Below are 72,089 nucleotides of genomic sequence, written 5' to 3'. Positions count from 1 at the left end.
GGTGGTGTGCTGCACCTGTGATCCGAATAGCTGTGGCTCTACCAGGATGTTTTCCTCCACCATGAGCTCCTCCTCAGAAAACCTGGGGTGTCTTTGCGGTGCCATGGGGTGGGGTGGGTGATGTGTGGGGTGGTGTGTGTTGTGATGTGTGGGGTGATATTTAGAGGTATGTTGTGTGAGGTGCGTGGATGTTGTGTGAGTGATGGTGTTGAGTGCCTGTGGATGCTAGTGTTGTTTCTGGGGGTGTCTCTCTCTGGCCTTCTGTCACAATTGTTGTCGTAGGGGTTTGTGGGTGATGTGGGTGTGTGTTTTATATTGTATTGGATGTGTGCGAGTGGTGTGTGTATGTGTATCAAGTGTGTGTGTAAGGAAATGCCTCCTTGGCATGGTTGCCCCCTGACTTTTTGCCTTTGCTGATGCTATGTTTACAATTGAAAGTGTGCTGAGGCCTGCTAACCAGGCCCCAGCACCAGTGTTCTTTCCCTAACCTGTACTTTTGTATCCACAATTGGCAGACCCTGGCATCCAGATAAGTCCCTTGTAACTGGTACTTCTAGTACCAAGGGCCCTGATGCCAAGGAAGGTCTCTAAGGGCTGCAGCATGTCTTATGCCACCCTGGAGACCTCTCACTCAGCACAGACACACTGCTTGCCAGCTTGTGTGTGCTAGTGAGGACAAAACGAGTAAGTCGACATGGCACTCCCCTCAGGGTGCCATGCCAGCCTCTCACTGCCTATGCAGTATAGGTAAGACACCCCTCTAGCAGGCCTTACAGCCCTAAGGCAGGGTGCACTATACCATAGGTGAGGGTACCAGTGCATGAGCATGGTACCCCTACAGTGTCTAAACAAAACCTTAGACATTGTAAGTGCAGGGTAGCCATAAGAGTATATGGTCTGGGAGTTTGTCAAACACGAACTCCACAGCACCATAATGGCTACACTGAAAACTGGGAAGTTTGGTATCAAACTTCTCAGCACAATAAATGCACACTGATGCCAGTGTACATTTTATTGTCAAATACACCCCAGAGGGCACCTTAGAGGTGCCCCCTGAAACTTAACCGACTATCTGTGTAGGCTGACTAGTTTTAGCAGCCTGCCACAAACCGAGACATGTTGCTGGCCCCATGGGGAGAGTGCCTTTGTCACTCTGAGGCCAGTAACAAAGCCTGCACTGGGTGGAGATGCTAACACCTCCCCCAGGCAGGAATTGTCACACCTGGCGGTGAGCCTCAAAGGCTCACCTCCTTTGTGCCAACCCAGCAGGACACTCCAGCTAGTGGAGTTGCCCGCCCCCTCCGGCCAGGCCCCACTTTTGGCGTCAAGGCCGGAGAAAATTATGAGAAAAACAAGGAGGAGTCACTGGCCAGTCAGGACAGCCCCTAAGGTGTCCTGAGCTGAAGTGACTCTAACTTTTAGAAATCCTCCATCTTGCAGATGGAGGATTCCCCCAATAGGGTTAGGATTGTGACCCCCTCCCCTTGGGAGGAGGCACAAAGAGGGTGTACCCACCCTCAGGGCTAGTAGCCATTGGCTACTAACCCCCCAGACCTAAACACGCCCTTAAATTTAGTATTTAAGGGCTACCCTGAACCCTAGAAGATTAGATTCCTGCAACTACAAGAAGAAGGACTGCCCAGCTGAAAACCCCTGCAGCGGAAGACCAGAAGACGACAACTGCCTTGGCTCCAGAAACTCACCGGCCTGTCTCCTGCCTTCCAAAGATCCTGCACCAGCGACGCATTCCAAAGGGACCAGCGACCTCGACATCCTCTGAGGACTGCCCCTGCTTCGAAAAGACAAGAAACTCCCGAGGACAGCGGACCTGCTCCAAGAAAAGCTGCAACTTTGTTTCCAGCAGCTTTAAAGAACCCTGCAAGCTCCCCGCAAGAAGCGTGAGACTTGCAACACTTCACCCGGCGACCCCGACTCGGCTGGTGGCGATCCAACACCTCAGGAGGGACCCCAGGACTACTCTAAGACTGTGAGTACAAAAACCTGTCCCCCCTGAGCCCCCACAGCGCCGCCTGCAGAGGGAATCCCGAGGCTTCCCCTGACCGCGACTCTTTGAATCCTAAGTCCCGACACCTGGGAGAGACCCTGCACCCGCAGCCCCCAGGACCTGAAGGACCGGACTTTCACTGGAGGAGTGACCCCCAGGAGTCCCTCTCCCTTGACCAAGTGGAGGTTTCCCCGAGGAACCCCCCCCTTGCCTGCCTGCAGCGCTGAAGAGATCCCTAGATCTCCCATTGACTTCCATTACAAACCTGACGCTTGTTTCTACACTGCACCCGGCCGCCCCCGCGCTGCTGAGGGTGAAATTTCTGTGTGGGCTTGTGTCCCCCCCGGTGCCCTACAAAACCCCCCTGGTCTGCCCTCCGAAGACGCGGGTACTTACCTGCAAGCAGACCGGAACCGGGGCACCCCCTTCTCTCCATTCTAGCCTATGTGTTTTGGGCACCACTTTGAACTCTGCACCTGACCGGCCCTGAGCTGCTGGTGTGGTGACTTTGGGGTTGCTCTGAACCCCCAACGGTGGGCTACCTTGGACCAAGAACTAAGCCCTGTAAGTGTCTTACTTACCTGGTTAACCTAACAAATACTTACCTCCCCTAGGAACTGTGAAAATTGCAGTGTCCACTTTTAAAACAGCTATTTGTGAATAACTTGAAAAGTATACATGCAATTTTGATGATTTGAAGTTCCTAAAGTACTTACCTGCAATACCTTTCGAATGAGATATTACATGTAGAATTTCAACCTGTGGTTCTTAAAATAAACTAAGAAAAGATATTTTTCTATACAAAAACCTATTGGCTGGATTTGTCTCTGAGTGTGTGTACCTCATTTATTGTCTATGTGTATGTACAACAAATGCTTAACACTACTCCTTGGATAAGCCTACTGCTCGACCACACTACCACAAAATAGAGCATTAGTATTATCTCTTTTTACCACTATCTTACCTCTAAGGGGAACCCTTGGACTCTGTGCATGCTATTCCTTACTTTGAAATAGCACATACAGAGCCAACTTCCTACATTGGTGGATCAGCGGTGGGGTACAAGACTTTGCATTTGCTGGACTACTCAGCCAATACCTGATCACACGACAAATTCCAAAATTGTCATTAGAAATTCATTTTTGCAATTTGAAATTTTTCTAAATTCTTAAAAGTCCTGCTAGGGCCTTGTGTGTTAAGTCCCTGTTTAGCATTGTCTTTTAGAGTTAAAAGTTTGTTAAAAGTTTGAAATTAGATTCTAGAAACAGTTTTAGATTCTTTAAAAAGTATTCCAACTCTTAGCAGAATAATGTCTGATACAGAGATGCAGGTGGTGGAACTCGACACCACACCTTACCTCCATCTTAAGATGAGGGAGCTAAGGTCTCTCTGTAATATAAAGAAAATAACCATTGGCTCCAGACCTACCAAAATTCAGCTCCAGGAGCTGTTGGCAGAGTTTGAAAAAGCCAACCCCTCTGATGATGACATCACAGAGGAAGAAATTAGTGACTTGGAGGCCAATGTCCCTCCTCCAGTCCTAAATAGGGAGAACAGGACCCCTCAAGTCCTGTCTCCAACTGTGTTAGTCAGAAATAGTGAGTCCCTCACAGGAGGGTCCCACATTTCTGAAATCACTGAGGATGCTCTCAGTGAAGATGACCTCCTGTTAGCCAGGATGGCCAAAAGATTGGCTTTAGAGAGACAGCTCCTAGCCATAGAAAGGGAAAGACAAGAGATGGGCCTAGGACCCATCAATGGTGGCAGCAATATAAATAGGGTCAGAGATTCTCCTGACATGTTAAAAATCCCCAAAGGGATTGTGACAAAATTTGAAGATGGTGATGACATCACCAAGTGGTTCACAGCTTTTGAGAGGGCTTGTGTAACCAGAAAAGTGAACAGATCTCACTGGGGTGCTCTCCTTTGGGAAATGTTCACTGGAAAGTGTAGGGATAGACTCCTCACACTCTCTGGAAAAGATGCAGAATCTTATGACCTCATGAAGGGTACCCTGATTGAGGGCTTTGGATTCTCCACTGAGGAGTACAGGATTAGGTTCAGGGGGGCTCAAAAATCCTCGAGCCAGACCTGGGTTGACTTTGTTGACTACTCAGTGAAAACACTAGATGGTTGGATTCAAGGCAGTGGTGTAAGTAATTATGATGGGCTGTACAATTTATTTGTGAAAGAACACCTGTTAAGTAATTGTTTCAATGATAAACTGCATCAGCATCTGGTAGACCTAGGACCAATTTCTCCCCAAGAATTGGGAAAGAAGGCGGACCATTGGGTCAAGACAAGGGTGTCCAAGACTTCAACAGGGGGTGACCAAAAGAAAGGGGTCACAAAGACTCCCCAGGGGAAGGGTGATGAGACAACCAAAACTAAAAATAGTAAAGAGTCTTCTACAGGCCCCCAAAAACCTGCACAGGAGGGTGGGCCCAGAGCCTCTTCACAAAACAATGGGTACAAGGGTAAAAACTTTGATCCCAAAAAGGCCTGGTGTCATAGCTGTAAACAGCATGGACACCAAACTGGAGACAAGGCCTGTCCCAAGAAAGGTTCCACTCCAAACTCCCATCCAGGTAACACTGGAATGGCTAGTCTCCAAGTGGGATCAACAGTGTGCCCAGAGCAAATCAGGGTCCACACTGAAGCTATTCTAGTTTCTGAGGGTGGGGTGGATTTAGCCACACTAGCTGTCTGGCCGCCTAACATGCAAAAATACAGACAGCAACTCTTAATTAATGGGACTAGAATAGAGGGCCTGAGGGATACAGGTGCCAGTGTCACCATGGTGACAGAGAAACTGGTTTCCCCTGGCCAATACCTGACTGGAAAAACTTACACAGTCACCAACGCTGACAATCAGAGAAAAGTACATCCCATGGCAATGGTTACTTTAGAATGGGGAGGGGTCAATGGCCTGAAACAGGTGGTGGTCTCCTCAAATATCCCAGTGGACTGTCTGCTTGGAAATGACCTGGAGTCCTCAGCATGGGCTGAGGTAGAACTAAAAACCCATGCAGCAATGCTGGGTATCCCTGAACTGGTGTGTGTGAAAACAAGAGCACAATGCAAGGCACAGGGTGAACAAGTAGAGCTGGAGTCTGGAAGAATGGCCCAGCCTACCAAGAGAACAGGAAAGTCAGTTGGGAAACCAACTACAACACAGCAAAAGAAAGGGAACCTCTCTTCTCAGGAAGAAGTTCTGCCCTCTGAGGGAACTGAGCCTTTGGAGCTTGAACCTTATCAGGTTGAGCTCTTAGGCCCAGGGGGACCCTCAAGGGAGGAGCTGTGTAGGGGACAAGAAACCTGTCCCTCTCTTGAAGGCCTTAGGCAGCAAGCTGCTGAAGAGTCCAAAGGCAAGAAAAATGGAACGCATAGGGTCTATTGGGAAGATGGACTCCTGTACACTGAGGCCAGAGACCCCAAACCTGGTGCCACTAGGAGAGTGGTAGTGCCTCAGCTGTTCAGGAAGTTCATCCTAACATTGGCCCATGACATTCCCCTTGCTGGACATTTGGGACAAACCAAGACGTGGGAGAGGTTAGTCAACCACTTCTACTGGCCCAATATGTCCAACATGGTTAAGGAGTTTTGCCTCTCCTGCCCCACCTGTCAAGCCAGTGGTAAGACAGGTGGGCATCCAAAGGCCCCCCTCATTCCACTTCCAGTGGTGGGGGTTCCCTTTGAAAGAGTGGGTGTGGACATAGTTGGTCCACTAGAACCTCCCACAGCCTCAGGAAATATGTATATCCTGGTAGTAGTGGATCATGCTACCAGGTATCCTGAAGCTATTCCCCTTAGGTCGACTACTGCCCCTGCAGTAGCCAAGGCCCTCATTGGTATCTTTACCAGAGTGGGTTTCCCTAAGGAGGTGGTGTCTGACAGAGGTACCAACTTCATGTCAGCATACCTAAAGCACATGTGGAATGAGTGTGGAGTGACTTATAAATTCACTACACCATACCATCCACAAACTAATGGCTTGGTTGAGAGATTCAACAAGACATTAAAAGGCATGATCATGGGGCTCCCAGAAAAACTCAAAAGGAGATGGGATGTCCTCTTGCCATGTCTGCTTTTCGCTTACAGAGAGGTGCCACAGAAGGGAGTAGGATTCTCACCCTTTGAACTTCTGTTTGGTCATCCTGTAAGGGGACCACTTGCCCTTGTTAAAGAAGGCTGGGAGAGACCTCTCCATGAGCCTAAACAGGACATAGTGGACTATGTACTTGGCCTTCGCTCTAGAATGGCAGAGTACATGGAAAAGGCAACCAAAAACCTTGAGGCCAGCCAACAGCTCCAGAAGTTTTGGTATGACCAAAAGGCTGCACTGGTTGAGTTCCAACCAGGGCAGAAAGTCTGGGTTCTGGAGCCTGTGGCTCCCAGGGCACTCCAGGACAAATGGAGTGGCCCTTACCCAGTACTAGAAAGGAAGAGTCAGGTCACCTACCTGGTGGACCTGGGCACAAGCAGGAGCCCCAAGAGGGTGATCCATGTGAACCGCCTTAAGCTCTTCCATGACAGGGCTGATGTGAATCTGTTGATGGTAACAGATGAGGATCAGGAGGCAGAGAGTGAACCTCTCCCTGATCTTCTGTCATCAGACCCAAAAGATGGCACAGTAGATGGAGTGATCTACTCAGACACCCTCTCTGGCCAACAGCAAGCTGATTGTAGGAGAGTCCTACAACAGTTTCCTGAACTCTTCTCCTTAACCCCTGGTCAGACACACCTGTGTACCCATGATGTGGACACAGGAGACAGCATGCCTGTCAAGAACAAAATCTTTAGACAGTCTGACCATGTTAAGGAAAGCATCAAGGTGGAAGTCCACAAGATGCTGGAATTGGGAGTGATTGAGCGCTCCGACAGCCCCTGGGCTAGCCCAGTGGTCTTAGTCCCCAAACCTCACACCAAAGATGGAAAGAAAGAGATGAGGTTTTGTGTGGACTACAGAGGGCTCAATTCTGTCACCAAGACAGATGCTCATCCAATTCCAAGAGCTGATGAGCTCATAGACAAATTAGGTGCTGCCAAATTCCTAAGTACCTTTGACTTGACAGCAGGGTACTGGCAAATAAAAATGGCACCTGGAGCAAAAGAGAAAACAGCATTCTCCACACCTGATGGGCATTATCAGTTTACTGTTACACCCTTTGGTTTAAAGAATGCCCCTGCCACCTTCCAAAGGTTGGTGAATCAAGTCCTTGCTGGCTTGGAGTCCTTTAGCACAGCTTATCTTGATGATATTGCTGTCTTTAGCTCCACCTGGCAGGATCACCTGGTCCACCTGAGGAAGGTTTTGAAGGCTCTGCAATCTGCAGGCCTCTCTATCAAGGCATCCAAATGCCAGATAGGGCAGGGAACTGTGGTTTACTTGGGACACCTTGTAGGTGGAGGCCAAGTTCAGCCACTCCAACCCAAGATCCAGACTATTCTGGACTGGGTAGCTCCAAAAACCCAGACTCAAGTCAGGGCATTCCTTGGCTTGACTGGGTATTACAGGAGGTTTGTGAAGGGATATGGATCCATTGTGACAGCCCTCACTGAACTCACCTCCAAGAAAATGCCCAAGAAAGTGAACTGGACTGTGGAATGCCAACAGGCCTTTGACACCCTGAAACAAACAATGTGCTCAGCACCAGTTCTCAAAGCTCCAGATTATTCTAAGCAGTTCATTGTGCAGACTGATGCCTCTGAACATGGGATAGGGGCAGTTTTGTCCCAAACAAATGATGATGGCCTTGACCAGCCTGTTGCTTTCATTAGCAGGAGGTTACTCCCCAGGGAGCAGCGTTGGAGTGCCATTGAGAGGGAGGCCTTTGCTGTGGTTTGGTCCCTGAAGAAGCTGAGACCATACCTCTTTGGGACTCACTTCCTAGTTCAAACTGACCACAGACCTCTCAAATGGCTGATGCAAATGAAAGGTGAAAATCCTAAACTGTTGAGGTGGTCCATCTCCCTACAGGGAATGGACTTTATAGTGGAACACAGACCTGGGACTGCCCATGCCAATGCAGATGGCCTTTCCAGGTTCTTCCACTTAGAAAATGAAGACTCTCTTGGGAAAGGTTAGTCTCATCCTCTTTCGTTTGGGGGGGGGTTGTGTAAGGAAATGCCTCCTTGGCATGGTTGCCCCCTGACTTTTTGCCTTTGCTGATGCTATGTTTACAATTGAAAGTGTGCTGATGCCTGCTAACCAGGCCCCAGCACCAGTGTTCTTTCCCTAACCTGTACTTTTGTATCCACAATTGGCAGACCCTGGCATCCAGATAAGTCCCTTGTAACTGGTACTTCTAGTACCAAGGGCCCTGATGCCAAGGAAGGTCTCTAAGGGCTGCAGCATGTCTTATGCCACCCTGGAGACCTCTCACTCAGCACAGACACACTGCTTGCCAGCTTGTGTGTGCTAGTGAGGACAAAACGAGTAAGTCGACATGGCACTCCCCTCAGGGTGCCATGCCAGCCTCTCACTGCCTATGCAGTATAGGTAAGACACCCCTCTAGCAGGCCTTACAGCCCTAAGGCAGGGTGCACTATACCATAGGTGAGGGTACCAGTGCATGAGCATGGTACCCCTACAGTGTCTAAACAAAACCTTAGACATTGTAAGTGCAGGGTAGCCATAAGAGTATATGGTCTGGGAGTTTGTCAAACACGAACTCCACAGCACCATAATGGCTACACTGAAAACTGGGAAGTTTGGTATCAAACTTCTCAGCACAATAAATGCACACTGATGCCAGTGTACATTTTATTGTCAAATACACCCCAGAGGGCACCTTAGAGGTGCCCCCTGAAACTTAACCGACTATCTGTGTAGGCTGACTAGTTTTAGCAGCCTGCCACAAACCGAGACATGTTGCTGGCCCCATGGGGAGAGGGCCTTTGTCACTCTGAGGCCAGTAACAAAGCCTGCACTGGGTGGAGATGCTAACACCTCCCCCAGGCAGGAATTGTCACACCTGGCGGTGGGCCTCAAAGGCTCACCTCCTTTGTGCCAACCCAGCAGGACACTCCAGCTAGTGGAGTTGCCCGCCCCCTCCGGCCAGGCCCCACTTTTGGCGGCAAGGCCGGAGAAAATAATGAGAAAAACAAGGAGGAGTCACTGGCCAGTCAGGACAGCCCCTAAGGTGTCCTGAGCTGAAGTGACTCTAACTTTTAGAAATCCTCCATCTTGCAGATGGAGGATTCCCCCAATAGGGTTAGGATTGTGACCCCCTCCCCTTGGGAGGAGGCACAAAGAGGGTGTACCCACCCTCAGGGCTAGTAGCCATTGGCTACTAACCCCCCAGACCTAAACACGCCCTTAAATTTAGTATTTAAGGGCTACCCTGAACCCTAGAAGATTAGATTCCTGCAACTACAAGAAGAAGGACTGCCCAGCTGAAAACCCCTGCAGCGGAAGACCAGAAGACGACAACTGCCTTGGCTCCAGAAACTCACCGGCCTGTCTCCTGCCTTCCAAAGATCCTGCACCAGCGACGCATTCCAAAGGGACCAGCGACCTCGACATCCTCTGAGGACTGCCCCTGCTTCGAAAAGACAAGAAACTCCCGAGGACAGCGGACCTGCTCCAAGAAAAGCTGCAACTTTGTTTCCAGCAGCTTTAAAGAACCCTGCAAGCTCCCCGCAAGAAGCGTGAGACTTGCAACACTGCACCCGGCGACCCCGACTCGGCTGGTGGCGATCCAACACCTCAGGAGGGACCCCAGGACTACTCTAAGACTGTGAGTACAAAAACCTGTCCCCCCTGAGCCCCCACAGCGCCGCCTGCAGAGGGAATCCCGAGGCTTCCCCTGACCGCGACTCTTTGAATCCTAAGTCCCGACACCTGGGAGAGACCCTGCACCCGCAGCCCCCAGGACCTGAAGGACCGGACTTTCACTGGAGGAGTGACCCCCAGGAGTCCCTCTCCCTTGACCAAGTGGAGGTTTCCCCGAGGAACCCCCCCCTTGCCTGCCTGCAGCGCTGAAGAGATCCCTAGATCTCCCATTGACTTCCATTACAAACCCGACGCTTGTTTCTACACTGCACCCGGCCGCCCCCGCGCTGCTGAGGGTGAAATTTCTGTGTGGGCTTGTGTCCCCCCCGGTGCCCTACAAAACCCCCCTGGTCTGCCCTCCGAAGACGCGGGTACTTACCTGCAAGCAGACCGGAACCGGGGCACCCCCTTCTCTCCATTCTAGCCTATGTGTTTTGGGCACCACTTTGAACTCTGCACCTGACCGGCCCTGAGCTGCTGGTGTGGTGACTTTGGGGTTGCTCTGAACCCCCAACGGTGGGCTACCTTGGACCAAGAACTAAGCCCTGTAAGTGTCTTACTTACCTGGTTAACCTAACAAATACTTACCTCCCCTAGGAACTGTGAAAATTGCACTGTGTCCACTTTTAAAACAGCTATTTGTGAATAACTTGAAAAGTATACATGCAATTTTGATGATTTGAAGTTCCTAAAGTACTTACCTGCAATACCTTTCGAATGAGATATTACATGTAGAATTTGAACCTGTGGTTCTTAAAATAAACTAAGAAAATATATTTTTCTATACAAAAACCTATTGGCTGGATTTGTCTCTGAGTGTGTGTACCTCATTTATTGTCTATGTGTATGTACAACAAATGCTTAACACTACTCCTTGGATAAGCCTACTGCTCGACCACACTACCACAAAATAGAGCATTAGTATTATCTCTTTTTACCACTATCTTACCTCTAAGGGGAACCCTTGGACTCTGTGCATGCTATTCCTTACTTTGAAATAGCACATACAGAGCCAACTTCCTACAGTGTGTATTTGGAATTGTCCAATGTGGTAGTGTTTTGTAAATGTGTGTGTATTTTGAGCGCGGCGGTGTGTACCGCCAATGGAATACCGCGGTTGAAAGACCGCTGATTGTATTCGTGGGTCGTGATATTGTGGGCGTATTCCTGTTGGTGTGACGGTGGAGGTTTTGTTATTGCCAGTTTGTCACTGACCTTTGGTGTGGCGGACTTGTGTGGGTGTCTAGATTTTGGCGGATTCCGAGCTGTGGGTCATAATAGCTGTGGCGGAAATCCGCAGCCGCAGCGGTGTTTTGGCGGTCTTCTGCATGGCGGCAAGTGGCTTTTACCGCCAAGGTTGTATTGACCCCCATAAACCTACGGTGCTTCTTTATGGCACTAAAACTGCCACTAGACAAAAGTCTGATCCTTCTGTAGCAGAAACATAATCACAAGTCTTACTTGACTTTTTTTATTGCTGCCTAAAAGCTACAGTTGTGTCAGATGAAGTATGTGCATTGCTTTGAAGATGCAAGCTGCAACTACAAGACAACTGGTGGCAAATATATATATATATATATATATATATATATATATCACTTTGATATGTGGGTCTGGTTTTCCTGGGGGGCCGATCGCAGCCACCAGGGAAACCACACATGCATTGACAAAAGTGATCTATATATATCTATCTATATATATATATATATATATATATATATATATATATATATATATATATATATATAGATAGATATATAGATCTATCTATGGATATAGCCATGTAGATCAAAATATATCTATAAATGTATGTATAGATCTATGTATATATATATATATATATATATATATATATATATATATATATATATAGATCTATATTTTTTTAGTAGTTGTATAGTTTCCTTGGGGGCCAAAATGGCCCCCAGAGTAACCCTACAACTACTAAAAAAAAGTATTGCCCCCACATGGAGTCGCCCTGCCCATGGGCGATCCCCTGTCAAATTCTTTTTTTTTTTTTTTAATTAACCACTGGGGGGGCGCGATCGAGCGTGATCGCGCCCCCCCCCAGGGGCCACCTACCTCGTTATGAAAAACAAATATGCCATTTTCCAAGTGGGCCGACCCCCCCAAGTGAAATCCCTGGTGTCTAGTAGCATTTCCAGGAAATGCGTTCAGGAAGGCCTCGTATGAAAGGGGAGAGTCTCCCCTTTCATACGAGGCCTTCCCGAACGTGGGGAAGGCCATTTATGGCGGCTACCTGCTCCGATGGGGAAAACAACAATCTGACGTCAGAGCACCTTGCGGCGCGCTGACGTCACAAAGGGGCGGGGGAGACACGGCTTCCGTGTCTCCCGGGTAGTGAAAAAAAAAAATCCTCTGGTGTGACGCACCCAAGGATTTTCTAACCCCCTCCCTAGTGTGGTAGTGCGGGCGTCGGCCAGTGGCCGACGCCCGCACTCAACTGGTTAAGGTAGGTTTATCAATAATAGGAATATCAAGAAAATATACATGTTAACTAAAAATATAACATACAATATGAAGTTACGAGGGTTGGAGAACCTCCTGGGTGTCAGGCAAAGATGCAAATGGCATTGTTATAGAATTGTCCAGGAATTGAGTAACATATGTCCAAAGTTCTTTTTGTTTAGAAACAAGTGAAATAGGGTGCATGTGAGCAGGGTCTAATCGATGATCATGGCAAACTGCATACCACCATGCTTTAAAAAATAGTTATGTAAAGTCTTTCCATTGTCTTGTTGTTAGAGCTGAAAACCTAAGGGTGGTCTTCCCCCAACTTTTTGCCGGCCTCCCTCGATTCTTCTGATCTCATTTTTGCTGGATTTACAACTCTGCACACTTTACCACTGGTAACCAGTGCTATAGGGCTTGTGCTCTCTCCCCTAAACATGGTAACATAGGTTCCTACTCAATTGCCACATTTAATTTACACATAATCCCTAGTAAAGTGCACTATATATGCCCAGGGCCTGTAAATTAAATGCTAATAGTGGGCCTGCAGCACTCCTGGTGCCATCCACATAAGTAGCCCCTTAACCATGTCTCAGGCCTGCTATTGCAAGGCCTGTGTGTGGAGTTTCACTACTACTTTGACTTGCCATTTAAAGCTACTTTAGCAACACAAAAGGATGATGGACGGAGTGTTGAAACTTTTCAAGCACTCACCCCCAGTTACAGATCTGGGTTCAAGCCATCATTCTTTTTCTCACCATGCCATCACAGTTTGGAACTTGCCATATGCAAATCAGTCTTGACCCTGTTCCCCATTGGAACAGTCCATCCCGAACTGCCAGACCAGGTCCTCCCTGGACCGGAAACAAGCATCCTGGGACTGCTTTCAGGGTCTCATCCTTCATCAGCCAGGCTAGCTTGAATCCAGTGGTACAGTAAGCAAGGGACTCACATCTAGGCATACCCTTCCCACTTAGGGCAACTTTAGCAACACAAAAGGATGATGGACGGAATGTTGAAACACTCACTGGATTAAACCCAGATCTGTGACGGGGGTGAATGTTTGCATTCTCCAGCATTCCGTCCATCCTCCTTTTGTGTATTTGAAACTACTTGCGAAGCCTTAACTTCCCCTTTTATTACATATGTCACCCCTAAGGTGAGGTAGGCCCTAGGGAACCCATGGAGCAGGGTGCTATGTAAATAAAAGGCAGGATGTACATTTACATCTCCTGGTAGGGAAAAACTCCCAAAGTCATTTTCACCATTGTTAAGTCTGTTCCTCTCATAGGCCAGCATTGGGAATTCCCTTATATACTTTCAAGTGGTAATTTCTGATCTAATTGCAATGGCTTTGTCATATTTAGTATGGTTGGAATGGTAGTGAGAAATCCTGGTTACTGGTGAAGTTGGATTTAACATTACTATTTTAGGAATACCACTTTTAGAAAGTAGGCCTTTCTCTGCACTTACTGCTTCTGTGTCTTATAGCTTGTCTCTAATCCACATCTTGTCTATGCTGGTTGACAGCTCCCCTTGTGCATTCCACCCATAACACAGGATACCCAGCTCTATCCCCATTCGCCTGCATACTGATGGGTCTTCCAGAACAGGAAGAGTGGATGGGCTCTCGCTTATACTTCAAAGGCTAATGGCCTGTCCTCACACAAAGAACTGATAACCCCCCACAGATCTCCTGGCAGTCAGTACTGTGTTGAAAGGGGAACTGGTGCACTTCAAAACCACTCTTTGAAGTTTTCCTCCACTTCAAAGGCATATTTGGGTATATATACTGGGTCTGTAACCCCCTAAATCAGACACTTCTGGACCTAAAACTGGAATCTGTCAGAGGGACTGTCTTGCTGCCAAAGGACTCATCAGGACTGCTTTTCGAGAAGGACTGCTCTCTTGCTTGTTGCCTTCCTGCCTGCTGACCCTGACTGCTGGAAGGACTTCGCTTTCTCCCACAAGTGTTCTCCAAGGGTTTGGACTGAGCTTGCCTCCTGTTCTGAAGTCTCAGGGCCATCAAAGACTTCACCTAACAGAGAAAATTAAGTGTGTCGGAAAATCAACGCAATGCCTGCAAAAATCAACACAGCACCTGCCTCATGGCTGAAAAATCACTGCATTGCCCATCGGATTGAAGCAGCACCTGCTCCAGCCTACCAAAATATCCGCACAATGCATAGAGTAATCAAGGCTGTGCTCTCAGAAATCAACGCATCACCTCTGCTGCACCGGATAAAATAGCACATTGCTTTATTTTCCAACGTATCTCCTTCTCTGCAGCCCCCGTGCATTGTTATTTTTGACGCATCCCAAATACTGTGTGTTAAAAGGGTACAACCACTGATTCTTTAGAATTGAGACTCATCTAAACCTTTAAAGTGATATCTTGACTTGTGCATATTGGATTTTTATCTTTTTAGTCTTATTTTATTCAGATAAATATTATCTATTTTTCTAAACTGGTGTGGAGTACTTTTTGTGGTGCTTTCACTGTATTACTGTATGAGTTATTGCACAAATACTTTATACTTTGCCTTCCAAGTTAAGGCTGCCTGCTCTGTGCCAAGCTACTGGAGGGTGAGCACCGAATATTTTAGGTTGTGTTGTGACTTACCCTGACTAGAAATGTGGTCCTTACTTAGCCAAGGTGCACTCCTCTGACAACTACAGACCCAATTTCTAACACTAGTTAATCAGTGAAAGGAAACTGCTAATACCAGAACTAATATTTTCATCTGAAAGGTAACATTTCTCCATGCATCAGAAACGCTGCCTAGAAACGCATTAATAAGAGAACACTGTACATTGGAATCAATCAATCAACTATCAGTCATAGTATTTGTACAGTGCTGCTTATCACCCCAGGGGGTATCCCGGCACTCAGGGTTGTCACTGTCTGTACAAGCCACTCCTCAAAAAGCAAAGTCTTGAGTTTTTTTGGGAAGAGGAGGTGGGTGTGTGCGGTGAAGAGATGGGGGAGGTTGTTCCAGTTCTTGGCAGCTAGGTAGGAGAGGGAGTGTCCTCCAAAGCAGCTGCACTGAATTCTCAGGGCATGGGCAAGGACAAGGGTTGGCGAGCGGAGCTCCCTGTTTGGCTGGTGGAAGGAGAGTCTGTGGTTGGTTAGCTTGGGTCTGATGTTGTGGAGGGCTTTGAAGATGGTGTGATGGTGAGAACTTTGGATTTGTACCTCTTGTGCACTGGCAGCCAGTATAGAAGTCTGAGATGGGGGTGATGTGGGTTCTAATGGAAAGTCTAGGGTGAGTCTCGCTGCTTCGTTCTGGATGGTCTGGAGGTGGTGGAGGAGCTAGGCGGGGAGTCCAATGTAGAGGGCATTTCCTTAGTCTTGTCTGCTGGTGATGATGGCTTGGGTGACTGCTTTTCTTGTTTCGATGGGGATTCATTTGAAGATATTCCGTAGCATGCAAAGGTTGTAGAAGCAGGAGAAGGCATTCTGCGTTTATCTGCTGTTTGAAGATGAGTCTGCTGTTGATGATGATGTTGAGGTTGTGGGTGTGGCCAGTTGGTAACCGGGTTTTCCAAGCATGGAGGGCCATGGTGAGTCATCCCAAGGGGAGGGGTTGCTTCAGAAGATGATTACTTCTGTCTTGTCCATATTCAGTTTCAAGCAGTTGGTTTCATTAAACTGGTGACGTGTGTAATGGCGTCGCTAAACTTGTCTCTGGGGGCGTTGTGGTCTTTGACGAGGGAGAATAAAGTTGGGTGTCATCAGTATAAGAGATGATTTTGAGTCCATGGGAATTAACAATCTTGGCCAGCGGTGCCACATAAACGTTGAAGAGGCTGTGGCTGAGAGAGGATCGCTGGGGGGCACCACATATGTTGCTCTTAGGCGAAATGGTGGGAGGCAGACCCTCTGTGTGTGGCCTGTCATGGAGGTGTAGATCCATTTGAGGGCATTGCCTTGAATCCCGATGTAGTGGAGTCTGGCGGTGAGGGTGAAGTGGGAGATGGTGTCGAACATGGCGGAGAGGTCTAGGAGGATCAGGGCTGCTTTTTCTCTGAGGTTGAGGAGGGATGTGATGTCATCCACTGCAACGATAAGGGAGGTCTCAGTAGTTTGGGTGGAGTGGAAGCCACATTGGGAGGGGTCAAGTAGAGTATATTTTTACAGGTGTTCAGAGAGCTGTTTGTTGATGGCTTTTTTCAAGACTTTGGCTGAGAAATGGAGCAAGGAGATTGGTGGTTATTTTTGAGTTTGCTGGGGTCGGCAGAAGGTTTCTTCGGGAGCAGCTTGACCTCTGTTTGTTTCTATCCTTTGGGGATGGTGGCAGTCCTGATGGAGCTGTTGAAGTTGGGACAGAGGATGATCTGAATTCCTTCTGGCCCAGGTTGAAGAGGTAATGGGGGCATGGGTTGTTGGATGAGCCGGAGAGGGTTGAGATCATGAGGGTGGCTGTTTCCAGGGTGGATCGTGGCCTGCAGTCCGTGATGGGGTAGTTAGTTGACTCCTCAGACGGGGTCAGAAGGTGTTCAATGCTGGTGAGTTTTGGTTGAAAGTTGCTGTTGATTGCTATGATTTTGTCATTGAAGTAGTCGGCTAGTGAATTGCAGAGGGACTAGGTGGGTTGGATTGTCTTTTCAGTGCCTGCTGGACAGCAGAACTCTTTGACGATCTTGAAGAGTTCCTTCAGGTGGTTGATGCTTATCTCAATGAGGCTGAGTTGGACAATCGTTTTTGCTTCTTTGAGGTGGAGATGATATTTGTTCAGCACAACCTTAAAGGTGGTCCGGTCTGTGGGGTCCCTTCTACATCACCACCGTCTTTCTAGCCTTTTGCATTGTCTCTTGAGTGTACATAGTTCAGGGGTGAACCACCTTGCAGGCTTACTGGATCTCCTGGGGAGGAGCTCCTTGCGGGGGCCACTTTGTTGGCACTGTTGCTAATCCATTTGAAGAGATTGCCAGCATCTTGTTCGTGTTTTCCTGGAAGGATGGGTTTGCTAGACTGGAGTGCGGTGGTCCATTGAGTCTCTGTGACTTTTCCTCATCTGCAGAGAAGGGGAGATTGGGGTGTGTTGGGCGGTTCTTACCTGCGGGTTATAGGGTAGTGTGACAGGTGGTGGTCACTTCATGTGAGCTCCATTCTGTAGTTTAAAAAAACTGGAGTAGAAACTTTTTGAGGCTTCCATATAAAAGGCAAGTACTAATTAAAGGAAAAAGGTGATAAAAAGACACGTTATAAGTCAGCCTATAATGGAGTGCATGATAACGTAGTTGTTATCCAATGCACAGATTGTTTTAATAGGAATGCTTTGTGGTACTTAGGAAAATCAGGAAAATATTCTCCTTCTTCAGTGTTTGGGCATTTTAGTTTAGATAGGGACATGTGTGGCTTCTTATTCTAACAGAAATGTTTTTTAGGATTTAATAGAATTTTGGGTATGATTCAAGGAGGATATTTAAAGGAATATTAGACAGGGTGAAAAGAATAATAGGAACTAGCATCATCTTAAAAGTATCAAGTCTCCCCCACCAAGATAAATGAAGAGGATGCCATCTACTAATTAATTAATTAATCTTATGAATGCAAAGATCAGTATTAATAGAAATAGAGTTAGCAAGGGACTGGGTAAAATGTAGACCCAAATACTTAAGTTGGTTAGGTTACTATTTATAAGTATCATAATCAAAGTATTGTTTGAAAGTGAATTTGTTCAGGGGAAGAATTTCACGTGTCAGTATTTAATTTGTATCCAGATACATAAATATAGGAGGTGACTTCTGAGGATAAAGCAGGAAGAGAAGTAAGTGGTTTGGAAATGAAGAGTAAAATGTTGTCAGCATATGCAGCTAATACAACCTGTTGAGTAGTATAAGTAAAACCGTGTATGTTTATGTTTTGTCTGATCTGAGATATGAAAGGTTCTAGTGCTAGATTGAAGAGAAACGGAGAAAGGAGACAACCTTGTCTTACTCCCCTGCCTAAGGCAAAGTAAGTAGATGTCAATCCATTGGCTTGGGGTTGAGTGTATAAAAGAGATATTAAAGGTATAATTTTAGGACGAAACCAAACCAATTAAGGGTTTGAAAAAGAAATTTCCAATTTCCTAATTTCTTCCAGTAGGAGCTCTAGCGAAGTATTTGAAAGAGATTTTGTGGAAGATGGTCTTTTTTAACCTTTTTCAGTAGTCGCCTTGCTAGGAGCAGATTGTAAAGAGTTAGTAAGCCCAGTCAAGGATGAAGAGGAAGAAGGTCTTTTATGTTGAGGAGGGTCCTCCATATTGCAGTATAAGGACAGCGCAGGATTACGCTGAAGCCATTTGCCAGTGGAGAGTTTAGGAGAATGTTTTATTGACTTTAGTCTGCTCATATACCAAAAAATGAGGAGCAAAATTGCTAATGTTGTGACTCAAAGCAGTGCTTAATTTGTAAATAACAAGGTGCCGGTGCTCAAAGCTCTCCTCTTAAATACGCAGCTGCTGGAATTAAATGTGGGAACACGGAATACTGAGGCAGCGTAATCCTGAAGCCATCTCGGGCCACTTCATTCAATTTAAAGCCGCTCAGTGCAACTTCAGCTCACTCCTGCAGATTTCTGCTTTCTCCATTTGTGACGCTTTTTCATTTTTCTCTTCCTCCGTCTTTCCCATATGTGTCTTTTGCCCGCAGCAAATGCCTGGGGGCGAAGAATAAGAGCCGGCCCTCAACAATAACTGCCGGTGCTCAGCACCAGAAAGAACAAGCACAAATTAAGCACTGGACTCAAGAAATTAAACTCAAAGAAGGAAATGCCTCAGGAGCAGAGTGAGAATTATGTAAATAAAAGAGACCGTACATCATGTTAAATAAGTTCCTCATTGTTTTTTGCAAGCGAAAAATGCTGACCGGAATGAAATATTTTCACACGTTCGTCTTGCGTCTTCTGATATAACAAAATGAGCAAAAGTGGTAATAAAACTGGTAATATTGTGGCTCACAGAACTAAAGATCAAAGAAGGCAATGTTTCAGGAGTGAGCTGAGTAAGAATTATGTTTTTGAAAGTGACCCTAGGTCATGTCAAGTAAGTGCCCTGATTGTTTTTTATAAGCGAGAAATGCTGACTGGCATAAGGTGTTTTCAGTGCTCATCGCACGTCTTTCGATACAAAATGGTGTCCGCGCTCGGTGCTGAAGAGCAATAAATGAAAAGAGAACAAATGCACCTACCAAAGTATTAAAAGAGGTGTCCAAGGCATCCAACGGAGTTTTCTAGCAGTCACATGGAAAATGTGGTTAAATTGGACTTGGGAAGCCGCTGCTGCATCAGATGTTTGTGCACCTCTCCTCGGAGCTTCAACAGGACGCCGTCAACTTGTCTGGAAGACATGCCACTTCCCCAGTCTGCAGCATCATAATCATTGCTATGTAGAATTAAGTACACCTAAATGCACACTTCTGTAGACTCTATTGAAGTAAAGACGGCAAGATAACCTAGCCTTAACTAAACCATACAAGAAGGGGAACACCACTTACTAAGCAAATACGGAGAACTTAAAAAAACTGTTTCTTATCAATATGGACCTGGCTCACATCATCACCTGGGACATAATGAGAGTGAAAAATAAAAACAGGAAATCATGCAAAGGAAAACACTGTGACTACTCAAGTCTACAGTACTTCTGACAGACGAAAGCAGACCTCTACTCCGAATGACATTTCACAAGATCCTTGAGAAACCTGTTACGATGATACTATGCCACCATCTCACTCCACAGAGTAGTTATAGGCAACAGCAGCATGGTGTGACAGTCCGTACTGATAAAAACTAGAGGAACTTATGAATGCTCTGAGATGACTCGTCGTGCAGCATGTCATTTTCTAAGGAACAACACCAAAGAGACAAGAAGTAAAGATGATTGGCTTATACATCAGTGGTTTCATTAAGATATTTGGTATGCAATGCACACCTGTGTGCTTCATATTCCAAAGGGTGGATAGATAACTTAACCACTTCTGACCAATATTGATGGGAAGACGTTCTAAAGGGACTTTAATATAAAGAAAACTACATCCAAGAAAATATGGTATTTGAACATTAAATCAATTTTAGGATGGAAGGAAATGGGGGGAATCTAAAGTGATGCACTTAGACCTCTACTAGTTATTCTTATTACGATATTATTTTCAAATAATTAGCATTTTTTTTTTTTTTATGCTATCCCAGAAATTAATACTCTGCATCAGTGCTTATTTCACATTCTTCACTAATGCATGCCCAGTATCTGTGTGAAATTATGTTTTCTCTTGTACTATACATGAATCCAGTTCAAAACTCCTGCACACTTCACCACAGTAGTAGTAACCAGCGAGGCTCCAAACAAGTCTTCTTCACATGTTTTCTAATCACAACCCAGTCTCCAGCTCTCAGGTTGTGGCTTTGATCCTGAGATGGCTGCGCAGTGGTGGCCTCCACTTGATGAAAGAAAGAGCGAACCACATCAGCCAGACGCTTGCAGTAGTCCAACACCATCTCATCTGTTATGTTCAAAAGAGCATTGGCAAGAATCGCTGGCAACCTCATTGCTCGGCCCATGAGAATTTCATGCGGCGACAGTCCAGTCTTCTAGTTGGGTGTGTTTCTCATACTCATCAGAAATAACTGTGGAGCATCTGACCATTTCAGATTTTTGGATGCACACATTTTTGCAAGTCTTGACTTTAGAGTATCATTCATTTGCTCTACTAGTCCTGATGTTTCAGGACTGTAACTACAATGCAACTTCTGCTCAGTATTTAAAGCTGAACATAGTAATTTAATTACCTCATTGTTGAAGTGACTTCCTCTATCTGATTCTAAAGAAGAAATGAGAAAAACCTTCCTACTATCTCGAATGGCCCGCTTAGTCCAGTTTAGTTTAGTGAAGTCATACATAGCCAATTCAATTAAGAATATATATAAAACTAATATATATAATTTCCCTGGGCAAACAATGGTATAACGGGACCAACAGTAACAGGTACTGACACAGCGTCTGACTTGGTTGGATGTTATGATCTCTGAGTCTCTGATCTCCTGTATTCTGACTTTTCAATGCAGACATCTCTGTCTGTGACCCTGGTATGGCGGGTTATCTCGGGGTTGTTTGTGTTTGCATCGGAGACATTAAATTAGGGGTACACTCTATCTGAATCAGAGTCGGCTTCTGATAAATCTTTCTCACGTGGGCAGTTTGTCCTGTCAGCACCATTAAACTTGTTGCAGTATCTACAATAGGTTCATCTGGATAAATTCTCGGTGTGTCAACCTACGGCATAGGTATCTGTGATGTGGAAGTGGTAGGAACATCATAGCTAACCTGTATCTGTCTCTGTGTAGTTTCAATAGATACCAAAGCTGTAGGGTCTGCACTAGTACTTGGACATGTCTCATGTGCTGCATACGGTGGAGGGACGACTTCTCAAAAATTGCAAAATAACTCGTCATCATCTGAGTCTTAATCATAAGTCAAAGGTTTTTTAGACTCCTTTACATTCTGCTCTCTTTCCTCAGAAGGATATGAATCCCTCTTTTTGGTACTCTTTCTGGCCATGCTCTTGTTCTCTTGTGTAAAGCAAGAAACATCTTAGTTCCCTGTAAAGTTTCAGTTCTCCAAATTTTGTGCTCACTCTCCCATCTTGCCTTAGCTAAAGTTTTCTCAGCTTTTCTCATTCTCCTCTCAAATTTCTGTTGCTGTTGTTGTCTGGCCACTAAATCCCAAATAGCTAATGTTTCAAACTCTGCAGGTCTCAGTGGAGGTTTTGAATCATACAGTACCCTCCTCAAATTCTCTAAAATTTTCAAATTGAATGTTCTGTGGGCAGGAAATGCTAAGCTCCCTTCTTTCTCTGTCTCTTTGCACCTTGTTCTTCGAATACGATCTATGCGGGTGTACCTTCTGGCTTTGTAATTTCTCTTACTCTAACTCGATTTAACACATCCCCCCTTAGGGCACTCTTTAATGCTGTGAAAAATGTCATTTCGGTATTTCACGCTACTCTTCAATCAAATCAGGAAGTGAATTTCAATCCTAAAATCCTCTTCGTCTGTCTTCTCAACCAATTACATTTCACAGTTGTCCACCAATCAGTTTGTGCCTTTTCTCACTGACCAACATATCCCAGCACACCTCTATTGACGTCACACTCATGTACAATGGCTGACAAAGCCCTTCGGCTTGTCTTCCTCAATTCGGATCCACACCAAACTAGATGCAAATATTGGGAGCACTACATAAATTCAACACACATCTTGTCTGTTCACTACAGGTGGGTAACACAATCACTTCAGAAACCTTACTGAATTTTCAACTGCGGCTTTTATTCTTACAGATACTCATTCTATCTCAGTTTGCCTGACTTGCAAGCAAAATTTGACCAGCAAATTTCACTCTCAACTGATCATTGGATCCTCCTGGAGCACATAGGGCTCACCAAATCTTTGTTGAAAACTATCACTCATTTTAACACGCACTCTGAGATTGTCAGCCTCGCCTGATTGACCTATTAAACAGACAAATTGCAACAGAAACCAAGTGTCTCATACACTTATACAGTACTCAGGATGCTTGGACCACGCAGGGCTCGTATGCCAACAACCATGTCGGCAATTTTTGAGGACAAAGCACCACACACACTTTGGAGTATGCAAACTCCCTAAGCAACTTTTTTGGAGTACGCAAACTCCTTAAACAACCTTATTTGGAGTACGCAGACTCCCTATTCACTCACAAACGTTACAATTCATTCATACTCTTACTAGGAACGCTAAGAACATCTTCAAACAAACATTGGCAAACTCCAAGATTCCGGGAAAGCCATGATAGGCTCCTAGGGAGACATAATCTTTCATTTCCACTCGAAATCTGGAATATTATATGCATTATATCTGGGAAATCATGGTGGTCTCTTAAGGAGATGCAACACTCTGTTACTGCTACCAAGATCTGAAAAAACTTATGGTGGCCTCTTAAGGAGACTAACCCTCCTATTCTTCTATCAATACCTGAAAATGTATGGTTTCCTCTGCTACCAAAATCTGTGAGCATGTCTGGCCTTATTTGGTCATTCATAATTTATTTATAAGGGGATGCGTTAGAGGTTTGATGGAACTTTTGACTATGCCTACAGTGAATCTACCATCTACACAATCTTTACTCATAATCTAACCAGCAACAACATAACATGTTCAACATATTAATTATCAGAAACTTTGAGTCAGAAATCTTCACTCACCATGACCCATGCGGCCATGAATAACCACGCCTTTTTGTAAAATTTGAAAGTTTATTTCCCTATATTAACAATGCCAATATCACATAAATTAGTCTCAAAACCAAATGATAAGCATATACAAATAACACAGTCTGAGCAAAGCATTGAAAGAATCTCAACTTAACAAGTACATTAATGATTAGACATTCAAGATTTACAGTGCAAATTAACAGAATTAATAGTTGAACAGAGATGGCATACATCTAGATTCAACAGTGAACAAAATCAATTCTTTGTGAATAACATTTGTCAACACATTTAGCATACTAACTGTTCCTCCAATTAGAATAGCATGTTTGGACTTCATACAAAAGCAATTTTAGTCAAAAGTTAATTTAGGAACCTTCTAGCTCAGGCTCTACCTATGGTTGGTACCTAAAAGAAAGAACAAAAATGTATAACAGAACCAAAATCATTTTCTTATACTTCTCCTCAATGGATCGCAAAGCTGATCCATCTTCTTCTTCAGTAGGACCTCGGTCTAGTCAGCATCAGCAATGGGACAGTGAAGTGACTAGCTCAGCCATGGTTGGGCTCTAAGTTAAACTGAACCAACTTGAAGAACATTAAACTAAGGAATCAGCATCAATCATTAACAAACTAGGCAATGCAGTTAAAGTTAGGAAATAAAGACATCAGGAACTGTTCAGCTCCTCGAACAGGACTTGAACAAAACTAGAATAGAAACAATGACTGGCTCATTCAGCAAAGTGCAGACTGGATATAATAAAATCCATAAAGCATTTTCTCACGCCATCATTGGTTAAGATATTGCACGTTCACAATAGGACCAATAGTCTCTAAAATCTAGATCTAAAATATAACTAGAAAGTCTTTCACGTTGATGATTGGCTCCTCCTCTCCCGTTCCTATCGTCAGGTTCATCAGGTAACTCTTTTGTTGCAATTCTAGCTGTAATCAGTGCTGCCATTGCTGGCTCATGAGAACATTTTCTCACGCATCAAATCTACAAAGTATTAACTTCTAGTGCATAACATTTCGACAAGCAGTTCTCATGAGAAAGTTTAAGACATTTACAAATCGCTTGGGCAGCTCCGTGTGAACAATGGTCAATATAAGCTATCTGCTTTCACAATACATTTACAAAAAACATTTCTTTATGCCATGAAACTTAACAAGAGGCTTTGTCGACTAGAGCCAAATCTCGTAATTAATCAATGCCTAAGATTAACTCATTAATATAACCCACTAATACATTTTAGTCTAGATGTGCACATTATTTAAACGTGTGAATTCATTATTAACTGTTGTACGCATAATGGTGGCCACTAAAGTGGGCACATTGTGCAAGGCACACATTATTTTCTATGTTAGTCTAATTCATGTAAACTCTTAACCATTAATCAATGCAAATGTATTAGTAATTAATTCGGCTTTCAAAGCACGCCTCCCAATTTAAAAAAGATGCGCACTGGGGTATTAATTTTCAGTGAAGTACAGAATGAGGACACAACACCGTAAGATAAATACAATGTTACTACTGTCCATCACCCTCCAAACAGGAGCAAAGCTTCAAGGGGAGTGTTTGGGGTGTCACACAACCCCCTAATAAATATATTACCTAGTTGTTAGTTGGGTACAAGTGCTTTCAGTCGGTTATAGTGAGGTTTCGTTCGGATGTTTCCATTTTGTACATACACACACAGTCAAAACACACACACATGGTCTCTCTCTCCTCTGTTTTGAAGTTAAGAAATATTGCTTACTGTGCAAAATGTTTTAAATGCCCCTAACAACCCACACTCCTTCCCCTTTCCCTGCCTCTCAAGCCCCACAAGCCCTGCCGCTCATATAATATATTTTAATATGATATTCTAGCATGATTGTTGGGAAATCGGAAGCTCCCCCCCCCCACACCCCACACTCCAATCTAACTGACTGAGCTAAGCCCTTGCCTTCAATTTAGGTTTTTAAGTGGTAAATGAATAAACCACAATGAGCATTGTTCCTGCCCTCGTTTCCACATAATACCCCCAATCTTTGGTTGTTGGTAGTGGGACGTGGTTTTTATTTTTCCATACTGTGCTGCCGTTTTAAGGAGTCAATAATGGTGTAAATCCACATCATCTGAGGGGTGTTACCGCTATCTATAAATTACGTTCATACAGGAAATGTGTACACATGGGTTAACATATTGACATAACTTGCAGAGTACTCTACATAAGCACCTTGGCATGATAAGACTGACTGGATTGCACACCGCATAGAGAAATACCGAGCAGAATAGATTTTTAATGTGGTTAAAGAAAACAAAATAAGCAAACTGGTGCAAGCCAGATAAATTGCCCCCTCCCGCATCCACTGTCTGGATACTTAAATGCAGCCATAATTATAATTTCGGTAAATTGGGCTCCTAATATCGCTGGACCCTGGTGTCATGGCACCATTGATAGGTTCGCTCTAAATCATAAACAAATACCCCATAAGAAGGGCCGGTGATAGTTCTAGATCTGGTAAACAGGAGACATTAACATGTCATCAACGAGTAACCACTTTCAGATTTAACAGCATTCTCCTTTATTCGGGCCAAAGAGTGATTTGCTTTAATTCCTTTATCGGTTATAAAAAGTTCCTCAACAATTAACAGGCAAGGGATTCCTTAGACTAGTTACAGAGAATAATATTGACGTCACTAGAAAACATGTTTAGTTAAAGTTTAATGTAAAATAAAACTACAGAGCAGACTAGAAAGCCAACCCCAGCAGGTGCATCTGGGTCACTGTACGTCCATTTGGCATGTATCATTGGCAGAGAAAGGAGCAAATGGCTTTTTGACTTCAGATAAATCAGGAAACAAGATGAAATTAAACTCTCATTCTCATCAAGGAGAGAACAGTTGGGATTAACTGCAAACGCGAAACGAAGCCTCCTGTGCAGGCTGTGCCCTCTTTTTGTTGCCAGGACTCCTGTCAGTTTGGGTAGGATTTTCAGCTGCGTCTTCATGTCTGCAAAGAAGATGTCTGTCTGTGGCCCATTACTCAAAGCAAGGAAGAATTTTAAAACAGACAATTGTAAGAACCCGCTTAAGACTCCAATTGTGCTGTTGCAATTTTCACAGTAGGGGTGCTGAACAATAACATCACCGGACTAAATAAAGTGATGTAAGTTGGGAAAATTCCTATCTATGATTCCCAAAAAACATCGATTTTACCAATTGAAACCTTTTATGTCGGGTATCAGTAATTTCCCAAATCATCTCATTCTGCAAAACTGGGCAAATGCATAAAAACGCACATTATGTTGTTCCAGGACACCTAACAGCCATCACAAAATGAGGGCATTTGTTAAGGCACCCTGTTGCCATGTAAAAACCTGCATGCTCTGCAATAGAATAATAATCGTCAATAAAGTTATATTGACTTGTGCTTCTGCCGTAATGAGCCAAGATCAAACATACAAAGTATTTTGGCACAGGCCGGTTCGAACCCGCAGAAAATTGTGCCCTTAATCTGGGCAGATCAGATCGCTGAATGTTGGCAAGACATCACGTTGTAAAACAAAACAATGTTCTTTTCCAATGCCGAACTAGGTTGATTATTATAGTATAATCTAACCAAACATTGGTCGTGTGGGGTATTTAAATTATTGAAGCAAGGGTCCTTACCCACTCCAAGAGGTGACGTGTCAATATTGGACTAGGTCCTCGTTGGGATGGCGCTGCAATGCCCATCAGGTACTTAAAAAGTGTCTCTTTGCAAGAGACGTTTTCATTGGTTGTGCCTATTGGACCCAGGATCTAGGCGGATCCCTCAGAGTGTGTGTAGATTTGTTAGTGCAAACTGTAATGAAAAATGAACTAGGAATTCTCACAACCACTCTATTGTCCCTGTTAAGGGTTCAAAACAAAAAGAGGGGGAATGTAAAGGGCATAGTGTAGCCCTGTATTCCCCTTAGAGGTTGAGATGTTTCTTGCCCAAACTGTTAAAAAAATATCAATGGTGTTAGAAATCGGGTCCCTAGTTGGCAGAGGTATGCACTTTGTCTAAGTAGGGACCATAGTCTTTGTCAGGGTAAGTCAGTTACACACCATTAATTATCCTGTGCTCACCCTCTGGTAGCTTGCCACTGAGCAGGCAGGCCTAATGTAGGAGGCAATGTGTAAAGTACTTGGCAAACACTTGAAACAGCAAATCAGTGAAAAACCACAATAAATAAACTACACTTGGTTAGAACAATAGAGCTTAATGTAATTAAGAAAACAAGCCCAAAAAGACAAAAGTACAATAAGTAGAAATCAAATGCGTTTTTACTGTTTTCAAGCACCTCGCCTCCTGCGCATCTGCCCCCGTTGTGCCCCTCTGATTGCTGTTTCCCCGATTGTATACTGTGCCATTAGTATATTTCTGTGACTGTTTTCAAATTGTGACTGTTTTTTAAAATTGTGCCCGACTTTTTTTGCCTTGTTTTTCGTGTTTTCGCCCCTTGTGCGCTCCCCCTTGCTCTCCGCTCCCTGCGGCCCCGCCCCCCCTCGTGCCCCCATTCGCCGCTCCCTCCCGCCTCCCAGCTGCTCCTCCCTCCCTTCTTAATGGCTGGCGCTGCGCGTCGCGAGTGAGCGACCTCTGACCTGTTTTAGGTCTAGAGCTCGCCCCTCACATCTGCAGCACCAACCTGCTGTCTCCTGCTTCTGACCCCCGCCCACGCTGCTGCTAGCGTGTTCGAGGCCCTCCTCCACCCGCAGGCATCCTCCTGCGCCTCTTCCCTGGTGTCTAGTGGGCTCTAGTAAGCTTCACTTGACCCGTGTGCCGCTTTCCGCCGTCCTGTAAGTGTTTTTCTCATTTTTTAGCACCTTGCCTCCTTGCGCTTCTGCCCCCGTCGTGCCCCTTCTGTTTGTGTCCCTTTTCGCCATCCTGTAAGTGCGTTTTTACTGTTTTCAAGCGCCTCGCCTCCTGCGCATCTGCCCCCGTTGTGCCCCTCTGATTGCTGTTTCCCCGATTGTATACTGTGCCATTAGTGTATTTCTGTGACTGTTTTCAAATTGTGACTGTTTTTTAAAATTGTGCCCGACTTTTTTTGCCTTGTTTTTCGTGTTTTCGCCCCTTGTGTGCTCCCCCTTGCTCTCCGCTCCCTGCCGCTGCCTCCCTGCGGCCCCGCCCCCCTCGCGCCCCCATTCGCCGCTCCCTCCCGCCTCCCGCCTCCCAGCTGCTCCTCCCTCCCTCCTCCCTTCTTAATGGCTGGTGCTGCGCGTCGCGAGTGAGCGACCTCTGAGCTGTTTTAGGTCTAGAGCTCGCCCCCCACGTCCGCAGCACCAACCTGCTGTCTCCTGCCTCTGACCCCCGCCCATGCTGCTGCTAGCGTGTTCGAGGCCCTCCTCCACCCGCAGGCATCCTCCTGCGCCTCATCCCTGGTGTCTAGTGGGCTCTAGTAAGCTTCACTTGACCCGTGTGCCGCTTTCCGCCGTCCTGTAAGTGTTTTTCTCATTTTTCAGCGCCTTGCCTCCTTGCGCTTCTGCCCCCGTCGTGCCCTTTCTGTTTGTGCCACTTTTCGCCGTCCTGTAAGTGCGTTTTTACTGTTTTCAAGCGCCTCGCCTCCTGCGCTTCTGCCCCCGTTGTGCCCCTCTGATTGCTGTTTCCCCGATTGTATACTGTGCCATTAGTGTATTTCTGTGCCTGTTTTCAAATTGTGACTGTTTTTTAAAATTGTGCCCGACTTTTTTTGCCTTGTTTTTCGTGTTTTCGCCCCTTGTGCGCTCCCCCTTGCTCTCCGCTCCCTGCCGCTACCTCCCTGCAGCCCCGGCCCCCTCGTGCCCCCATTCGCCGTTCCCTCCCGCCTCCCAGCTGCTCCTCCCTCCCCCCTCCCTTCTTAATGGCTGGCACTGCGCGTCCGCGCAGCGGAGGCGCGCCAGAGGTAAGCCCGTCTGCGCCCGTCTGCTCCCGTCCGCGCCTGGACCGCGCCCATCACCACCCCCCCTGGTCCTCACGCCTTCCGCTCCTCCTGCTTCCGATACTCGGCCCGCGAACTCCTCGCCCTCAACCCTGGCCCCTCCACAGAGTGCTTCCTGGCCACCCCGAAGCACACCAAAGGACCTTTTTCCTGCCGCTCCTGCAACTTCTCCTGCAACAGAACAACGAAGCCAGCAACAACCAACACAAACCACCTGCACTGCATCCTCCTCAACACACGCTCCGCACAAAAACACGCCATCGAGCTCTGGGACTTGCTCGACACCACCGCCCCAGACGTGGCCTTCCTGACCGAAACCTGGTGGAACGACTCTTCGGCCCCTGACATCGCCATCGCCATACCTGACGGATACAAGATCACCAGAAGAGATCGCACCAACGGAATCGGCGGAGGGATAGCCATCGCCCACAAATCTACCCTCAAGATCCACACCCACACGGACGACACCCTCAAGACAGCCGAACACCTCCACTTCCAGATTCACACGGACCCCAACACTACCCTCAGAGGAACCCTCATATACCACCCTCCAGGACCAAGAGCCCCCTTCAGCGACACCGTCTCCGACCTCGCAAGCACCCACGCCCTCGCCTCTCCAGACTACATCCTCCTGGGAGACCTAAACTTCCACCTGGAAAACAACAACGACGCCAACACTGCATCACTGACCACCAACCTCCTCAACCTCGGACTCCGTCAACTGGTCAACACTCCCACCCACATCGCCGGACACACGCTTGACCCACTCTTCACCTCAAGCAACCACATCTCTTTCAGCCACACCTCCTAACTCCACTGGACCGACCATCACTGCGTCCACTTCACCTTCAAGAAAAACACCGAACACCACCGCATCCCTCTACCGCCTCACCGCCGCTGGGGAAAAGTCACCGAAGACCAACTAACCAGCACACTCGCCAAATACCCACCACCCGAACCCACCGACCCGAGCACCGCCGCCATCAACCTCCATCAATGGATCCTCAACTGCGCCAACACCTTAGCCCCACTCAAGAAACCCACCGCCAACCAAGAAAAGAAAAAACAGCCTGGTTCACAGACGAACTGACCACCTCCAAACGCACCTGCCAGAAACTCAAGAAGAAATGGATCCTCGAGCGCACACCCGACAACCTTGCTACCCTCAAGGACGCCAACCGTGAACACCACCAACGGATCCGACTCGCCAAGCGCGACCACTTCACAGAACGCCTCAACAACGCCCACGACTGCAAAGAACTCTTCTGCATCGTGAAGGAACTCTCCAACCCTAACGCCAACGTCAACGACGTCCCTCCCTCCCAGAAACTCTGCGACGATCTCTCCACCTTCTTCCACCAGAAAATTGCAGCCATCCACGACAGCTTCAACACCGCACCTCCGCCAGACCCCACCCCCGACGACTCCTCCCACGCCTGCCGCCTCACCACTTGGACCCAAGTAGACGACACCGAAACCCTAACAACCATGAATTCCATCCACTCAGGCTCTCCCACGGACCCATGCCCACATCACGTATTCAACAAAGCCGACGCCACCATCGCCCCCAAACTCAGCAAGATCATCAACCTCTCCTTCAACACCGCCACCTTCCCGGACAGCTGGAAGCACGCAGAAATCCAACCCCTCCTCAAGAAACCCAAGGCTGACCCCAACGATCTCAAAAACTTCCGACCGATCTCTCTCCTCCCTTTTCCAGCGAAAGTCATCGAGAAGATCGTCAACGCACAGCTCGCCCACTTCCTAGAAGACAACTCCATCCTAGACCCCTCACAATCTGGATTCAGACGAAACCACAGCACTGAGACCGCACTCCTCGCCGCCACAGATGACATCAGACAACAAATGGACAACGACAAAACCTCAGCCCTCATCCTCCTCGACCTATCAGCCGCTTTTGACACAGTCTGCCACCGCACCCTGCTAACTCATCTCCACGAAGCCGGCATCCAAGACAAAGCCCTCAACTGGATCTCATCCTTCCTCTCCGACAGAACCCAGAGAGTCCGACTCTCACCCTTCCGCTCCAAAGCCACCAACCTCATCTGCGGCGTCCCCCAAGGCTCCTCTTTTAGCCCAACGTTGTTCAACATCTACATGGCCCCCCTCGCACAACTGGCCCGTCAACACAACCTTAGCATCATCTCCTACGCCGACGACACCCAGCTCGTCCTCTCCCTGACCAAAGATCCGCTCACCGCCAAAACCAACCTCCACGAGGGACTAAAATCCATCGCCGAGTGGATGAGCAACAGCCGCCTGAAGCTCAACTCCGACAAGACGGAAGTCCTCATCCTCGGACGCTCCCCCTCGGCCTGGAACGACTCCTGGTGGCCCACCGCCCTCGGACCCCCACCCACCCCAGCCAGCCACGTATGAAACCTCGGCTTCGTCCTCGACTCTGCTCTCACCATGTCCAAACAGATCAACTCCGTCTCCTCCTCTTGTTTCAACACCCTCCGCACGCTCCGCAGGATCTTCAAGTGGATTCCAACAGGAACCAGGAAGACGGTGACTCAAGCCCTCGTCAGTAGCAGACTTGACTACGGCAACGCACTCTACACAGGCATCCCAACGAAAGACATCAAACGACTCCAACGCATCCAGAACGCATCCACCCGCCTGATCCTCGACATACCCCGCCGATGTCACATCTCCCCCCACCTGAAGGACCTCCACTGGCTCCCTGTGGAATAAAGGATCACCTTCAAACTCCTCACCCACGCACACAAGGCACTACACAACACCGGACCCACCTACCTGAACACCAGACTCAACTTCTACGTCCCCACACGTCAACTCCGCTCTGCCAACCTCGCCCTCGCCTTCGTCCTCCGAATCCAGCGCAAGACCTCTGGCGGCAGATCCTTCTCCTTCCTCGCCGCCAAGACCTGGAACTCTCTCCCCACCTCTCTACGCCAGACCCAGGACCCCCTCACCTTCAGGAGACTCCTCAAGACATGGCTCTTCGAACGCTAGCAGCACCCCCCCACCCCCCCAGCGCCTCGAAACCCTGTCGGGTACATAGCGCGCTTTATAAATTCACTGATTGATTGATAGAAATCAAGATATGATTTTTTAAAGAATACACTTAATTTTAGTGCTTAAAAGCACAAAGTGCCAGCCGGGGCTATCTGATCTCACTAGACTGGCTCAAATCTGAAAAGTCAGGCCGACTGTGATTGAGCACGGGTCGGATCGAGGGACCAACCTTGTCCCGCTGAAAAGTCGATGGGGCCCCATGCGTGCAGCAGATTAGGCAATATGTTGGCGTCAATTTCACTGGGTGTAGGCGATGCATCAGTTCCAAGCCCCACAAACTGAGATGAGGCAGCTTCCTCCTATGTAGGTGTTGCATCATCGTTGAGCCTCGCAGCTGGCAATATGATGTCCTTGAAACAGGCGATGCCTCAGCGCCGAAGGAGATGCATCAGTTCCAATCAGAGCAATGACGTTGATGTGCAGGTTCTGGCAGTTGCAGCACTTTATACCTTTTCTAGGGGGCCAGGACTGGATTGGCACCATTGGAAAGACAAGACTTGCAGCAAGCAAAGTCAAAGTGCTGTTGCAGGAGGAAGAGAAGTCTTTAATGTCCCAGAGACTTCAGGACAGGAGGCAAGACAGCAAGCCCTTGGAGTCACTTTGGTTCCAGGGATGTAGAGATGCAGGTCCAGTTCTTCTCACTCCCAGGCAAGGAGGGCTGCAGGCACAGGGGGAGGCACAGCAGAGCAGGAGTCCAGCAAAGTCCAACAGAGTCCAGAAAAGTGACAGTCCCTTCAGCAGCACACCAGCCCTTCTTCCTGGCAGAATGTCCTTAGGTCCATAACTGTACTGAAGTGGTGGTGTCTGAGGCCCGGTACATATACCCAGTTCTGCCTTTGAAATGGGGGAGACTCAAAGAGTGGTCTTTGAAGTGCACAGGCTCCATGCCCTTCCTGCCATGTCTCTAGACTCACTAAGGGGTTTATGGTGCCTTTTGTGGTTGTGGACAGGCACAGCTTATTCAGGTGTGTCAGCTCCTCCCTCCCATCAGGATGCTGATGGCCTATCAGTCACAACTAAGCTCCCTTTGTATGTGGCACAATGCCCAGCCGTCACTTATCAAGACGTGTATTCAGAGAAAGGCAGAAGGCACAGAATTTCTTAAAGTAAGAAAATGCCAACTTTCCAAACGTGGCATTTTTGAAATTACAATTTAAATTCCAACTTCACCATAAATTGGGCTTTTAAATTGGGATTCCAGAGACACCAAACGTGGGGGTCCCATCTCTTCCCAATTTGAAATTACAGTTATGAATTGTAATAAAATAATCCTAATGTTAACCTACAGGAGAGACAGCCCTTGCAGTACTGAACTACATATTTAAGAGTTTTTCACTGCCTGAATATGTAAAACTTAAAAGAACATGTCCAACCTTTTAAATACACTGCACCCTACCCTTGGGGCTGTCCAGGGCCTACCTTAGGAGTGACTTACATGTATTAGAAAGGAAGGTTTCGGCCTGGCAAGAGGATTATAACCTTGCCAGGTTGGCCTGGCTGGTTAAAACTGCCCACACAGTCTCTGCACTGGCAGGACTGAGATATGTTTAAAGTGGCTACTGAAGTTAGTGGCACAATCCGTGCTACAAGCCCACAGTAGCAATTAATTTATAGGCCGAACCCAACATGAGGTGCACTTTACTAGGGACTTATAGGTAAATTAAATAAGCCAATTGTGGGTAAGCAAATGTTGCCATACTTTAAGTAAAGAACACATGCACTTTAGCACTGGTTAGCAGTGGTAAAGTGCACAGAGTCCTAAATCCAGCAAAAATGAAGTCAGCAAAATTGGCGGTCAGAAGGCAAAAATATCAAGGGCGACCACTCCAAGGATGCCAGGTCTAACAAATGGCACATCTTCAGGTCCAAATTATTACCTAATCTACCTTTAAAGGGGTCTTATTATGTTATGTTACAAGGTTTTTAGCAGTCTTTTGAAGTGAACAAATTCCACATAGCTACGGAGATGACCAGGAGACCAAACATTATGCGCTTTGCCAAACAGCAGAATCTCTGCCTTCTCGTTATACAGCTGAAGAGAGTTCCTGGACATCCAGGCTGCAATGTTCCACATACAGTCTTGAAAATGGTACACAGTACCATCAATGTCTTTCTCCATAGAAATGATCAGCTAAGTATCGTTGGCATACTAAATAACTTAATGTCCTCTGTACATATGGTGACCAAAATAGTTAAATCATTATCACTCTTGTAAACCACTGTAAATATATATATATATATATATATATATATATATATATATATATATATATGTATATATATATATATATATATTTATCCCTATCAAATCAAATTGTCCCCATGTAGTCCAGCCTCCTGATCTGGAGGGATTGTCCGAAAGGAAGGTTTTTCCTGAGTATTGCAATCTGTACTTTTTAAGGTGTTTGTCTTAAGAAACCCATTCTTGATACTAGTAATGAGGTCTAAGAATGGGAGTTTTTTGTCCGAGATGTTTTTGGAAAATCATGAGAATAGATTCAGCCCATTAATCCACTCAACAGGGTTGTCAGGAATTGTCATGTCTCCTTTTCACATGATCAGAATGTCATCTAAGAATCTACATTCTTGGCCTGGAGTGGGAGGCTATGAAGTCAGTCATCAGGGGAGAGTGCATAGGCATGATGTGCGGGGTGAGCAGACAATTGGGGCAGGATCTTACAGACCTAGATGTGAAACTGGGGGAAATGCAGCAGCAGTCACTGGTTGCGAGTACGGCTGGGCGGGAGGAGCTTAGGTTATATAAGGAGGTTAATACTTGTTGGGATACATTAAGACGGACAACACTCAGAGGGTGTTGGACCTGGCCCTTCTACAGGGTCATGCCCCAGACTTTTTGCTTTTTGCCTCCTTATTTTTCTGAACTTTGTTGGCTGACGTTTTGACTCTGAGCATTTTTTCTCTGCTAACCAGTGCTAAAGTGCATGTGCTCTCCCTTACAAAATTGGTATGATTGGATTATACCTAATTGGCATATTTAATTTACCTATAAGTCCCTTGTAAAGTGGTATCCCTATACCCAGGGCCTGAAACTAAATGCTACTAGTGGGCCTGCAGCACTGCTTGCGCCACCCACTGAAGTAGCCTGTCAAACATATCTAAGGCGTGCTAGCGCAGAGCCTGTGTGTGCAGTTTCCTGCCACAGGGACCTGGCATCTAAATTTACTTGCCAGGCCCAGAACTCCCCTTTTACTACATGTGAGTCACCCCTAAGGTACGCCCTAGCTAGCCCTTTGAGCAGGGTGCCATGTATGTAGAAGGCAGGACATGTGCCATGTTGGGTGGTCTGTCCTGGTAGTGACAAACAGCCTAACTGGTGTCTCACTGCTGTGAGTGCTGCCTCTTCATAGGATTGCATTGGAAATGCCTGGCCTTATGTGTAAGGGGTATTGTCTGATTTATGAGGGGTTGCGTAGGCATGTTTGGTATGGTTGTGATAGTGGTAAGAAATGCTACTTACTGGTGTAGGTGTATCTTTTATTACTATCACAGAAATGCCACTTCTAGAAAGAGCGCATTTATCTGTGCTTATGACTTTGGTGTTTTGCAGCTTGCCTTCAATCCACGTCTGGGCAGACTGACATTTGGGGCTTTGTGCATCCTTCGCAGACAGCCTGAACACAGGGAGGGTGGAGGTGTCACAGAGGTGCATCGACATATTGTAAAGCCTTACTGGGCTGAGAGAAGGGAGAGGCGGGGCACACCTGCACTTGTAAAGGCTTTGCCCTGCCCTCACACAATAGGGTCGTTTACCCACCACTGATGTTTGGAGCCTGTGCTGGGGGAGAGAAAGGGCACTCCCAGAACCAGTTGTAACTGGTTGGAACCCCCGCTCCTGGCCATTGTAAAACACACTGTAAACCCAGTATATGTACAGGGGAATTTTCCCCACAATTTGAACATTCTTGGGTCCTGAAACTGGACACAGGACGCTGATGAATGGACTCACCAGGAAACCATCTTGGACTGCTGCTGCTGTGCTGAACTGTGACCTGCCTGGTCACTAGAAGGAACTGCCACCATCTGCACCCCTTTTGCTGGCCTGTAGCTGGGCCCACCAGCCCTGTGCTTCTTATTGTTTTTGCTTGTTCCCAGGGACAGAGTGCTGTGGCCCCTGACCCCTGCAACGATCCCTGCAGATTTGGCTAAAGCACTGCGAAAAGCACTCTGTTTGGTGCCCTAAGCGCCCCTGTGCTGATGAGAATCAAAGCTGCAGCCCGAGCTTGTGAAAGTGCCCTTGCGCTTTGATAAGCGCCCCTCCAAAGACACCGGCGCAGCTCGGGTGCCTGCTGTGCCCAAAGCGCGAGGATCGCGCTCTTTTCGGTGCCCCCGGAACACAAGAAAGAAACAAAGCTGGAGCAAACGTGCTCCTGTCAGCGCCCCCGGGGCAAAGTCCACTCTGGGAGCACCTCAGGGCACCAGCCGCCTCTGATCTTCAAAGAAATCACCGCGGCGGCCCGGGAACCTTCTACAGACACTCATGTACCGCCTCGGGTGCGGGAGAGTGTCTATGCGGGCCCCAGGAGGGGTCCAACCTATTACGCCTCACGAGCAGGACTCGGGGAAGGCGCGGGGATCGCCCCCTTCCTCCGGTCTCTGCGTTAGAAGCAGGACGCTCCTTCTTCTTGGCATTTCCTTTTGGCTGAACTCGGAAAGGGAGACCTCAACAGAGGTCCCTTCCCGCCTTTGCCCCTGATTGCTTTCGGGCCTCGCCGGGCCTCCACCCCGAGGACAGGGTGTAAGGAGGCCGAGGCAGGCCCCCACCTAAAACACAGGCCCCCAGAGGGGCCCATTGTACCCAGAAGAGAGGGTGCTGACCGACCCTCTCCCCCAGGAGCATCGCGTGGCCCCCATAGTGCACGCAGGAGCGCCGGGGGCCCGCTCATGCTCTTCTAGGCACTGGGAGTGCGTCTACTGCAGAGACCAGGTACTTTTTAGGGGATATGGGCTCCAGGAGCCTAGTATAGACCTTGGGATGTTTATAAATTTCCTACCTGCTTTCTGTCACTACATATGTGGGCTGATGTTCCTTTTTTGGGCATGTCTAGCTGATATATATTTTTTATGACTCGTGGTACCTTCTCTAATGTTCCTTTTATGGGTATTTAGGAGTTATTTATGACAAGTGCATAGAATTCTTACTGTAATTCCTGACTACTGCTTATGTTGCAGAATCCTGAGTACTTACGTGTTCTAATGTGTCAACTGCGTATTCTTGCAGAGTATTAGTAACTTGTGTAACGTTCTGACAGCTGCTAAGGTAGCAGGGTATTACTTACGTGTAATGTTGGTCTAATTATGTTTTGTGCAATACAGATTATTTTTACATTGCTCAGTGTTGTGTTTACTTTGTGGTGTACATTTTGCATCACGTGTGTTGTGTGTGTGTTGTGCAAATGCTTTACACATTGCCTCTGGGATAGGCCTGACTGCCAAGCTACCAGGGGGGTGAGCAGGGGTTATCTTGGACGTGTAACTCCCTTGCCCTGACTAGAGTGGATAGGTTCTGCCTGGCTGAGGTGCATACCCTAGCCAACCAGAAACTCAATTTCTAACAGAGGGTATAGGCAGCAATTGCATCGAGAGGGAGATAAATCTGGCAAGATTTTAGTGTGGATTCTGAAACGGGAGGTGGAGGCCCCTCCTATTCTGCATATTAGGAACGCTGAAGGTGAAATGCTCACGGGTCGCACGGACATTCTACGGGAATTAGCTGCGCATCTCCAGAGGGTATCAAGAGCTGGTGTCATACTAGCAGAGGAAGGCGTGGGGGAGTTTCTGCAGCAGATGCAGCTTCCGCATTTGGATCCGGAAAGTAGGGATGCTCTTGAGCTTCTGATCACTGTAGAGAAGGTGGGTGAGGCAGTGGCTGCAATGGCAAAATCCAAATCCCCGGTAGTGATAGTTTTTCTGTTGAGTTGTATCAAGCGTTTTCTTATCATTATGGGAGAAGCTCCTGGATGTCTTTGAGGAAGTGCGAGGTTGTGGTATGTTACCGGACACCATGCACCAGGGTATAGTGTGTTTGATGCTCGAGCCGAGGGGATCCCAGGGACCCCTCCTCGTGTCTCCCGCGTACCATGCTGAATAGCAATGTCAAGATACTTTGTAAGATTTTAGCCACTCAGCTTTGTGGGGCGATTCACCAATGTGGGTGCACGAGAACCAATGTGGGTTTATCCCTGGTCATAGAATGTCTTATAATCTGAGCCGATTGGCACATATTTGCACAAGACCAAAGGAGTGGAGACAGAATTGGCGTTGGTGCCTCCTGACTTGGAAAAAGGCTTTGGTGTCTCCTGACTTGGAAAAAGCCTTTGACACAGTAGACTGGAGATACCTTTCAGAGGTTTTGCAGGGCATGGGGTTTGGCCCCGGTTTTTGTGCTTGGGTTCGGCTGCTGTATACTGCTCCAACTGCACAAGTACGTGTGGGGGGAAGAAATATCAAACACCTTGGAGGTGGGTGGGGGTACACAACGGGGATGCTCGCTCTCCCCTTTCCTGTTTGCTCTAGTGGTAGAGCCTCTAGCGATCTGGCTTCGAGAGGAAATGGTGCAATGGACGATTACGGTGGGACTGTCCACCCATGTAATTTCCATGTATGCCGATGATGCATTGGTGTATGTACAGGATCCCCATGTCTCGGTGCCAGTGCTACTGCAGAGGTTGGATGCTTTCGGGGCTGTCTCTGGTCTTAAGATTAACATGAAGAAATCGCTCCTGTTCCCCTTGCGGTCCCTCATTGGGGTTCCACAGGCTGAGCTTCCTGAGGCGGGGCTTTGATGGGAGGTTGAGAGTTTTAGGTACTTGGGTATCTAGGTCACTAATTCTGTGGCTGCGTATGATAAATACAATGTTTAGCGAGTAGTGACGAGTCTGGAACGCTCGGTATCCTTTTGGAATAAGTTGCCTCTCTCCGTGATGGGACCGGCAGCAGTGGCAAAGATGGTGTTCTTGCCTCAGTGTTTATACCTGGTACAGAACTCTTTGTATCCGTTGGCAGCGCGGCTTTTTCGTCGCTTGGACAGTTTGCTGATTTCTCTAGTGTGGGCCTGTCGGTGAAGCAGGGTGGCATTGTCCGTGCTGCAGGGGGATCTTGAGGGGGTGGACTGGCAATTCCCAACATTAGATACTACTATTATGCAGCACATTTGCAATGTGCTGCCAAATGGATGACGGATGCTGATAGCTGGGAGAAGAGGTTGTATGCTGGCATGTGTGATGGGCGGACATTGGTGCATATTCTGATGTTGGGGGTAGGTCTGATCCTGCAGCGCCCTACGTGGCCAGGACAACTGCTGGGATTTGGTGGCAGGCAGTTAAGTATGTACTCAGACGAGCCCCTTTTGACAGGGAGCTGAAGATATGAGCTCTGGCCCCCTTTCGGGATATGGAAAGGACAATGTTGGAAGATGCCTGGAGACTGGGAGCCTGTGAGGTGGCTGGTGATCTTTATCCTAACGGTGAGTTTCTATCCTTTACTGATGCTCAGAGTTTTTTTGATCTGGGTTCTGGTCAGTTTCTGCAATATGCAAAAATCGAGAGTGTGGCACATGAGATTTGGGGTGGTTTTCTGGTTGCTCCAAGGGCATCCTCTGTACTAAACGGTTTGATTAACTGGGGCGGAGGGACGCACTTGATTACTTGGTTTTTATAAAACTCTACGGGAAGATCAACTGGATGTGGTAAGTGCGGGACGCAGAGCAAGGGAATCGGATTTGGGGGAGCCCATGGCGGATGCTGATTGGGATGCGGCTTTGTCATTGGTCCGAACGGTGTTGTGTAATCACAGGTTCAAGCTGTTGCATTTTAACTTTGTACACAGAACGTACCTCACACCCTGTAGACTGAATAGGATTGACCCGAACCGTGGAGCGTGCTGCCCTAGGTGTGTTGAGTTTGGTGCTTCCTTCCTACACCTGGCCTGGACCTGCAGGGTGGTTTATGACTTTTGGCAGAAAGTGGTAGCAGTGATTGAGGGGGCCACAGGATTGGGGTTGGAGGCAACCCCGACAACCAGCATCCTGGGAGTTGTGTGTAAGGCGAAGGGTAAGGGAGTTGTGTTTAAATTGGTGCAGCTAGCGTTGGTACTGGCCAAGCGTAGAGTAGAAATTGGTTGGATGAGCACTTGGATTCCGATGATTCCCAGTTGGCTGCGAGAACTGCTGGAGTGGTGGGCGGCAGAGGAGCAGCATCTGCGCTTGACATGACGTGATGAGAGGGAACTTACTGATGTGGCTGCTTGGGGTACATTGTTGGAGCGGTTCACTGGTAGGGAGGATGTAAGCTCTATAAGCAGCGATGAGATTGTGGGGGATGGGTACACGCACCTCCCCCCATGGCGACCAATTGTGGTTTCGATATGCTCCTACATGCGTAAGTTGCTTAATGCTTGGTCTCATAAGGCTAGGGGTTGGGAAGGTGGGATAGAGGATAAGATCTGTACAGTGGTTGTGACTCTCTATTGACTTGACCTCTGGTGTATATGCCCTCGGGCACCCTTGTGTAATGAAGATGTATTGTCTTGCTGTAAACTGCACTTTACCATATGTTTTTGTTGGTTTTCATTTTTCAAAACTTAATAAAAACGGTTGAAAAAAAAAAAGAATCAATATGTGTTATGAGCAGAAATCGTGTTTTGAAGTGCGGAAGATAAATTACATTATCTCTCAAAAACATTGACCTTGTCAGCTGTGTCACAAAATGCAGTGATTTTTGCAGTTTGTTAGTGTATCAATTCTACATTTTAGAAGAAATGGGAAGGATTGAAAGTGGAGAAATATTATATCAGATCAGATTTAACCTTCTAACATGAATGTGTAATGTTTCGACAAATTATATATTTGCTCCCATCACACTTCATGTGTAGGAAACAGTATGCCTCATTGGTGCTTCCCATGCTAGCATCATAGTTTCAAACAGTCACGTTCAGTTTGTAAACCAAGAATGCCTCTGTGGTCAAGTTGCAAAAGTGAGAGGAAAAAGGCAAATACAGATGCCTCTGTTAAAAGTATTACTGGCATTACAACATTCACTGTTTTTCAAAAGCTCATTCTCAATCTGTGCTCATACTGTGCTGCCTGGGGATACTGGAGAACTAATCCACCTAGTTCCAGTGCCTCTACAAGAGTACCCTTTTCAGAGGGTGCTAGACTGTATGCATACTGTTGGCTCACTTTGTGTTTTGGCTTCAAACTGTAGTAACACATTCTGGAGGTTTGGGGTTCAGGTGCTGCATTTGAATAGGCATGCACACTATACCACTGAAGTTTCTTCCCACTCCTGGAGGGTCCTAGGAGCAAACAGCACTGAACCACTGGTCAGACACTGGCTTCAAAAAGCAGGGCACAGAACAGGTGAGGGAGGGAAAGAGGGACAAGGGATTATCTGTACATCTCACTAATTCCTGCATGCATTTTCAAATATAGGGTTGTATCCTTAAAAATGGCAAATCATGATGACACTAGGCTGACAACAAATAAAAACAAATCTGCAGTCTTATGTTATGCAATATTATATGTGGTTTTATAGCACATGCATCACCTTTCAGGGTATCCTGGTGCTTCGCAGATGGGAAGGGGGCTGCAACCAGAGTCTTAATCAAATTGCCATATCTTCAGCTTCTTACAGAAGTCAAGAAGAGGTGGGAAGTCTCTGATGTGTTGTGGAACGCTGTTCCATGCTTTAGGAGCAATGTACAAGTAGGTACAGCCTTGTGACCTTCTTTTGTGTATGCAGAGGATGCGTGCCAGTGACAAAAGTGTCTTGAGGGTACCTGGAAGTTTATGTGGTTTTTAAGGTATGCCTGTGTTGTGTAGTGCACATGTGGGTGAGGGGTTTGAATTCTGCATGTTTGTGTATTGGGTGCCAGTGGAGATGTGGTCCAGGTGTGGCGTGGGAGGTTGGGGATTAGTCTGGCTGCTGCATTCTGGACAGTTTGTAGTCTGGTCAGAAGTTTGTTTAGTGACTCCTGCATATTGCGTGTTTCCATAGTCTAATCTGCTGATGATAAGGGTTTGGGTGATTATTTTCCAAGGCTGTTTGGTAGCCACGTGAAGAATTTTCACGGCATCCTCAGGGTGTGGGAACAGGTTGCACCAACAGATGAACCAGGAATATTTGGTCTGGTTTGTTGTCCAGAATGATCCAGGGGTTTTGTTGTAAAGCCATTTTGGCCATGTTTTTAGGCACATTATTTTAGCAAACTAGGCCTGCCACTTGTGCCCTTTAGCTCAGTTACATTTTATTCTGCTTCATTTTTATTATTTCAGCATAGGCCACTTTCGTGGTGCTGTTTTATTTTATTTATCTACTTGCTCTTTCGCCTAGGAAGGCAGTGCATTTCTTAGCAAGACATTCTTCTCACTTTGTGCTTTCCTCAAGGCTGCAGTGAGATAGAGTTGCCAGTAAAGTGGTACACTGCATCTCCAACATTCACAGAAACATACACATCCTTCAGTGGGGACATTTTCTCAGAATATCAGCTGTTTTAAAATACTTCTTTGACCCGTGCACATTAGAGGGAGATTCCAGCCAGATGACCGTGACTGCATGCTGATTGATTTACTACAGCTGCTTGCCGAGACTACCGCTTACCTGGCTTACATGAGGATGGTGTCGTCTTTCTAGAAAACAGGCTTCCTTGCTCAGATATGGGGGATGATGTCTTCCCAAGGGGAAAATCTGAAGGGCAGATTAGGGCTTATCACGCTGTGCTCTAACATAGCTTAGGTAGGAACCACATATGTGTACGACAGTATGCTGGGACTTTTCTTGTTTTTCACTTTCGTTGTCACCAGTTTGCTTCTGGCGTGTTTTGACATTCTAATTACTGTAATTCATGCCACTTTATCTAAGACGCAGCTGATTCAATAAATCCTATTGAACCATTTTCTGCCTCTGTTTGTCTTTGCATGTGTGACACTAATGTAACTGAAAGATAAGGATGAGATCTAATACACCACATAATGCGCCTGGTTGCAACAATCATCCTTGTTTTTGGACAGAGATGAGGTGCTGCTAGCTGGCCGAAAATGGATTAGGCTGACAGTTGTCACATGGTGTGGGATTGCACTTCAGGTGATGCTGCCACCCCAATCCAGCAGCCTCATTAAGATAATGAGAGCCCACGTGACATGGCGCTGTCAATGTTTGGTCAGGCACTGATTTTTGGACCCTCCTGGTTGTCTCCGTCTCACTACGTGCTAAAGGCACCTCAATACTATATACAGAGACATCCGTGGAATTGAGGATTTCCTCTTCAGCTAAGTAAGTAGTACCTATCCAACGCTGTAGTTTGTTCAAGCTTGAACCTTAAAAAGATCTATCTCCATTTGATGTCCTTATGTCTAAACAGGTATATCAACCATGGTAAACCCTCAATGGGTAGTAATTGCAATAAACAAGCAACTTCCCTTCAATGCTCATTTGTGACTCACAGCCCAGAGGGGTCCTGTAGCATTTGTAGTTGAGGCTCATCTAGCCAACAGAACAGAAATATTTTACTCGTGGGTCACTTTTCTTTCAGTTGATGGGAAAACTAATACATTTCATCATTACACACCTTCTAACATACCTGCTCAATACAGAGCTTATGCATACTTGGAGATACATTTATCTAATCAAGACCATAATTACTGGCTTGATGGCATTCTACCACACACAATGTTACATGTTAGGTTTGGTCCTCTGAGCCTTTATTGGCCACATATACACCGCTTCCTGATGCAGCAACCTTAGCGGCAGCTAAGGTTCGCCGCTTGTAGGCTGAGCTTACAGCAATATACAGACTGCTAGTACAATTTGTAATGCAGGCATTAAATACAAATCCAGCACGTGCTGCCCCCGTGCAACCACATGCAGTCATGCCAGGCATTAATCCTGCAACTGTACTTTCAATCATGGTTAAAGTACCCCCCAAACGGGAGACTCCATTCTGGTTAGCTAAAAAAATAAATGCGCTAGAAGCAGTTTTTTCCTTACAGGACCTCATGATAAACAGAGAATACTCTGTGCTTGCCATTTGGCATGGTTCCCTCAGTAGAGAACTGCCATACTTGGGGCACAGTATTTGCCATGCTCTGCACTACCACACACAGTAAACTGACACTTGCCAACCTTCCGAAAGTGTTAAAACAAATTCAAGACGAATACGGGGAAGCCCCGGCCCTGGACTTGGGTATGCAATTAATGGGTAATTTTGCCACAGTCTCCTCAATTATATTAAGTAACCTGAAAGAGGAAGCAGTTGCACTAGCGGTGAGCATGCATCTCTGGGACTTTACTGAACAGGGTCAAACGTGAGGTGACAAATATTATTGCTGAGATCTACTCTAGCATTGGTCGTGATAATCTGTGAGCCAGACCTATTAAACTACAATTACAGGGTAAATCCAATAAGGATTCTGCCAAGCAAGCACCTGAGGGTTCCAAGAAACACTGGGATAAACAAAAACAAACACCTAAAAACAGAAAGGGGAGAATCTCCACATTTGGAGACTCCTCAAAATCGCTATAATCTTAGAAATAGAGATAAAATAAAAACACCTGATAGATATCTATATACTGATACAAGCCAATCTCGTTCCTTTCAGGACTCACTGGATTAACGCAGTGAGAGAGGTGGACAGTCAGAGCAGTGAACAGAGTACGTGAAACCAAGAAAGGACTCACAAAGGTCGTCAGAAGTTTCTGTTAAAAAAGAAGAGAAACTTTCGCCAAAAAAAAAACAATTCAAAAAGAAAAAAGTGGCAGGGACTTCTATACGAAATGCCACTCAGGATGAGAGCTTTACTGAAGAACAGGAAGTGGGCACTGGCACTGCTAGACAGTGCGGCAGAGGTCACAATAGTTTGCCGGAATCTTCAAGAGCATCTGGAGGTGAAAGCAACTGATGACTTCTTACAAGTCGAGACTGCGGACATGCGCGTCTCCACACTCGATAGGGCGTATAAGCTAAAAATACAATCACAAGGAGACATTGAGCGCACAATAGATTCTATCTTTTGGGATAGCGTAATAACCATTTATGATATCTTGTTGGCTGAAAAGGATTGGCAACCAGAATTTTACGTAATCTCCCATAGGGGAAAGAGGCAATTGAACCCTCTTTCTTGCCCCTTGTTCCCAGAGAGCCCAGGGAAACTTATGCCATTGATTGGGCATTGGCGCAGGTGCCTGTGTTATATCACAACCATGTAGGATGGGATAAAGTTTCCCCCTACCATATAATACCAATTAGATCTCAACCCCAACCTCAACCCCAATACCAAATAAAGCATGAAGCTAGAGAACCTGTGAGGGAAATCCTCACACAAATCCTCATACAGAGTACCAGGGAGTAATCAAACCCTGTGTCTCATCAATTAACAATTCTTTGTTCCCCGTAGCTAACTAGACAATTCATATAGAATAGTCTTAGACTACAGACATTTAAGTAATCATACATGCACATTTGCCATTCAAAATGCACATAGTACAGCACTTATTAACAATATAGTGCGCAAAAAATACAATAAAACCTTGGATATTTCCAATGGCCTTTTCTGCCAAAATATAGCTCCTGAAAGAAGGGACTTAATAAGTTTCAGCACTTTAGGCTCTCAGAAAAATGTTTGCTGTCTCCCACAAGGGTATAAAACAGTCCAGGATTGTTTTCAGCCCGTGTTACTTACATTTTACACAACATTGACCCTGAGGCATTGTCCTGCGTGGATGACAGCTACCTTACTGATGATGATCTCATACAACATGTAAGACGGGTGGCCCACATTGTTGTGGGATTTGCCGATTTAGGCTACAAATTGAATTTTAAAAAAACATAAACAGCCTTCCTTAGTGTCCTGTTTTTGGGATACGAATTATCAGATGAAAGCAAGAGCCTAACACCCCAATTTGAAGAAAAATGTGCACAACTACAACCACCAAACAGTATCAAAAAGCTCTGGTTACTGTTGGGATTTTTAAACTTTGGCAGAACTTACATCCCAGATTAGGCACAATACATTGAACCATTGTGTGACTTAATAAGTCCTCAAGTTTTCAAGCAAATGTTGGACAGTTGAACACACACACATTCTCAGAGCATTGCAACAAAACATGCTTGCAGCTAAACACTTACATACAAGCGACAACAAAACACACTTGGCCATCAGAGTAATTACTGGTACCATTGGTTTTAGTTAGGTAACGTTCAATGAGGGTGATACCATCCATATTGCATACAAATCATATTTGTATTCCACAGCTGAACAACACTTTGCTCCCACAGAAACAATTCTGACTGCTGTTCAGATGGCTTTAATTAAAGAGAGAACTCTGGCCGATGGGAAACACATCATTGTCTCATCTTCTATTCCACCCCTTGAGGCTGTCACAAAAGCCAGTGTTCCTAATGCCAAGGCACTACATCCACATTGGATTAAATGGGAAACATCCCTGATGGCCACTGATGTTGACTATGTTTTTGATCCAAAGTTACAAACTCAAGAATTTCTCCAAGATGAACTTGAATACAATATTCCTGCAAACACATTGTCTATTGAACAATATCAAATCATTATGTACACTGATGGCTCAGCCCAGACTGCAGTAGGCACTACACACGAACACTCCGCCGCTTGCATGGTCGTGAGCGGCTACACGAAAGATGGTGAATTCCATCCACAATACACTTACACACAGACCTTTGGGTACTACACTGCATAGTTAGCAGAGCTCAAGGCTCTGGTGAAGGCACTCAAACACACGCATCCAGAACAGTTAGCATTAATTGTCTGTGATTAATACTACTATATCCTATCCTTCAATGAATATCTGCATTACTGGTGACAGAATGGGTTAAGAGATTAAAAAGGCAACACCATTAAACACAGACTCCTCTGGGGGAAAGTGGCGGATCTGAAACAAAGGCTAATCAATGTCCATGTTGTTCATACATTGTAACATGAACGTGTTGGAATACACGTTGCTGGTAATACCTTGGCTGAAGAAGCAGCCAAGTCAGCATTAGCTATGGCTTCTGTTGATGCAATAACGCCTTCTCAAACTATATTGGATGATGATACACTGGCTGCTTTGAAAGCTTCAGCTGAAGGCATGAAAATGCCATAGACATATCCTGCAAAGTATTCCTACCGCATATCAAGCCTCAATACTACCCTAGTAACAATACCTGGGGTGGGTGATCGTGTGATCCCCAACAAAGATCAAAGACCAGAGTTGATTAAAGCAGTGCATGAGGTAGTTGCTTCTGCCCATGTTCATGTGGTGGCTACAATTACACTATTACATGCACATTACTGGTGGCCAGGTCTATACAAACCGACCAAGCAGTAGGTCCTTTGTTACAACATCTGGCAGCAAATAAAAGAGTTCAACGCCCACTACAGGCACCCCTCCTAATTTACAACAAACCTTTTCAATGTGTGTACTTGGACACTGTGGTCCCTTGACACCTGATAAGACATACAAATACATCTTAGTCACTGTTGACTCATGCTACAGATTTCTATGGGTTTGGCCACAATGCTTGGCTGACACTCGAACTGTTAATAAAAAGTTGCAAGTCTTTATCGGCACATATGCAGTTGCGGCTTTCCACTCAGACCAGACCACTGATTTCGCCTCAAGGACATTCATGGACACAATGGCTTCATTAGGGGTCCAACTGTATTATTCTTCTCCATTTCATCCCAATGGAAATAGTGTCATGGAGTGAAGAAACCAGAATTTAAAGCAATCCTTAACAGCCAGAGTATTAAACATATGTCGTAGTTGGCTTAATCACCTGTTTGGAGTCTAGAGAGCACTTAATAATCTGCCCAGAAGGTCCTTTGGGGGCGTACCTCATATGAAGACTGTTTGGAACACAAATGTATATTTCAGATCTTGATGGTCCTGGTGTGGAGGTGGCAGATACACCTTTTGACATAAATGAATGTGTTGCTGTTTTGCAGGACTTACAGACGTTTGTGACGAGAAAGCACCTGCCACACTGCCTCCGTGGGAATAGGGTCTGCACCAATAACACTTACCAGCTGGATTCCAAAACTTATGTCTCTAGTGCATGAAAAGATTGCTGTGAATTTTGCTGTGAAAAAGGAGTTTGGTCCTTCCTATCCTGCACCGGTTCCAGTCCTGGGAATACACAGTAACAGCACTGTCATTTTATCACCAGCTTCCAGGTTGTAAAGACTACTGCTTTGTCTCCATCGACAATGTCAAACTACACAATATGGCTGACCCTACACAGTAGACCTAGAGGACTCCTGGGTAGTGCCTGGATCCCTCTCACTACAGACCAGGATGTTCCTCAACAGGTTTTGAGCAGCAGTGCTGACACCTCTCCGAGCTTGAGGAGGGTGGAAAATGATCTTTCATTAGTTTCTGGAACGTCTTCTGCGACAAGCAATGTCAACACGGCTCCAGTTTTTGCGTAAATTGCTTCTGGATAGTTTGCCAACATCAATGACACTTTCACAGACTCATCTGCCTCTTTTGCAACAGAACTGACATGAGCACGTAAACTGGTAAATTGGCTCAAAATTAATGACATGAAACTGTCTGTAGCTTCTATTAACTGTTCTTGCCTTCCTTCTTTGGATTGGGTTTGTCATCTTCTTCTTACTAATGCATGGTGATTACCTTCCTGAACGCACTACAATTGAACTGGTGGATGAGGTCCTAAAACTACATTTTTCCTCCCATTAGGTCCGCAGAGACTTGTCTCTAGTGAACATTTCAGCCATACCAATTACTGATAGGATTGTTTGAGATAAAGTACCGACGGAGGTTATTCAAATTCCATGTACATTTAAACTTTCCATGAATTATGTAATAACACCTGAAGTTGTTTCCGATGATTGTGATGTAAAAACAGTTGGTTCTATGCTATCTGATTTGGAATAATTTACTGTATTTGAAAGTGAAGATGTTTATCAATCAAAAGAAAATTATGGAGATATGTTCTGTCATAATTATTATGGACATCCTTACATTCATAGAGCAAGCAACCAAAGACCATTTATAACTATACACAATGGGAACACTGTCCAACTCAGTCAATAGGGAGTTCTAAAACATATTCTGAAAAGTTTGCATATTTTTCTGGGAACAATGTTAAACATGCTGAGTCATATTATTTCAAATTGCCAATGATGGAAATGCAACATATTTTATTAACTGATACAAAAATTATTTATTCTGATTCTTTTGTTTCCCAGTTGGCTATAGAAGGCTATGAATATTGACTGAAGTCAATTGACTTAAAAAGTGTGTGGGGATCTAGAAATTGGCAAACAAGGGGAAAGGAAGCTTGATTCAGAGCATGCCTGATACCTGTGCAAATAATATTTTTACATGAAACTGTACAACAGACAAGTTGTTTAGACTTGGCAAAAAATAAGGACTTGAATGCGCCCAGTATCCCTGCCCCTGCTAGCTTCTCTAAAATGGCAAAAATACATTAATGCAACTGAAGATCAGCTCAATGAGTGGGTCCAAAATGGAACATTTAACACATCACTTTCACGTCCTGGTGGGTGGTTATTGTGGTCAGTAGACATAAATGGATGTCATGCATGTTTTGTGAAACTCCACAGGGTTTTAGAATAAATAGGCCAGACCCTCGCCATGTATCATCAGAACATTTGGGTATAGTAATAACATACAGTGTAGGGAAATTATGCCAGGAATGGTTAAAATGTTCCTCACTAGACGCTGTTAAAGAGCACCTCAGTCTCCTGTCTAACGACACAGATTTGCAGCATTTTTCGTTAGGCCCCAAAAGACCATGTAAAAAGTGCTTCTTATATGCAGTATATCATGAAATATGGAAACTTTTCCAACAATAAGCTGCTGCCCGGTTAAGGCAAATAGATCAGGAAAATTTGCAGAAAGCATTAGTTGTTGTAGATAATGAGATTATCACCTTGTCCGACCGCATTTACACTTTAAAAAACATTGTTTCTACTGCAATAGACATAGTGCAAAGCGACATGTAATTTTCACAGTATGGATCGAGCCAGCCAAGGTCAATTATGCAGTTAGGTTTGACACTACAAACACTGAAATCAGACCTCGTTTCCTGGCAACACGTTAGCGCAAGGGACATATTTTCAACATTGAATTTAATGTGACAGCAACAGATAATGACTAAGAAGGAAGGAACTTATGTCATGCTAAACATCGAGAAATTTGAAAAGTTGCCTTTTACTGTGGCCGAGATACCATCTGCTGAATGGTTAATACACGGGGTCATTAATCTGACTATTTCAACACTTCAATTCACTTCCTGTTTGAAACACATTCCAGTAGGAGATATTTACATTCATGAGGTGTGGGAGCGTCCTTTTTCACATGAATGTTTCAATGACATGAAAGAGGTCTTTCTTAGTGGCAGTGAATGTGAGACTTCTATAAGTAATTCGATAGTTTATAAGCAGCTCTCCTTGCATGAGGCATGTAACGCTTCGGCAGCAAACTTAGCTTGTTATCTGAAGGGAGTTCTAGTCCCATTTTTTTAGACCTGCATTCCAGGTGCTCTCCAATGGAACAGTGAGAGCTGCTGTGGAATGCAAGCCAGAATAGATTACGTCGTTTCGGTCTCCCAGATTTTCACCTGTTGCTAGAATGTTCTTTTTCCTCCTACACAACAGATGAAAGTAGCAGATATTTGGCCTCGCATTGCTACTTCAAATGTGAATTTTGACAAGTTAAACAGTTGAAAGGCTTTCTTGTATCGAAAACATCTGGTGCAATTTATCTGTGCGCAAGACCTATGAGCTTCAAGTTATGAGGTCATCTTCAGAAATACAGTCCCTTCTAAGTACAAGCTTTCCGAAACACTTTGGTGAACTCGTGGTACATATATTTAATGCATCTGGTACTACTGGGATTGCACATTTCTTTAAAGCTGTTGGTTCTGGTTTCGTTCACACCTTCTCCTCTATATTTGGCCTAATACCTTCAGCCATACACTTGATATTTTCAAGAATTTTCAGGGGATTTCCAATTACTTTGGCTGTAATAGGTGGTTTCCCGCTGGTGCAATTTTTTATTCGCAATGGCTGTCCCTTTACAACAAGGAGGACTGCAAGCGCTTCCACCAGCCCAACTGTGTTGTGAACGCACAATGCAATATTTTGTAGCACCACTCCTGGAAGAACTGAAGTGCAACTGGTCTCTGTCATTCAGAAAGGTTTTGGATTGTGTGCAGTCCGTGTTTCGATGCCTCTGGTGCATTTTCAGATTTGTATTGAAAGTTTGTCTTTCTATGCAGCACTTACTTTCATTGGATGCTGATCTGTTGATGTTATCGCTAGTGGGTCATTACCAGACATGCTCATTGAGGGTGCATTTTCTACGAAAAGCTGTCTATGACTTGCCCTTCGTGGATAAAGCAGCTCTTGACTTAACATTGAGCACAACACAGAATGCTGCCTTAGCTTGAGCTCAGGCTTTGAAACATGAGTACTCTTTGGTTTTCCTTGGCAACAATTTGGCTACCTTAACACCTGCCGAAATGGTACATTTCTTGGCTCCAATTGTGCCAGATGTAATTGGCAATTTTAGAAAGGACATTAACTTTTAAGTATGGTTCTATTAACCCCACTGTTGACATTTTAAATCAACCCCTTTTTAAAAACGTTTACATGCTCAAATGTCTTTTAACTCACCATTACTGACATTCATGTACATATATTTTAAAGAATAGCATTTTAGTTGCTTTTATATATTTAATATTTGTTTTTTTTTACCACCTTTGAACCGGCAAGGGGAGGGTGTTGTTAGCCATTTTGGCCATGTTTTTTAGGCTTGTTATTTTAGCAAACTAGGCCTGCCGCTTGTGCCCTTTAGCTCAGTTACATTTTATTCTGCTTTATTTTTATTATTTCAGTATAGGCCACATTTCTAGTTCTGTTTTATTTTCTTTATCTAGTTGTTCTTTCACCTAGGAAAGCATTGCTTTTCTTAGCAAGACATTCTTCTCACTTTGTGCTTTCCTCAAGGCTGCAGTGAGATAGAGTTGCCGGTAAAGTGGTACACTGCTTCTCCAACATTCACAGAAATATACACATCTGTACATGGGGACATTTATTATTATATTATTATTATTATTATTAGTATTATTATTACAAAAACACTTCTTTGTCCCATGCATATTAAAGGGAGATTCCAGCCAGATGACTACAATCGCATGCTAATGGATTTGCTACAGCTGCTTGCTGAGACTACCTGTTCCCTGGCATTCATGGGGATTTTGTTGTTCTAGACAACATGCGTCTTTGCTCAAATATGGAGGATGATGTCTTCCCAGGGGGGAACCTGAAGGGAAGATTAGGGCTTATCACACTGTGCTCTAACATAGCTTAGGTAGGAAGCACATATATTACCCATAGTGACAGTATGGTGAGACTTTTTTTGTGTTTCACTTTTCTTGTCACCATTTTGCTTCAAGCGTGTTTTTTCATTCTAATTATTGCAATTCATGCCATTTTATCTATGGTACAGATGATTCAATAAAGGTTATTGAACCTTTTTCTGCCTGTTTGTCTTTGCATATATAAGACTAAGGTAATTGAGAGAAAAGGATGAGATCTGACACACCATGATATCCCTGAGAAGTCATCCTTGTCATGCGCCCGTTTTCCACAATCATCCCTGTTCTTAGACAGAGATGAGGCGCTGCTAGCTGGCTGAAAACGTATTAGGCCTACAGTCATCACATGGTGTGGGATTGGACTCAGTTCCACACAGTTCAAGTGATTCTGCCACCCACATCCAGCAGCCTCATTACGATAATGAGAGCCCATGTGACATTTTTATGATTGAGTACCGTTGGTAGATGAGGGTCCTAGGTCTGTTGGCCACCAATAGGGGTCCCATGGCGAAGTCTTCTTTCCAAAAAATCACTGTCTTGTCTGTGTTGAGTTTGAGGCAGTTGGACTTCATCCAGGTGGCTACTTTGTTCATGCAGGTAGAGAAGTTGATTCTTGTTTGGGATGTCTAGTCTGAGAGTGACAGTATGAGATGTGTCATCTGCATACATAACTATGAAGATGCCATTGAGGTCATGTACTGTAGATGTTAAAGCAGGTTGGGCTAAGTGAAGATCCCTGAGGGACTTTGCAGATGAGAATACATTTCCTTTCTTTTGAAGTGTACAGGGGTATGTGAACTGTTTGAGTTTTTCTGGAAAAGAAGGAGTCTATCTAGTTGAAGGCTGGTCCTTGGATGCCAGTCCTGTGCAGTCTTCTGATCATGATTCAGGGAGTGGGAGATGCCACTGAGAGGTAGAGAAGGATGAAGGCTGCAGTTTCTCCTTGGTCAAGGTTCATTTGGATGTTGTCTATTACTGTGAGGAAGGAGGTCTCAGTGATGTGGCTAGGTCGGAAGCCTGACTGTGTGGCATCTGACTGCTGCATGTTTCCAGGCTTTTGGGAAGGTGGATGTGATGATGGCGGTGTTAAGGAATCAGGTGAGTGCACTGCTGATCAGGGAAGATGCTTTACAATGGATGTGGTGGGGTAAGGGTCTATAGGAGTGCTGGAGTGTATAGCCCTTATGATGATTGCTGTTTCCTCCATGGTGATGGCTTCTCATGTGGTCAACTGCAGGCTGGAGACTAGGCTTCAAGGGTTTGGCTGAGGGTCAAAATTGTTGTATGTGGTTGTGATTTAATTGAAGAATAATTTTGATAGGACATTGCATAGATATTGGGTGGTGGTGATGCCGTTGGTGGTGGCTGTGGTGAAGTCCTTGATGATTATGAAGATCTCCTTGCTGCTGTTGGAGCTTTCTTCCATGTGCTCATCTAGGGATTTCTTCTTGATATCTCAGATGTATTTGTGGTAGCATCTCAGAGCAGACTTGTATGTGTTCTTGTCCTATTACTCCTGGTTGGCCCTCCATCTTTGTTCTAGTTGTTTGCAGTGTTTTTGTTGTTCTGAGTTCTTCCATGTACTAGTTGGCCTGCATTTGTGCTCTTGCTGGATGGTTTTGTGTGTGAGGAGCCAGTGAGTTAAAGCAATCTAATGTCTAGTTGAAGTAGTTGATGTATCTGGCTGGGCCTCTTGTGTGTTTAGGTAATCCTAAAGGCTATTGCCAGCTCTTCTAGCCAAATCTGCTAACAGAGATAAAATGCTTTCTGTCGTATTTGTATAAATATGGTAGACTGTGGATTGTGCACTAACCACAACCCTGACTCCTTATTTTGGTTTCTGGAAAGCCACTGCAGCAGTCACAATGCACCCTCCCCCACCCCAAATTCTCTCTTCTCCCAATGCCAGTGTAAGATACAATCAGCCCTGCCTTGGCCCTTTGAGAAAAATATCTTACCACTTGCTGCCTCCCGTGGTCTGACCAGATTAAGCGCAGCTCTGAGCACATAGTGGTGGGACAACAACATCCACCTGCCAGGCCACAAAGCATTTAACACTACCAGATGAGCACCACTGATGTGAGGGAACTCAAGGCTCTTTGCTGCTTTAGCAGTCCCACTGTCTGGCAGGTGTGCCACAGGTCAGTATATAATCATATGATTTCAGGTCACATCTTTCAAGGCAGTGACTCAGGGTGCTGGCACTGTGGGCTAGCATTTGAGAAATGTGGCAGGTTCAGACTGTGTTCTCAAAGACTGGTATTTCATACAGAGGTGCTACTCACTGCACTCTCCCAGGTCCCCCTACTTCACAAACCCCGTGACACCAACCCACATGTCGGTGGCTTCCAGGCACAGAGAAAACTGCAGCATGAACACAGCCATTCCAGGCAAAACTATGCATGACACAGCAAGCTTTGGAGGCCTAGATGGTGGAGGCATGTAGCGGTAAAGAGGTCTATGCTCCCTCATTTCCTCACTCCGGCTCTCCATTGGGCAGGTACCTTCACAATGCTCTGTGCTGGCCAATTAGCAGTCAATCACTGAGCATGATTTAATCACCCATCTCCTTCATGTTCAAAGATGTTCTATACGACTGAAAACGCAATGTAGCCGGCCTAGCTGCAAAGCCAACGAAGGGAATATGTCTCCCCTTGCAAAGTTTCAGCATGTAATGCTAGCAGAAATATGTTTTTGTTTTTGTTTTTTTGCAGCATGACAGAGTGTACTTTGGTTTCCGTGGCAGTAACAAGATTAATTGGCTTGCCATTGGTCATTTCAGGGAAACACACGTGGCTTTATGTGTTGGGTGCATCCAGGTCTCAGTCCTGGCAGTAATTGTAAACTGTTATTCAAACAGGCTCTTATTAAGCTCTACATTCAATTGATTAGCTATACTATTTTTTAGCAAGAGCTGTAAAAACCAATAAGGTAATTCATATCAGCAATCTAGTTCTTGTTTACGAGTCACAGTTGATTTAGTCTTGCATTCCCAAAGGGTTTGCTTTTTCCTGCTCCTGTTGACCCTGTCCCATTTATTACTAATGAGATATTCCTATCTCGCTGACAGAAAAAAAGAACAAGAAATGCTGGAAACCCTCCACTCCACCCCCCACCAGGAGTACTTAAGACATACTTCCCCAGCATTCCACCTGAACTACCAAGCGCCCAGACGTCCGGGAGGGAGGGACTTAATGAATGGGACAAGGACAACAGGACCAGGCGTAATGAAGATTACCGGTAAAAATATAGCATTACCCCCAGGTCCCTCCTGTAATCCTGTCCTCATCCCATTCATTGCTAATGAGAATACCCAAGCCGCAAAAAAAAAATGACCTTCAGAGGAAACAGAAAAACAGCCCCAGGAAAGAGGCTACCACAGAAACAAGGCAAAGCAGCACTCCAAGGGGCAAAGATAGACAGCCCAGAAACCACTGAGGAAGACCCTGACCAGGAAAACTCCCCAGCTGAAAGACAGGGCCGGACCCCCAAACAAGGGCAGGAAAAGACAAACGACAAAGAGAGGCCCAAAACAGTAACCAAGAACCCCATGCAACCACTCCAGAACAACCCACTAAAAACAAAACAGAGCCACAGCCCAACAGGACCCAGAAACAAACCAAGAGAACTCCACACCGGAAAGAACCAAAGAGAGAATCCCACAACAGGGATGTCCCAAGGAACCGAGAAAACCCCAGCAGGACTCAGGCGGGACAAAAGAAGAGTCAGAAAGAAAGGTAAAAATACTGGTCAGCAAGAAAGCCGTAACCAGACTGATCCCAAAAAACCAGAGGCAGCCCAGCAACCAACAGGAGGTGGAAAAAAACAGGAACAACCACAGGCCCAACCAGAAAAGAGAAGAAAACATAAAGAAGGGGAATTACTTCAGACACACCTGGAGTAGAACCCTCAAACCTTGGTGGGAGGGTCAGAAACCTTAACCATGAGGCCACAGGCTACTCCCAGGTGGAAACCAAGGCAGCCAAAGCACCAAGAACAAGAGGCCACAATAAATTCCCCTAAGGGTGTCAGCAAAACAAACCAGAAAAAAGGGCAGAAACACCAAGCCTGGCACCAAACCAAACCAACCACACTGCAGGTGAACCCCCTGACCAGAGACAAGGAGGAACTGCAGAGAAGGGAAGCCAGCAACGATAAATCTCAAGGACACCAACATGGCGACCACACAGGAGGGAACCAACAAGCAAAAACCGCTAAGATCCCAAAAAGGGCCAACAAAAACACCAGAAACTGGGAAACCGACAACGAAATAGAAACTGGAAAGCACACGCCGGCACTGAGGCCTAGAGACCAAGACAAAAAAAAGCCTCATGGAAGACCCAGACCAGCAACCAGGTCGATCCCCCAAAACCTGAGAATTCTGTCCAAAAAGGAAGAAGAAGCCACAGCCAGCCAAAGCGCAAAGGTCGGCCCCAGAGGACCTGGCCAGGGACAGACAGCCCCCAGGCAGGGGACCTAGGAACAGGGGACTTGCACCCACCCAGAGGGGGGCAACTGCCGAGCTCCCCCACCTAAAACCCACAAAGGCAGAGAACCAGAGGACTAAAGAAACACAACATAAGGGTAGCCCCAAAGCACAGAACCCATCTGAGCACAGGTTAGAGCTGAAAAGAGGAGGCATGACATCCACCGCACAAAGAACCCCAACTGGAACAGCACCCAGGCCTCAACAACAGAGACCCAGAATACCAGGGACAGACCAAAGCACAGTCCCTAACCAACACTCAGCTAGGCACCAGCACCCAGGGCCTAAGGAAGCCAGCCAACAACTGAGACAGGACCAGCAGCACCCAAAGAACCAACAGCAGGGAGCAACAAAACAGCAACCATAGACCTAAGACAACAGCAACACAGAGGGAGGCCACAGGCACAACCTGCAAACCACAAGAGGGGGAAGGGAGCAGAGCAAAAACAGAGGAATTCAGAGGCAAACGCCAGCACCGAGCTGGACAAAAAACTCTCAGAGGAAAAACAGCCAGCTCCCACTCTACACCCATCAGACAAGGCAGGAATCCACCCTGCAACCAAGACAGCAGCGCCAAAAAACATACGCACCGGAGTACCACAGGGAAGGTAGATGCCAGAAAGAGGAGCAGGGAGCAGATATCAGCTGGTCAAACCCCAGACAAACAACCCCAATAAAATACAAGATTTGGGCAGAATCACAACCACACACCAAGCACCCCCCAGGAAGCACGGTCAACAATGGAGCAAGGGGAGTAGAGAAGAGGCCAGGAAATATGTAGCCCAAAGTAGCCAAGAGGCCAGGCCAGCAGCACGAAAAACCACCACTACCCAGAATGTAAATCAGCAGGAATACTCCCACACTTCATAGAAGCCACCAGAAGGGCAAGGCACACATGGCCAGCCCACAGGGCAGACCAACAACATCAGCCCCAGCAGCCAACATGGACCAGCAGGGAAACCATGATCCCCAGAAAACAAAAACAGACCTCCACAAGCAGGCGAGCTGGGCCCAACCTTGCCACAGGACCGAAAGGAAACCCACAGAGGAACCCCCAAGGCAGAAAATGGAGCACATGACCCCAAAAAGAGCCAGCCCTAACAAAGAAGAAACAGAGCAAGCATTAGGCCACCAGCCACACAGGTTGCACAGGAGTCCCAACAAGGGAAAGAGAAAGGAACTGAAACAACCAAGGGAGCGAGAAAAGAGGGAAGAGGAAACACCAGCCACAAGGCACCCCAACAGCAAGGCCCACAGGCAAGCCAAGAGCATGAGCCTCTACACAGGATGGGAAAAACACCACCTCTTAACTCTCCATACAAGCAAAGGAGAGCAAGTACAGATACACCCCAATCCACAAAATAGGAAGCACAAACCAGGACCCCACCAGGACGGGACAACCTCGGCACCCAAGGCAACACGCCTGCAGAGGAGGGACCCAGTCCAGTGCAGATGCAGGGACACCAACATGAGTGCCCATGGCCCACCCATCTGGCCACCCATAGGCCTGGAGAAGGGCAACTGAACAAGGAGCCCACAGCAAAAAACAGACCAGGCCACAACATGGACTCCCACGCAACCCCCAGAATTCCATAGGCATGCCTGGTACCAGAGAAGGGAAGGGGGAGCACATCCAGAAGTGTCCCGATGCCCCGACCAGAGACTGCCAGAGACAGAAACCGTCAGTGCCAAAAAGGAAACAAAAAAGGGCCCACCGCAGAAGTGGACACCAGAGGCATGCAACTAGAAGAAGGCTGAAAGAAACAGGCCTCCAAGGCATCCGCTGTCAGCAAAGAAGAGAGGACCAGAATCCCCCCAGCCAAGTGAACCAGGTGGGACCAGGGAAGAGCACGAAGATACCAGAATGCGAGGAGGCTCCACTGCTGTTTGAGGGAGCACCAGCAGGACAGGGCTGGAGCCACGTGCTGAGGGAGGCCTGCAGTGTGAAAGCCTTGTCATGCTTGGGAGGACAGGATGGTGGGCACCGGCGGGGGCCAGCCCTCACCACGGGGAGGAAATAGGCAGGCCAATACCATTATGGCGAAACCAAACCAGCCCCATATCAACCATATCCAGGGCCAAAGGACACCTGTGTGACTCAGGACGGCCAGGCAGTGAAGAAGGAGAAGGTGCAGATAGTGAGAGAGTCCCAGGTCACTGGGAAGGAACACCACAACAACATTCCCTAACCCTGCAGTGACATGTCCCAAGACATCTGAGGCAGTGTGCAAGAAACCACACACTGCCTGACTTCCGGACGGGACAGGAGGCCCGAAAGCTCAGGCCTCGCTAAGAAGCATGCAAACAACAGTCCTGCCCCCATACAGGCCGGACCACTGCCGGGAAGAGCAAAAAAATATCCTGACATCCAGGATCTGTACCCTCCAGACCACTGAGAGCCCAGGGGGGTCATGCACAAGGGACCACCAACTGCACAAAAACTGGCAGCAACAGGACACCACAAAACTGGCATGAAGCACAGACTGCCCATGGCAGAAACAACACAGAAAGCTTAGGGCTCACCAACCAATGCCCCACCAATTCCACAGCACACCAGGGCCCCGTGGACCATGTGGCCCGCACCCTAACAGCAAAGGGCAAGGACAAGCCCAATAAACCGGCAAAACCCTCACCTTCAAGGGAAGCCAGAAACCACAGAAAGAGAATACTGCGGTAACACAAAGCCACCTAGCACCCCAACACCATACCAGGCCCTGTGAAGGCACACCACAGCCCCATGTCCTACCACACTCCAACAGGCAGAAGGCGGGGACACACAGAAGGACCAGCACAGGCAGAGCTGCAGCATCACAGCCACCGAGGACCCGAAGCCTGGACACCACCAGCAACAGCAAGATGACCAGACACTATGGAGCACCACCCACCTACCTCCAACCCACGCAGGAAGGGAGGTGGGAATCCATCCAGCTGACACCCCTGCCCAGCTGGAATGTCAGCCGGCGATGAGAAACACCCCCCAGGTGGAGCCCCACACCTGCAGGAGCCACCATCCATCTTTGTTGAAAACATTCTGTCGGCTCACAGGAAAAAGAACAGGCAGAATGCTGGGTAAGTATGTCTCTTACCGGAGGTAAAGAGAAGGAGGATAGGGTTCCGAGCATTCTTTGTTCTTTTTTCTGTCAGCGAGATAGGAATATCCACATTAGTAATGAATGGGACGAGGGCAGGAGGGACGTGGGGGTAATTGTAAATCTGATTCTCTACAAAAGTGTGTTAAGGAGGTACACAAATACAGACAGAGTAAAAGTAAAATGGACAGGTTAATGGATGTGTGCAAGGGAATTAAGCAGTTAAGGGGATGAAAGGGAGCACATACAGGAGAGAGGAAAAATAAGTTTCATAACTTGATAGATATGAGGTGTGAGAAATGCAGATGGAGGATTTCAGAAAGATGTTAGGAGCAAAAGCGTGTAAATGTCTAACGTAGCAACTGTAAGGGAAAGTGGTGTCAAGAGTTAGAAAGGGAGTAATTGAGTCTAACACTCTGAACAATATTACCATTTCCACAGACTATAGGAATGCTTTTTTCACAGTCTCATATTTTCAAGCTTGAACCCTTTTCAATTCTTATTATTCACAACACAATCATTGTTGTTACTTACTTAACTGATACATCTAACAACTGTTGGCAAAAACCAATAGTTTTGACTTCCTTTAGGTGCATGCCCATTGCTTTGTGATGTATGGATGAAATAACAAAATTTTCACAGAAAGACACCAAAATACTTGTTTGTTTTCACACTATGGGATGCACACAATATTTTAGTTTGCATGCTTTAAGCTATGCCCTTAATCATACAAGGGCATGATTTCTCGGAAGGATTCTTTGTTACGTGTCTTAGACCACACTAACTTTAGAGACCCACCCGCCAACTATTTTCATCCCACTTAAAGCCCTGGCAACACCCACAAATGTTTACCCTTTAATAGTGCCACTGTGCAGCCATTATAGTCAAACCTCAAAATATCAAACACTAAGAGAAGGTGGGTCTTCCAATTATGCTGTAATTGAATATTTTGAAATGATTGATGGATGATCGGAGGAGGGTGACTTCAAGATCACAGGATTTCTGCTACTGTTGCTATTGTAAATATCATGATTTTTTACAGCACATCCTAAGCAGTCTCTAAAAATTAAAAAGCAGAAACTACAGCCCCATAGCTACATTAGTAAAGTCAAATGTCATAAATGACAACCAATCATTATACCCTAATACACAAAGGGGCTTATTTATCAAATGTTCACGCCACGCTGTGCTGCGTTAAAGGGGGAGGGCGGGAATGCACCCTATTTATTCATATATAGCGCATTCCTGCTCTCTGCTTATGCTGGTGTATAAACTCTTGCCTTGAGGATTGTAAGGACACATTCCTGCCCCAAAACAATCCTCAGAGGCGTTTTCCTCTTTTCGTGTGTGCTGCAGAATGAGCACACATATAAAAAAGGAAATAAACATATTTCTCCTCTTTACGCCTACCCTGGAGAGGCATAGCATTTTGAAGCATTCCCAGGTCTAGCACTAACAGTAAATCTGGCAATGCAACAAAATACACGGATGAATGCATGGGAGCACCCACGCTCCAGCCATATAAAGCCTCTCTGGGGTAGAGTAAAGCAAGGCAGCGACTTGCGCTGCCTTGTGTGACTCCACAATTATCAAGCCACTCAGGTGCGAGGGTTGGTTAATATCATTCACGGATTTGCACCGCCCTTGCGACCCAGGTGTGATGCAAGGGCAACGCAAACCCATAATAAATATGCGCCAAATTATGTACAAAATAAACGTTGAAATGCAAAATGAAATAATTAACATCCTCTTAATGATGCTCATAGCCAAACTATAGCGGACATAAGATTTTTCTGGTAAGTTACTGTATTTTAATACTCTTTTATCTAGTTGGGAGGCTCAGATGGAAGTGATATATATTTAAAATAACACTTTATTCGATCACAGTCACTTCTGGGAGAAAAGCATTTCTGGCGTTGGTACAGTATGTTCGCTGAAAGGCCGCGGGCTGTCCCACCCGTATTAACCATGACATTCTTGCAAGGTGTAAATTTGATTTTCAGAAAAGGAAACGCGTTTGCACGTGTCAAGCCGACACGCATGTAATCCGTTAATAATGTCAGGCTTCTGTGAATACAGCACTCCAATGCACAGTCTCGTTGCTGGCTCCAGGGACGGCCGCATTCCAATTATCACCTGCAGAGTTTCTTCACTGGTTAGCACGCCAGTTAATGGGACAGCACAGCGGCATGGGCTCGGGTACCCCAGGCTGGATGGCATATTGCACTGTAAAAGCAGAATTTTACGATTATTTATTGAGCGTAAAGCCAAAACAATATTCACTTTCCAGAGAGTCCTCTCAAATATCAATTATCCATGCAATTGGTTCTGCTATTATTAGGAAATCTCACACATGAGTGACCTTACAACACTGTAATTGGCAAAATAATTGCCTTGTTTTCAGTGCTTATGAGCATCTACTCGAAAAGGAATATGGCATAGGTTGCAGATGCTTGAAATCTAGATCGGAAAGCATGCTTTCGGGGGAATTTCTAATTGATAAACAGATGCATTTATGTGCAGTAATATGCTTCAGTGGGGGCAGAACAGTGTAACACAGGTGTCTAGAGACTCTCAAGGAGTCTAGAGTGCAAATACTTTTGAAGTTAGAAAATACAGTTCGCTTAAATTTCTAAAATGGTCAATTTTGTCACTGGGAGCAGGCCAGGGAAGGAGTGTTGTACCGTCCCAGACATCGTCTTCCAGCAGTTCAACCTTACTTCCCAATATCTGACAGGCAGCGTTCCCCGCATTGGTTTGCGAGTAGTCACAAACCTGTGGATTTGAATGTTAAATTAAATGTATTTCCAGAAGTAACAAATGCAGAGCATCTTAGTGCTATGTAAACATCATGTAGTTAAAAGCCAAGCCACAGGCATAACAAATGATGGAATATAGAGTAAAAGCATGATGAAGTTAAATGTTAAAAAATCAGGATTTACAGAATTTATGGAAGAGATTGAGTTCTATCCACAGATTGAATGACTTTCCATAATTTCAGACTAGTGATGGTCTTCATAGATCCCCAGCCTTGAGAACCACCAGGAAAAAATAATCAAATGATCAGAAAGATCAATTCATAGGATAAACAATATACTCGGGGCACAAGGAATTTCCTGAAGAGATGAAGTCTTTTTGGCCCTTAGACTTCAGAAAACAGGAGACAAACTCAATCCAAGCCTTTAGAGAGCACCTCTCAGCAAAGTCAGAGGTCAGGAGTGCAGCAGGGCAACAGCGGGGCAGCAGTCCTCCGCAGCAACGCAGTCCAGATGAGTCCTTTGGGCAGCCATGCAGTTCCTCTTGACAGGTTGCAGGTTCAGGTCCAGCAGTGTATGAGTTGGTGGGGTCGGGCACCCAGTTTATATACCCAAAAATGTCTTTGAAGTGGGGGAGACTTCAAAGAGTGGTTTTGAAGTGCACGATTTCCCCTTTCAGTACAGGTCTATCTGCTGGGGTCCCAGTAGAGGGTTTGACAGTCCATTGTGTGAGGGCAGGCCATTAGCCTTTGAAATGAGAGTGTAGATCCTCCATCCTTCCAGCCCAGGAAGACCCATTCAGTATTGCAGATGAATACAAATGTGAATGAGTATCCTGTGTTTGGGGTTGTCTGGGTGAAATGCACAGGGAAGCTGTCAACCAGCCGAGCCAAGCCATTGACTGGTGACAGGCTGTAAGGCACAGATAGATTTTAAGTGCAGAGAAATGCTCACTTTCTAAAAGTGGCATTTTCTAAAATAGTAATATAAACTCCAACCGCACCACTAAGCAAGATTTTCTATTACCATTTTGGCCATAGTAAGTATGACTTGTTCACCCCTTTCTGAACAGAATCTTCCACTCAAACAGTATATGAGGGTAGTCCTAATGCTATCCTATGAAAGGAGCAGGTCTCACAGTAGTGGAAAACGAATTTAGGAGTTTTCCACTACCAGGACATATAAAGCACACATGTACATGTCCTGCCTTTTACCTACATAGCACCCTGACCTATGGGTTACCTATGGCCTATCTTATGGGGGACATATATGTAGAAAAGGGAAGTTTATGACTTGGAAAGCCTTAAAGTCCCCTTTTATTACATATAAGCCACCGCATCACATAAGGGATGCTGCTATTCCGCAGGATGTAAGCGTCATGCACTGAGCCAGGGAATTTGGCATTAACATGGGAGATGTACTGGTCTGCCAAACACACCATCTGCACATTCATCGAATGGTAACTCTTCCGGGTTCTGTACACCTGTTCACTCCTGCGGGGGGGGACCAAGGCCACATGGGTCCCATCAATGGCACCTATGATGTTGGGGATATGTCCCAGGGCATAGAAGTCACCTTCCACTGTAGGCAAATCCTCCACATGAGGCAAAACAATGTAGCTCCGCATGTGTTTCAGCAGGGCAGACAACACTCTGGACAACACGTTGGAAAACATAGGCTGGGACATCCCTGATGCCATGGCCACTGTTGTTTGAAATTATCCACTTGCAAGGAAATGAAGTACTGACAGCACCTGCACTTGATGGGGGATTCCTGTGGGATGGCAGATGGATGACATCTGGTCTGGCTCCAAGTGGGCACACAGTTCCAGGATTGTGGCACAATCAAGCCTGTAGGTGATGATCACATGTCTTTCCTCCATTGTCGACAGGTCCACCAGCGGTCTGTACACTGGAAGATGCCGCCATCTCCTCACATGCCCCAGCGGATGGTGCCTATGGAGGAGAACAGCCAGTACAGAGTCAACCAACTCTGAGGTACGTACACACAGCTCACTCAGAAAACTATACATAACCCGAAATTTGCCTGTATGAGTGTTGAGACACGGCCTAGGTATGTGTGACGCAGTAAAAAATAAAGCCACGTGGGCCCCTGAAATGGCGGCTGCCTGACCTGTAAAGTGGGACAATGGGATATGAGGTAACTGCGCTGGCATTGTACACCGTCGCGGTAGGCGGTCGAAGACAGCGGCGCAATTCTGCATTGGTTAACATTGGACCCTATGGGTCCCAGGAGCCAATGACGATGTACGCCAGCGGTGATGGTACGCACCGCCGCGGACGTGACCGCCATTTTCTATCTGTTCAATCACTCAATACCTGATCTTTGACAGGAAAGGACCTACACTGCAAGTGCTGCTGTGACCTCAGTCTGGAAGAGACAATGGCTTGTGCGTCTGGGGAAAGGGCCCCTGTCTTTACTTCGGAGGAGTTGGAGAAGTTAGTGGATGGCGTCCTCCCCCAGTACACGCTACTCTACGGTCCTCCAGACAAGCAGGTAAGTACACTGGGAGCATGCTGTATGGGGAATGCCTGTGTGGAGTGGGGTGGATGAAAGATAGAGGGGGGGAGAATGAGGCATGCATGAAACGACGGTGATTGGAAGTGCCACATGGCAAGGGTAGGGATGCGGGCCAATGACTGTGATGGTGCAGTTGGTAATAACTTCTCTTTTTCCCCTGTACAGTTTCTGTAGGTCAGCGCCCACCAGAAGAAGGATATTTGGCGTGCCATCACCAAGGACGTCCGAACCCTGGGGGTCTACCACAGACGGAGCACCCACTGCCGGAAAAGATGGGAGGACATTCGCCGCTGGAGCAAGAAGACGGCGGAGGCCCAGCTGGGGATGGCCTCCCAACGTGGGAGGGGTGCCCGTCGCACCATGATCCCCCTGATGGTCAGGATCCTGGCGGTGGCGTACCCGGAGTTGGATGAGCACTTGAGGGCAGCACAGCAGCAACAAGGGGGTGAGTACACTCTCATTCAGCTGATTTAGCGCGCATTATAGGTATCTGGGTGGGGGAGGTGGGCTGTGGGTTCCCCTTGGCCATGGCGAGTTTGCTAGTGAAGTCCCCTTTTTCAGGAAGACCCTGTGTCACCCCACCCCACCTGGGTACAGTGCCAACTACAGCTAGTCAGGCTCCTGTGACATCTATGTGTGCAGAAATCGGCCATAGCCTTGTAAGCCATGTCCCAGGGATTGAATAGTGGACCCCAAGTGCGCGGCCTAGTGCAAGGGGCTTCTGTGTCTGTCATGTCCGCCAACGGTAGCGGTATTGCATGCACTCAACATGTCTTTCTTCTGTCTTCCCCCCCTTTTTGTGGTCTCCCTGTTCTTGTGTGCATTAGCATCATCAGTCGGAGGAGCAGTGGCACCGGAGCAGGAGGGAGCTGCATCCCACATGGCCCTGGAGGGCGAGACTACGGACTCCGAATTCACCAGTGGGATGGAGGGCGAGGGGAGCTCCACGGCAGGGACAGGAGCTGACACCAGTGATACGGACTCCTCCTCTAATGGGAGCTCCCTTGCGGTGGCGGGCCCATCTGTGCACCCGCATCTACAGGTACAGTCACCATCCCCCCTCCAGCACCGCCCTCTCAGCAGCCCCTCAGCCTTTGCCCCATGCCCGCTCACCCAGGAGGGTGGGCATCACCTTCGCCCCAGGCACCTCAGGCACTGCTCCTGTCACCCCTGCTGCCCTCAGTGAGGAGGCCATTGACCTTCTCAGGTCCCTCACTGTTGGGCAGTCTACCATTTTGAATGCCATCTAGGGTGTAGAGAGGCAGTTGCAACAAACCAATGCATTCCTGGAGGGCATTCATTCTGGTCAGGCAGCCCTTCAGCGAGCTTTTCAGACTCTGGCCTCAGCACTGATGGCAGCCATTGTCCCTGTCTCTAGCCTCCCCCCTCCAACTTCCTCCACCCAGACCCACACCTCTGTACCTCAGCCTATCCCAAGCACACCATCAGACCAGCATGCACACATCTCAACACGCAAAGGAAGCTCAGGCAAACATAAGCACCACACATCCCACAGGCACTCACACAAGCATCACACACATGCAGACATACAAACATCCACTGCCGCCACTGTGTCCCCCTACTCCTCGTCTCGCTCCTCCCTCCCAGTCTCGTCTCCACTCACACCTGCATGCACTACATCTTCAGCCACTACGTCCCTCACCAGTACACCCACAACCACACCCCGCTCACGTGCAGTCACCACCCCCACTACCATTCACACATCCCCTTTGTCCTCTCCCAGTGTGTCTGTGAGCCCACCGCCCAAGGTACACAAACACAGCCACACACCCACCCAACAGCCATCCACCTCACAACAGCTTCCAGCCCATGCACCTTCACCCAAAGTCCCCAAACGCACACCTCCTACGACCACTACCTCTTCCTCCCCTTCCAAGCCCCCTCCATCTACCCGTCCCAGTGTTCCTAAGAAACTTTTCCTGTCCACCCTTGACCTCTTTCCCTCACCTCCCCCACCCCGTCAGTCTCCTAGGGCCCGACTCTTCAGGTCCCAACCTAGCACCTCAGCCACAACATCGGCGGGACCAGTGGTGCCAGTAGTCACCGGATTCTGGAGTGCACCAGGCAGCAGGGCAGCCACTGTGGCAAGGAGCCACAGCACGGACAGTCCCCCACCTGTCAAGCATCAAAAGTTGGCCAGTGCCCGGCGGGAGAGGGGGAAGACACCAGCCACCAAAGACGCTCCCAGGGGTACAGTTGGGATTGTGGAGTCAGCTGTGACACCTTCCAAGGTGGGGAAGGGGCACAAGAAAACTGGCAAGTCTGGGAAGATCGGCATGGCGGAGAAGACCGCCATCAGGACCGCTGCCCAGGAGGCGACCGCCAGCAGCCCCGCTGCCCCAGACAGGACCACCAGCAGCAGCCCCACTGCCCAGCAGGCAACTGCCAGCAGCCCGCTGCCCCAGACAGGACCGCCAGCAGCAGCACCGCTGCCCAGGAGGCGACGGGCAGCACATCCGCGCTGCCCCAGACAGGACTGCCAGCAGCTGAATCGCTGCCAAAGACACCACCGCCACAAGCACCACTGCCAGGGACACCGCCGCCACAAGCACCGCTGCCACAAGCACTGCCGCCAAGGACACCGCCGCCACAAGCACCGCTGCCAAGGACACCGCCACCACAAGCACAGCAGGACCATGAGCGCCAAAAGCTCTGACGCTCCTGAGGCCGGCACGAGCAGGATGAAGCACTCTGGGCACAAAGCCCCCTCCAGAACCAGTGGAGACTGTTATCCACTACCTCAGTCCTTGGCAGGATGAAGCACTCTGGGCACAAAGCCCCCTCCAGAACCAGTGGATTATCACATCCACTACCTCAGTCCTTGGCAGGATGAAGCACTCTGGGCACAAAGCCCCCTCCAGAACCAGTGGAGACTGTTATCCACTACCTCAGTCCTTGGCAGGATGAAGCACTCTGGGCACAAAGCCCCCTCCAGAACCAGTGGAGAAAAGCATCCACTACCTCAGTCCTTGGCAGGATAAAGCACTCTGGGCACAAAGCCCCTTCCAGAACCAGTGGAGACTGTTATCCACTACCTCAGTCCTTGGCAGGATGAAGAACTCTGGGCACAAAGCCCCCTCCAGAACCAGTGGAGTACCACATCCACTACCTCAGTCCTTGGCAGGATGAAGCACTCTGGGCACAAAGCCCCCTCCAGAACCAGCGGAGAAAAGCATCCACTACCTCAGTCCTTGGCAGGATGAAGCACTCTGGGCACAAAGCCCCCTCCAGAACCAGTGGAGACTGCTATCCAACTCCAGAACCAGTGGAGACTGTTATCCACTACCTCAGTCCTTGGCAGGATGAAGCACTCTGGGCACAAAGTCCCCTCCAGAACCAGTGGAGAAAAGCATCCACTAACTCAGTCCTTGGCAGGATGAAGCACTCTGGGCACAAAGCCCCCTCCAGAACCAGTGGAGACTGTTATCCACTACCTCAGTCCTTGGCAGGATGAAGCACTCTGGGCACAAAGCCCCCTCCAGAACCAGTGGATTATCACATCCACTACCTCAGTCCTTGGCAGGATGAAGCACTCTGGGCACAAAGCCCCCTCCAGAACCAGTGGAGACTGTTATCCACTACCTCAGTCCTTGGCAGGATGAAGCACTCTGGGCACAAAGCCCCCTCCAGAACCAGTGGAGAAAAGCATCCACTATCTCAGTCCTTGGCAGGATAAAGCACTCTGGGCACAAAGCCCCTTCCAGAACCAGTGGAGACTGTTATCCACTACCTCAGTCCTTGGCAGGATGAAGAACTCTGGGCACAAAGCCCCCTCCAGAACCAGTGGAGTACCACATCCACTATCTCAGTCCTTGGCAGGATGAAGCACTCTGGGCACAAAGCCCCCTCCAGAACCAGCGGAGAAAAGCATCCACTACCTCGGTCCTTGGCAGGATGAAGCACTCTGGGCACAAAGCCCCCTCCAGAACCAGTGGAGACTGCTATCCAACTCCAGAACCAGTGGAGACTGTTATCCACTACCTCAGTCCTTGGCAGGATGAAGCACTCTGGGCACAAAGTCCCCTCCAGAACCAGTGGAGAAAAGCATCCACTAACTCAGTCCTTGGCAGGATGAAGCACTCTGGGCACAAAGCCCCCTCCAGAACCAGTGGAGACTGTTATCCACTACCTCAGTCCTTGGCAGGATGAAGCACTCTGGGTACAAAGCCCCCTCCAAAACCAGTGGAGTATCACATCCACTACCTCAGTCCTTGGCAGGATGAAGCACTCTGGGCACAAAGCCCCCTCCAGAACCAGTGGAGACTGTTATCCACTACCTCAGTCCTTGGCAGGATGAAGCACTCTGGGCACAAAGCCCCCTCCAGAACCAGTGGAGAAAAGCATCCACTACCTCAGTCCTTGGCAGGATAAAGCACTCTGGGCACAAAGCCCCTTCCAGAACCAGTGGAGACTGTTATCCACTACCTCAGTCCTTGGCAGGATGAAGAACTCTGGGCACAAAGCCCCCTCCAGAACCAGTGGAGTACCACATCCACTACCTCAGTCCTTGGCAGGATGAAGCACTCTGGGCACAAAGCCCCCTCCAGAACCAGCGGAGAAAAGCCTCCACTACCTCAGTCCTTGGCAGGATGAAGCACTCTGGGCACAAAGCCCCCTCCAGAACCAGTGGAGACTGCTATCCAACTCCAGAACCAGTGGAGACTGTTATCCACTACCTCAGTCCTTGGCAGGATGAAGCACTCTGGGCACAAAGTCCCCTCCAGAACCAGTGGAGAAAAGCATCCACTAACTCAGTCCTTGGCAGGATGAAGCACTCTGGGCACAAAGCCCCCTCCAGAACCAGTGGAGTACCACATCCACTACCTCAGTCCTTGGCAGGATGAAGCACTCTGGGCACAAAGCCCCCTCCAGAACCAGCGGAGAAAAGCATCCACTACCTCAGTCCTTGGCAGGATGAAGCACTCTGGGCACAAAGCCCCCTCCAGAACCAGTGGAGACTGCTATCCAACTCCAGAACCAGTGGAGACTGTTATCCACTACCTCAGTCCTTGGCAGGATGAAGCACTCTGGGCACAAAGTCCCCTCCAGAACCAGTGGAGAAAAGCATCCACTAACTCAGTCCTTGGCAGGATGAAGCACTCTGGGCACAAAGCCCCCTCCAAAACCAGTAGAGTATCACATCCACTACCTCAGTCCTTGGCAGAATGAAGCACTCTGGGCACAAAGCCCCCTCCAGAACCAGTGGAGACTGTTATCCACTACCTCAGTCCTTGGCAGGATGAAGCACTCTGGGCACAAAGCCCCCTCCAGAACCAGCGAAGATGGTTATCTACTACCTCAGTCCTTGGCAGGATGAAGCACTCTGGGCACAAAACCCCCTCTAGAACCAGTGGAGTATCACATCCACTACCTCAGTCCTTGGCAGGATGAAGCACTCTGGGCACAAAGCCCCCTCCAGAACCAGTGGAGACTGTTATCCACTTCATCAGTCCTTGGCAGGATGAAGCACTCTGGGCACAAAGCCCCCTCCAGAACCAGTGGAGACTGTTATCCACTTGAGAGACTGTGGCTTTGCACTCCCCAGGATTGAACAGTGGGCAAGCCACCCACTGTAGAGACTTGAGAGACTGTGGCTTTGCACTCCCCAGGATTGAACAGTGGGCAAACCAACCACTGTAGAGACTTGAGAGACTGTGGCTTTGCACTCCCCAGGATTGAACAGTGGGCAAACCACCCACTGTAGAGACTTGAGAGACTGTGGCTTTGCACTCCCCAGGATATATCAGTGGACAAACCACCCACTGTAGAGACTTAAGAGACTGTGGCTTTGCACTCCCCAGGATTGAACAGTGGGCATGGGGCCCCCTCGTGGATTTTGTGTTGTGCACTCAACCGGCTGAGGTGCCCCCCCCTTCCCTTCCCCCTGTGGTGCCTGTTTTGTTTCTACCTGATGCCTCTGCAGTGATATCTCCGTCTTGTTCTGGTATCTTGTGTGGGCCTCGCCCATGCCTTTTGGGCCCAGTGATCCACAGACTATGATGGTGGAATACCTTGGACTTGTGTTCTTGGTGTATTTAATTGTATATAGTATAAATGTATATATTTGTAAATATTTTCGAATCATGTTTTGGAATATATCACAATAATTTGACTCATTTCCATTTGTCCTTGCATTCTTCCAGGGGGCTTTGGGGGGGTGTAACTGTGATGTATCATGATGTACTGGTGTGTGTGTTGTCGTGGGTGAGGGTGGGGGTGGGGGTGTTGTGTATTGCGTGTGTGTGTCACAGTTTTTTCCCTCCCCCCTCCCCTGTGTCGTAGGTGCAGTACTCACCGTGGTCTGAAGATAAAGGCTGGA

The sequence above is a fragment of the Pleurodeles waltl genome, chromosome 2_1, assembly GCF_031143425.1.
Source record: "Pleurodeles waltl isolate 20211129_DDA chromosome 2_1, aPleWal1.hap1.20221129, whole genome shotgun sequence".
NCBI lineage: Eukaryota > Metazoa > Chordata > Amphibia > Caudata > Salamandridae > Pleurodeles > Pleurodeles waltl.
This window is presented reverse-complemented; position numbering follows the sequence as displayed.